This window comes from Muscardinus avellanarius (assembly GCF_963383645.1).
Source record: "Muscardinus avellanarius genome assembly, chromosome: 20".
NCBI classification, from domain to species: Eukaryota; Metazoa; Chordata; class Mammalia; order Rodentia; family Gliridae; genus Muscardinus; species Muscardinus avellanarius.
In genome coordinates, this window is record NC_137806.1 from 901,478 (window position 1) to 973,566 (window position 72,089).

Genomic DNA, 72,089 nt, shown 5'->3' on the forward strand with positions numbered 1-72,089 from the left:
GAGGCAAGAGAGGGGTGCAAAACTCATAAAGTGGGTCCAAAAGCTGACAATAGGTTACGGAGCAAATGAGAGACATTGGAAATATACACCAGAATCTACCAAAATGAACAGGCATACAAATATTATACAGGCCAGGGCCCTATATATGTAAATTAGCAAGACTGCTGTTTTTCTTTTCTTTTATACTGTCCCTAGTTCTTTTTGTTCCTTTTTTTTTGTCTTTGACTTAAAATGTTAGTTTTTGTAACTTGTTTTGTTACTTGATGCATGTTTGTTTCTTCCCTTCCCCTTACCTTTTACAAACTTCCTCCCTCTAGCCTATCAACTCTCCTCTCAAAACTTTTTTCTCTTACTGTATCTCCTTGTTTTATACTCAAGCTATTTCATATCTCCATACTTAAATATTCTGTACTAACTATAGAATCCTACTATCTAACCATTTCTCATTCTCAACCAGATACTACCTTGTTATACTTAAATTCTTACTCAACTTAATCATATCCTCTACTTTACCTGACTCCTGTACCCATTACCTCAGCTCCTCCCCCCTTACTCAACCCTCACCATTGATAAAAAGCACTGCTTACCATGCACAAACCTGCTGACACCTCTAAATTCCTACTGTTAAGATTGGATCAGAAAGATTACTCACAGTCACACACAAAAAAAGACAATGCCAGGACATCAGAAAAACAAGCCCGAAAACCCTGAAAATATGAGAACTAGGAACAGTGAGAAAATAAAGGAAATCACAAATACTAACCTACAAAAAAATGCAAGAATAATAATTTTAAATACTGATCTTCAAAATGATGAAAGGCCTCAAAGTAAGAGTAAATGAAATGAAAGAGGAAATGGAGACGTTAAGAATCATAAAGAGACCTAGAATGAAATGAAAGAGTCAATAAATGAAATGAAGACAGCAAGAGAAATTCTGAAGGATCAGATGAAATGAAAAACAGAATATCACTGTTAGAAGACAGTTCATTCAAAACCAAAAGCACAGTAAACAACATACAGAAGTCATCAGAGCAAAAACACCTAAACATCCAACAACTATGGGACAACATGACAAGTATTACAGATAAATGGCACTGAAAAAGGGATAGAGGTACAGACCAAGGGTATTTGTAATCTCTTCAAAAAATTATTTCAAAGAATTTTCCAAACATGAAAAGAGACTTGGACATACATGTACAGGAGACATACAGAATACCGTTAAGACAAGATCAAAGAAGGACCTCCCCACTCCATGTAATAACCAAAATGACCAACACAGAGGCTAAGGAAAGAATCTTAAAAGCAGTGAGAACAAAAGAATGGGTGACATATAGGGGCAAAACAATAAAAATCACTCCAGACATTAAAACCCAAGTCATGAATGCCAGGAGAGACTGGTATGATGTAATCCAGACCCTGGAAGAAAACAATTCCAAACAAAACTGCTACATCCAGCAAGTTTATTATTCAAAATTGACAGAAAAGCAAAAGTATTTCAAGATAAATAGAATCTCAAAAAATTCATGAATACAAAGCCAACACTAGAGAAAATACTTAAAACATATTTAAATAACAACTCTGAATGTCAAAGGACTTAACTCACCAATTAAAAGACATAGACTGGCAATATAATTAAAAAATAGAATCCAAATATATGCTGCTTTCAAAAAACTCACGTTACAGCCAAATGCATTCACATTCTGAAAGTGAAAGGATGGAAAAAGATACATCATAATGGAGACCAAAAATGAGCAGGGGTAGCAACGCTGATATTCAACAAAACAGACTTTAAGTAAAACACATCAGAAGAAAGAAAGCAGAGCAGAGCACTTCCTTTTATTAAAAGAAACAATTCACCAAGAAGATATAATAAGAGTAAATGTCTATGCCCCAAATGTGGGTGGCATGGAAATTTGTAAAGCAAACAAACAAACAAACAAAACCTTCAGGACATCAAATCTCAAATAGACACAAATAAAATAATATTGGGAGACTTAAACACACCACTCATGCCACTAGACTGATCTTCAAGGAAAAAGATGAATAAAGACTCTTCAGAACTAAAGAAAACTATAAACCAAATGGATCTAATAGACATATACAGAATACTTCAACCAGGATCAGCAAAAAACACATTCTTCTCAGTACCCCATTGAACCTTCTCCAAAATAGATCACATCATGGGCAACAAAGAAAGCACCAGCAAATTAAAAAGATGTAATATGATTTGCATCTTTTTAGACCACAATGGAATGAAAGTAAAAATCAACAACAGCAAGACCAAAAGAAACTTTAGATACATGGAGAATGAATGACACACTATTGAATGATTAGTGGATAAGATCAGAAATAAGGGGAGAAATAAAGAAATTTCTGGAATTAAATGAAAATAGAAACACAAATACCAAAATCTATGGCACACTTTGAAGATGGTGTTAAGAGGAAGGTTTATAGCATTGAGTGCCCACATAAGAACAGCGAGTCACCAAGTAAACAACCTAATGACACATCTCAAGGACTTAGAAAAATCCCAAAGCCAACAGAGGCAGGAAATGAATAAAATAAGAGCAGAAATAAATGAAAGAGAATAAAAAAATTCAAAGAATCAACAAAACAAAAAGCTGGTTCTTTGAAAAGATTAATAAGATTGACAAAGCCCTGGCCAACCTAACCAAAAGAAAGAATCAACTCAAATAATTAAAATCAGAAATAAAAAAGGAGACATCACCACAGCCAGTGGAAAATTCAAAGAATCATCAGAAACTATTTTGAAAATTTATACTCCAATAAACAGAAAACAGGGAAGAAATTGATAAGATTTCTAAGCACATATAACCTACTTAAATTGGACCAAGAGGACATAGCAAGCCTGAAACAACCAATAGCAGTCTCAAACAACCAATAGCAAGCAAAGAAATAGAAACAGCAATAAAAATTCTGCCATCAAAGAAAAGCCCAGATGGGTTTCCAGCTGAATTCTACAAAACCTTCAGTGAAGAACTAATCCCAATACTTTACAACTTCTTCCAGGAAATTGAAAGAGATGGAATTCTCCCACACTCCTTCTATGAGGCCAGTATCACATTAATACCAAAACCAAATAAAGATACCTCAAGAAAAGAAAATTAAAGACCTTGATGAACATAGATGCAAAAATTCTAAACAAAATACTAGCTATATGCATTCCAAACCATATCAAGAGAACTGTACACCATGAATAAGTTGGTTCCATCCCAGAAAAACAAGGCTGGTTCAACATATGCAAATCAATACACATTATTTACCACATAAATGGAACTAAGAACAAAAGCCACATGATCAAATCAAGAGATGCTGAAAAAGCATTTGACAAAATCCAACACCCATTCACGTTAAAAAGACTGCAGAAAATTGTAATGGAAGGGACGTACTTCAACATCATTAAGGCAATACACAATAAACCCCAAACCATCACTGAATAGGGAAAAACTGCAAAAATTTCCTCTAAAATCAGAAACAAGAGCCGGGCGTGGTGACGCACGCTTGTAATCCCCGCGCTTGGGAGGCTGAGACAGGAGGATTGCACAGGTTCGAAGCCAGCCTCAGCTACTTAGTGAGGCTCTCAGCAACTTAGTGAGAACCTGTTTCCAAATAAAGTATAAAAATAGGTCTGGGAGTCTAACACGGAGGTTGAAAGCCTCTGGGTTCCACCCCCAGTACCACCAAAAACAACAACAACAAAAAATCAGAAACAAGGATACCCACTATCTCCACTCCTTTTCAATACAGTCCTTGAGACTCTTGCCACAGCAATGAGAATAATATCAAAAGAAATAAAACAATTCCATTCAATAACCCCAAACCCATAAAATACCTAGCAATAAACCTAACCAAAGACATAAAAGACCTCCAGAATGAAAACTATAAAACATTAAAAATAGAAATTGAAAAAGACCTTGGAAGACAGAAAGATCTCCCTTGCTCATGGATAGGCAGGATAAATATCCTCAAAATGGCCATTTGCCAAAAGTGAGCTATAGATTCAATGCAATTCCTATCAAAATACCAAGGACATTCTTCATAGACCTAGAAAAATCAGTCATGAATTTAAATGGAGAAAGAAAAGACCCAGAATAGCCAAAGCAATTCTCAACAATAAGAACCGATGCAGGAGGCATCACAATCCCTGACTTCAAATTAAACTACAGAGCAATAGTAGTAAAAGCAGCATGGTATTGGCACAACAGCAGGCACACAGACCAGTGGAACAGAAAGAAGATACAGAAACAAACCCACACACTTACAGTCAACTGATCTTTGACAAAGGGGCCAAAGTCATATGCTGGAGAAAAGACAGCCTTTTCAACAAATGGTGCTGGGAGAACTGGCTATCTATTTGTTGAAAGATAGAACTAAATCCTTACCTCTCACCGTGCACAGGAATCAACTTGAGATGGATCAAAGACTTGGAAATTAGACCAGAGACTGTGAAGCTATTACAGCAGGGCATAGGTTCAACACTCCAACATACAGGCACTAGTAGTAACTTTCTCAACAAGATCTCCAAAGTGCAGGAAATTAAAGCAAGAATTAACAAGTGTGATGGCATCAAACTAAAAAGTTTCTGCTCATCAAAGGAAACCATCAAGAACCTAAAGAGAGGAGACTTCCGGGAAGATGGCGACCGAGAAAAGCGGGGCTTAAGAGTCCCGCTAACAACCAATCTCCATTACCACAAAAAGAGCGCCTTTCATAGCCAGAAAACACCATCACCAGAAAAACAAAAAAAACCACCAGGCTCCAGAGAGAAAGCGGACTGAGAACAGAGCTCAGGGCCACAGAGGAGACACACGCGCCCGAGGACGCGGCAGCAGCGCCATACTGCCGGCAGCAGCGGCGAACTCAACAGACGGCTACAGCAAGCCAGGTGAGCCGCTGCGGAACAGCCAGGCGGGATCTTTCGGCGCAGACAGCATTTAAAGCTCCCAGTGGCTGAGCTCAGCACACGCTGCAGGGATTCGGAGTGGAAAACGAAACCAGAGAAGAAAAAATACGCCAGCCTCATGGCCGAGGGCGTGGCAGAGGCGCCATATTGCCACCGGCGGCGGCAGCAGCAGTGAATTCACCGAGTCCAGTACAGCTACATCTGCGTACTCAAGAACAGTGAGTCAAATTGCGGGCCACAGAGGAGAAATCGCAGTATTGTGCCTCCTGGGACTTGACCCAGTGAGGGAGTGGTGGTGGCAGAGATATCACACCATAGGAGAGCGTGCAACCTGGCACCCCCCATAGTTTAAAGCAGCCTCTATCGACTCCCTGGGTCGGAGACTCTGTGATACAACACAGTAAAGAAGTAGTGGGGTCTGAGATAATACAGACTCGAGATCCAGAGCACCTTAAGTGAAGCCATAGTGACCCAAGGGAAGAACCCAGAGAAGGCACAAACCTCCGAAATCATGGGAAAGAGGAATAACACTGGAGTAATGAATGTGCACAACCCCACAACATCAGAACCTGATAAAACAGAAAATCAGAGATTTCTAGAAGATCAAATCAGGAAAATAACTGTAGAAATAATAGAGGTGCTTCGAAAAGAACTCAGAGAGAGGCAAAAAGAGATAAAGGATGCAATTAATGAAGTAAAGGCCTCAATTCAAAGCACAAACAACCGATTAGACCACATGGAGAACAGAATCTCGCTCTTAGAAGATGAGCAATCCAAAAATGAATGCATAGTTTCTAATCTAGAAAAAAATTTCCAACAGCAGGAATCTGACATTGAAGAAATATGGGCCCATCTTAAGAGAGCTAACCTAAGAATAATTGGAATAGAGGAGGGAAAAGAAAGTGATACCAAAGGGATCAACAATCTCTTCAAGGAAGTAATAGCAGAAAATTTTCCAAATATAGAGCAAGAGGTTGATACACAGATCCAGGAAACTTATAGAACTCCCTTTAGACAGGATCGGAGAAGAGGATCCCCATGCCATATAATTGTCAAAATGACCAATGTGGGAGCCAAGCAGAGAATCTTAAAGGCAACAAAAACAAAGGGCCAACTGACATTCAGAGGCAAACCAATTAGAATCACTCCAGACTTCCCAAACCAAGTCATGAGAGCCAGAAGGGCTTGGAGTAACATATTCCAAACTCTGAAAGAAAACAACTTCCAGCCAAAAATTTCCTATCCAGCAAAACTTTCTATCAAATTAGATGGAGAAATAAGAAGCTTCCATGACAAACAGAAACTGAAGGAATTTATGTCTACAAAACCAGCGCTAGAGAAAATACTCAAAGAGATTAACTACAAAGAAGAAATAGGTAACACTCACCAGAACCAGAGAAACAAGAGTTTCCATCCAACAGACAACTAAGATTGGTTATCTGTGGAGATTCATTATTTATGTTAGTCTTTTACCTATCTCTAAGTTGTATTGTTTGCCTTTATTGTTGTTAATTTTTAGGATTTCTAGTTGGAATATTAATATACCTTCAGATACAGCAATTGGAAATATTTTATCCCATTCTATTAGTAACTTTTAACTCTGTTTACATTGTCTTTGGATATACAATATTTTTTTTATTTATTTTTTAGGGAGTTTGTATATTCTTCTGTTGCCTGTGCCATTGAAATCATATCCAAGAAATCACTGCCAATTTCAATGTTGTGAGGTTTTATGACCCGGATTTTCTCCTAAAAGTTTATAGTCTTAAGATTTATATTTAGGTCTTTTATCTAGTTTGAGTTAATACTTGTATGTGGGATTAGGTAAGAGTCCAATTTTATTCTTTTCCATGTAATTATTATTTTTCAACAATATTTAGTTAAAAGATTATTATTTCCACCACCAAATGTTCGTGGAAACCTTGTCAAAAATAACTTGATAATATAGGGAAGAATTTAGCTCTAGGCTTGTATTTAACTCCAATGGTCTATATATCTGCCTTTAGAACAGTACTACACTGTTTCAATTATTGTAGCTTTATATGGTTTGAAATCAGAAAATATATATCTGCTAGCTTTGTTCTTTTTCAAGATCGTTTTGGGTATCTAGAATTCATACTCCATATTAGGATAGATTTTTTTCTGAAAAATAAATATATAAATATATGATAGTTTCACCTAAAAAAGAAACAGAAAAAAATATGCTCTAGTAAGAAAGAAAGCAAAAAGAAATATTGAAATGCTATCTTTAAATCATCAAACGCTTGGTATCAGACAAATGAAACTGTTATGTGAGATTATCATTTTTAATTTTGGATAAATTGCTATAATACTAGATGTCAACCACTAAGCCAAGCATGGGAAGGAGGGATGGGGAGAGAATGGGGTGGGGATCGGGTGGGGGCTGACTGGGCGATATGTGCATGTATGTCTACAAAAGTTTGTATCCCACTATGATGTATGAATACAGTGCACCAATAAAATAAAATTTAAAAAAAAAAAAAAAAAAAAAAAACCTAAAGAGACAGCCTACACAATGGGAGATCTTTACCAGCCACCACTCTGATAGGGGGCTAATATCCAGAATATACAAAGAGCTCAAAAGACTCTACACTAGCAAAACAAATAACACAATCAAGAAATGGGCAACTGGGCTGACTTCCGGGAAGATGGCGACCGAGAAAAGCGGGGCTTAAGAGTCCCGCTAACAACCAATCTCCATTACCACAAAAAGAGCGCCTTTCATAGCCAGAAAACACCATCACCAGAAAAACAAAAAACCACCAGGCTCCAGAGAGAAAGCGGACTGAGAACAGAGCTCAGGGCCACAGAGGAGACACACGCGCCCGAGGACGCGGCAGCAGCGCCATACTGCCGGCGGCAGCGGCGAACTCAGCGGACGGCTACAGCAAGCCAGGTGAGCCGCTGCGGAACAGCCAGGCGGGATCTTTCGGCGCAGACAGCATTTAAAGCTCCCAGTGACTGAGCTCAGCACACGCTGCAGGGATTCAGAGTGGAAATCAAAACCAGAGAAGAAAAAATACGCCAGTCTCATGGCCGAGGGCGTGGCAGAGGCGCCATATTGCCACCAGCGGCGGCAGCAGCAGTGAAATCACCGAGTCCAGTACAGCTACATCTACGTACTCAAGAACAGTGAGTCAAATTGCGGGCCACAGAGGAGAAATCGCAGTATTGTGCCTCCTGGGACTTGACCCAGTGAGGGAGTGGTGGTGGCAGAGATATCACACCATAGGAGAGCGTGCAACCTGGCACCCCCCATAGTTTAAAGCAGCCTCTATCGACTCCCTGGGTCGGAGACTCTGTGATACAACCCAGTAAAGGAGTAGTAGGGTCTGAGATAATACAGACTCGAGATCCAGAGCACCTTAAGTGAAGCCATAGTGACCCAAGGGAAGAACCCAGAGAAGGCACAAACCTCCGAAATCATGGGAAAGAGGAATAACACTGAAGTAATGAATGTGCACAACCCCACAACATCAGAACCCGATAAAACAGAAAATCAGAGATTTCTAGAAGATCAAATCAGGAAAATAACTGTAGAAATAATAGAGGTGCTTCGAAAAGAACTCAGAGAGAGCCAAAAAGAGATAAAGGATGCAATTAATGAAGTAAAGGCCTCAATTCAAAGCACAAACAACCGATTAGACCACATGGGGAACAGAATCTCGCTCTTAGAAGATGAGCAATCCAAAAATGAATGCATAGTTTCTAATCTAGAAAAAGATATCCAACAGCAGGAATCTGACATTGAAGAAATATGGGCCCATCTTAAGAGAGCTAACCTAAGAATAATTGGAATAGAGGAGGGAAAAGAAAGTGATACCAAAGGGATCAACAATCTCTTCAAGGAAGTAATAGCAGAAAATTTTCCAAATATAGAGCAAGAGGTTGATACACAGATCCAGGAAACTTATAGAACTCCCTTTAGACAGGATCGGAGAAGAGGATCCCCACGCCATATAATTGTCAAAATGACCAATGTGGAAGCCAAGCAGAGAATCTTAAAGGCAACAAAAACAAAGGGCCAAGTGACATTCAGAGGCAAACCAATTAGAATCACTCCAGACTTCCCAAACCAAGTCATGAGAGCCAGAAGGGCTTGGAGTAACATATTCCAAACTCTGAAAGAAAACAACTTCCAGCCAAAAATTTCCTATCCAGCAAAACTTTCTATCAAATTAGATGGAGAAATAAGAAGCTTCCATGACAAACAGAAACTGAAGGAATTTTTGTCTTCAAAACCAGCGCTAGAGAAAATACTCAAAGAGATTAACTACAAAGAAGAAATAGGTAACACTCACCAGAACCAGAGAAACAAGAGTTTCCATCCAACAGACAACTAAGATTGGTTATCTGTGGAGATTCATTATTTATGTTAGTCTTTTACCTATCTCTAAATTGTATTGTTTGCCTTTATTGTTGTTAATTTTTAGGATTTCTAGTTGGAATATTAATATACCTTCAGATATAGCATTTGGAAATATTTTATCCCATTCTATTAGTAACTTTTAACTCTGTTTACATTGTCTTTGGATATACAATATTTTCTTTTATTTTTTAGGAAGTTTGTATATTCTTCTGTTGCCTGTGCCATTGAAATCATATCCAAGAAATCACTGCCAATTTCAATGTTGTGAGGTTTTATGACCCAGATTTTCTCCTAAAAGTTTATAGTCTTAAGATTTATATTTAGGTCTTTTATCTAGTTTGAGTTAATACTTGTATGTGGGATTAGGTAAGAGTCCAATTTTATTCTTTTCCATGTAATTATTATTTTTCAACAATATTTAGTTAAAAGATTATTATTTCCACCACCAAATCTTCGTGGAAACCTTGTCAAAAATAACTTGACAATATACGGAAGAAGTTAGCTCTAGGCTTGTATTTAACTCCAATGGTCTATATATCTGCCTTTAGAACAGTACTACACTGTTTCAATTATTGTAGCTTTATATGGTTTGAAATCAGAAAATATACATCTTCTAGCTTTGTTTTTGCTTCGAGATTGTTTTGGGTATCTAGAGTCCATATTCCATATCAGGATAGATTTTTTTCTGAAAAATAAATATATGATAGTTTCACCTAAAAAAAAGAAAAAAATATTCTCTGGTAAGAAAGAAAGCAAAAAGAAATATTGAAATGTTATCTTTAAGTCATCAAAAGCTTGGTATCAGACAAATGAAACTGTTATATGAGATTATCATTTTTAATTTTGGATAAATTGCTATAATACTAGATGTCAACCACTAAGTCAAGCATGGGAGGGAGGGATGGGGAGAGAATGGGGTGGGGATCGGGTGGGGGCTGACTGGGCGATGTGTGCATGTATGTCTACAAAAGTTTGTACCCCACTATGATGTATGAATACAGTGCACCAATAAAATAAAATTAAAAAAAAATAAAAAATAAAAAAATAAAAAGGTAAAAAAAAATTAAAAAAAAAAAGAAATGGGCAAATGAATTGAATAGATACTTCACAAAGAAGAGATACAAATGGCCAATAGAAAAATGGCCAACATGAAAAAATGTTCAAAATTATTAGCCTTCAGGGAGATACAAATCAAAACTACACTGAGATTTCATCTAACCCCAACCAGATTGGCAAGCATAAAAAATTCAAATAACAACAAATGCTCACAAGGATGTGAGGAAAAAGGAACTCTTTTACATTGTTGGTGGGAGTGCAAACTAGTTCAGCTGCTATGAAGATCAGTGTGGAGATTCCTTAGAAAACTGGAAATAGATCCACCATGTGATCCAGCTACACCACTTTCAAAGGGGTTGCAATCAGAGAACTACAGTAGCATATGCATACCCGTGTTCATAGCAGCACAATTCGTAATAGACAAAATATGGAACCAACCTAGGTCTCTTTCAAACAGATGAATGGATTGCAAAATTATGGGAAATACACACAATGGAATTCTACTCAGCAATAAAGAACAAAATAAGGTCATTCGCAAGAAGATGGAAAGACCTGGAGAACATTATGTTAAGTGAGATCAGCAAACACAGTAGGAGAAAGGACATGTTTCCTCTAATATGCCCAAACTAGGAAACACAAAGGATACCAGTGCGACTCCAGATAATGGAGGGGAAACCTCAGAAAGCTAAAAAGGAATGGTAGAAGAGAAGAAATCTGAGGTTGATTAATGGAGGAGCTACATTTGAATGTGTGTATAAGTATGAATGTGGCATGGTCAACCTGGACACTCATTGCTGGGAGAAAGGAGAGGGCACCGAGTACTGTATGAATGTATGCCACTGTCAATATGATCCACATTATAATGTGGATCAATAGTGTACCAATAAAAAAACCACTCCCAAAGAAAATCAAATTTTAATGAAAGAGTAAAAGAGTGTAGCTTTCTCTGCAGAAGTGCTATAGTATCTGTGTTGTGATCCAGAAAAAATGGCTTGGAAGTAAAAGATACCTTTTTGAAATGAAACTCTTCACTCGGGCTAAAATGGGACTTTCAACAGTTGCTTCTTGGTCCTTTGGAGTTAGATGACTTTTGTCATTTCCAGGCTCTTCCCTCTGAATACTTCAACCAGGTCGTCTCCATTTGCACTTTTGTTAACCTACCTTTGATCCCACTCAGCCCTGCATGCTGTTTGGACCCACACTTATAAACTTTAATAAAGGTTACAACTAATCTGAATTTATGATTTGTATTATATAAGTCCTTCAAATTTCTCAAAGGTTGAAAGAGAAAATCTAAAGCCGGGCGTGGTGGCGCATGCTTGTAATCCCCACGCTTGGGAGGTGGAGACAGGAGGATCACACAGGTTTGAAGCCAGCTTCGCTGGCTTAAGAGACTCTGTTTCCAAATAAAATATAAAACAGGTCTGGAAGTGTAGCCTGGAGGTAGAAGGGTTCTATCCCCAGTATCACCAAAAGAAGAGAGGGGGGGGGAGGGGGAGAGAGAGAGAGAGAGAGAGACTGTTTTTGACTTTTTTGTCAGTGCTACCTTATACATAAATTTAAGAAACTTCCAAAACTATGTGGTACCATATATGAACAACTATTGAAGTCCTATTATTTGTATGTGTACTTATAAGAACTTCAATAGCTGTTCATTTTAATGCTCTTCATAATAGTTCTACCATACCTATACTTTTTTGTAAAGATGAAAACTATTAAAATGAAATAAAAACAAGACACATATTTGCAAGATCATCACCAAACCAATTAGACCAAACAAAGAGGAGCTCTTATATAATATTAAAAGATATGACAATGAAGCCTATATTCATTATATTTCTTCATGAACTAAATAAAATAAAGCTCAAACTTCCAGAGCTCCCAAAAGTTGATAAATTATCTATCATTATAAGATCCATATTCCAACCATTTCAGAATTTTTAGTTTAAGGATGCAAAATGTTCTGTGGATGATACGTATTTTACTTGATAGATTTATCTGTACCTATATTCAATAAGTAATATACATTAAATTTGTTATACCCATGAAAGTTTTTAAAATCAAAAGTTCAACTCTATTATTTATTACCTTTATGACCTTGGGAAAGTTAATCTTTCTGAGTTTCCACTTCCTCTGCATAATAAAAACTGTCTTATTTACTTACTAGATTATTGTAAAGGTTTAATAATTAATATAAAAATACAAGCTTAGGACCTGATACCAAAGACATAGTGTTTTTTCTTTCTGTAGTCACAATTTTTCCTGGTCTTTATCTTCTCCAACTTGAAAACTAAATACTTTTTATTCCATCTTCCTATCACTGCACTCTAACTGAGAAATTTTTAGATCCTCAAAATACTCTAACTGTAGTCACTGTTTAGTGAGCCGGTGTCTTGTAGACCTGCAAACTTCTTTTCCAGTGGCTGCTCTGTGCTAAAGATTAAAAGACACAAAGATAAAATCTGAACAAAGCAACAGGTGTGTGTGGGGGTGAGAATCAAATTCTTGGCCAAGAAACCGTATGGATACCAAAACATAGATTTAGGTTTTGTAACCAGAATGGAATTATAAACTAGAAGTTTACAAGAAGAAAAATAACTTGAGGGAGAAATGAAGTCTTTACAATATGAAATTAAGGCTCACTCTTCAGAATAGTTCCTACCCAAAGATGCAATCTAAGCTGATACTACGAATAAAAATAATACGAGTTCTAAAACTCTTTAGAGTTGACGGGGAGTAAGTTGACCAATGTGCGCATGTACAAATATGTAACAAAGAATCCCACTATTATCTGGAATTATACTACACAAAGAAAAAAGAAAGCTATTTAGATCTGGGTGTGGGGACAGCCATATACCTATGGCCCCAGATACTCCGTGGGCTGACGCAAGGGGATCACGAGCCCAGGGGTTCATGGCCAGCTTGTCAGTTCCATGTCACTCTCCTGCTCACCTTAGTGACTCCTTAAACATGAGTAACATGGAAGCAAGTGGAAGAGAACTCTAGCATAGCCCCAACTACCTGCCTATCCACACCTGTGCTCAGGCCGACCTTCCCATTGATATCAATGGCACGACCCACTCCCATTTGAAGCCACTCCCCCACAGAGGTGGACTTCACCCCTTTCTTATCTACTCAGAACTTGGTTCTTCCAGTCTGCCTCCTTATCAATTCATCACTTTCCACTCTAAGGCCGATCACTGCCTCTAAAATACATTCTGTAACACCTTCCACCTGTCTCTCCCTAGACCCAGTTACCCTTCCATCCACCATACCTCCCCAACAAGGTTTTAATTCTGTCTCCACTTTGTCCTTTCCTAGTCTTTCTTCAACCTGTTCCAGACCAGGCCCTGATCCTACCGTACCCCTAAAATTGGCCAAGGCCACCAATGACTTCTATTTACATTACTAAATTCAAATGTAAATTCTTTATCTTATAAGTCTCAGCTGTCATCAGTAGGGGATAGTATGAAAAGTATCATGAGCAACTTACATTGTGGTGACAGTTTCTTTACTTGTTAAAAAAAAAAAAGCATGATGGTACTATCCCAATACCATGTTAAAGGGCTTTGGAATGATTCCATTACTTAATATGTTAAAGCACTTTGAAAATGCCTGGCAAACCCTCAGCATTCAACAAGTGTTGGCAGTTATTAGCACTGATTGTCCCCTTCTTGAAGCCTTGCCATCTATCAACATTCAGGTTAACACACACTCCTAATTTTTCTGGCAATTCTTTCTCTGTCTCCTTTGCTGGCTCTCATTCCTAGTGTCTAAATAATTAAAGTACTAAATCATAGGATTTAGTATTTTCTAAATCATAAGTTATATGTATAAATGGTAGAGAACAAAAAGTATTATATAAACCATAGGATTTAGTACTTTCTTATTCTCTACGTGTGTGTGTGTGTGTGTGTGTGTGTGTGTGTGTGTGGTACTGAGGGTGGAACCCAGGGGCTTTCTACCTCCGAGCTACACCCCAGCCCTATTTTTATTCTTTATATTTTGAAACAGGGTTTTACTGAGTTGCAAAGGGCCTAAGTAGCTGAGGCTGTCCATGAACCATGATCCCTGTCTCAGCCTCCCAAATGCTGGAATTACAAGTGTGCACTACTGCGCCCAGCTATTTTCTACCATTTATAGATGTAACTCTGGTGATCTATGAAGTACACTTGTGCCTACGGCTTTAAGTTTCATCGATATACTTATGATTTCCATATATATGTATATGTATGTACATATGTATATATATACATATACATACATATATGAAAAAATATATGACTTTTCTCCTGAGCTTCACTTATATCCAAACTTTTAAAATTTTCACTTGGATATTCAATAAGCAGCTCAAGTTTAGTAACTTCAAAATAATATTCCTCCCTAAATATGTTTCTATTTCCCGCCTTACAGTGGAATGCGACTATCCAGTTGCTAATGTTAAATACTCAGGAATCATCTTTTGATTCCTCTCTTCTCATCTTTCTATTAGCAAATCTTAGCATATTAACTTTCAGAATACAGTCACACCCTGCCTAATGAAAGGAACACATTCTGAGATCTGTCAATAGGCGATTTCAGGTTACAAACATCACAGATTGGGCTTACATAAACTAAAATGGCAGTACTGTCACGAGGCAATATTATCTTAGGGACCGCAGTCACATATGTGGTCACTATGTGGCACGTGGCTGTAGATGTTGGCTCTGACAACTCCTCACCATCTCCCACGGCTGCCTGGAGTCTAACGCACCAGCACCTCTTCGTTAGACTTTTCCCTACTTCCACTCTTGCTCGCAAGTATCAGTTAAGTGCTATTTTTGGAAAGATGTATCAGGTCACATTACTTTCACAACAAAGTTGATTAATTATTTTCCTAATAACCATCCTGTATTTTTTTCCTCCTAAGACTTCTGCACCATTGGAGACATCATGTGCCTAACCTAGACTTTATTTTCTACCTTTCTTTATAGTTAGGTGTGGCTTAATGGTTACATTCCAGCCAGTGAAATAATTGGGAGTATTACAAAAAGCTCTGTCTCCCTGAAGGGACCTATAACCCACTAGGAAATTGAAGCCCTTCAGTCCTCCTTCCTGCTGCCTGAAATATGGATATTGTAAATAGAGTACTATTGGACATTTTAAACCACAGGACAGACTTGAGGATGGAAGCCTAAGGACAGAAATGGCTAGTGGAGCCACCATTAAGTCTTGCATGATCATTTCTGGACTTTTCTTATATAAGATAACCTTACATGTTTAGCCATCTCTTGAATTTTGTTATAAACAATGGAACCTAATCTAAATCATACAACTCATCTCATGTAAAGTTTACCACTGGCTTCCTAGCAAACTGTTAAATTCCCATAGGAAATTTGAATATCTGATTATACATATATAATGAGAAAACACCTAAACACAAAAAGAAAGCAAACTGAATTTTATGTCTTAATAGGTTTGTAGTTGATAGTTCTATTAGTACAATAATTCTGAATCCATTTTCTAAGAGTGATTTCATCATGCTTACTGTTAATGAATTGTCAAGAGGTTAAGTATAATCATACATGGTTATGGTCTCTATCTGGTTTGATAAGATTTATTACTGCTATTTTAGAGAAAACTCTGGTTGTGTGTTTAGCCTTAAAAAGTGGTATGAGTGTGCTACATGGGAATATCTAACTAGCTTAAAATTTCTAGTGAAGAAAATATGGTTTAAGAATGTGACATGCCAGCTGGGCGTGGTGGTGCACGCTTGTAATCCCCGCGCTTGGGAGGCTGAGACAGGAGGATGGCGCAGGTTCGAAGCCAGCCGCGCGCGCTGGTTTAGGAGACCCTGTTTCCAAATAAAAAATATAAAAATAGGTCTGGGAGTGTTGCCTGGAGGTAGAAGGGCTTCCAGGAACCCCAGTACAACCCAAAAAAAAAAAAATGTGACATGCCAAACCCAGTGTTTTGAGTTTTCACACATGTAGACTTCAGAGCACTGAGACAGGCACACAAGGCCTACTGCCAATGTCCAGGTCTTCACAATGGAGGGACCTGACAGCACCAACAGGCACCTCATCTGCATTTACCTGCTCTCTCTACTTAGAAACCATTTATCATGCATTTCTAGTTCCCTTTTCTAGACTTGTCTAAAGTGACAAAATGACAAGTTACTTACAAAACAAGAAACATAGCGATATACCCAGGATGAAACTGTGCTCAGAAAAATATAGGTGTGCCCAGGGTTTTTTTGTTGTTGTTGTTCACCAGAAAAGAAAATTCAACCTACTATGAAAACAAAGCATCCTTTCTGTATAATGGCAAAAACTGACAAAGAGCAACAGAAAAGCTGAGACGACTGCCGAGACCTGCGGCAGCCAACCCTTACTGGACCAGTGTGTCCTCACGCCCCCCGTGTTGTGTTGCCCACTCACAAGGATGTGGTGTTACCGTGGCTAGCATCACGCCCAGTTTTCACTATGAAGAAACTGAGGCGCAAAATGTAAGTAAGATTAAGTTGCTGGCCCAAGTTCATGCCACAGCGAAGACCTGGGGCTGAGAAATGAGCCCAATTCGATTCCAAAAAGCTACATTTAACCATTGTCACACTGACCCCTCACAAGCTTGTATTAAATTCTTTAAACCCACTTATTTACTTATTTATTTACTGTGCTGGAGATTGAACCCAGGGCCATTCTACCTCTGAGCTACACCCCCAGCCCAAATTTTTATTCTAGGTTGCGTAAGTAGCTGAGGCTGTCTGAGAACCCAGATTCTCCTGTCTCAGCCTCCCAAGTCCTGGGATTACAAGCATGCACCACCATGCCTGGCTTCTATTTTTTTTTTTAAATTACATATTCTAATACATAGAAAAAGAAATCTTACCAATTTTATGAGTCTAGCTAAACATGGAGTTAGCAACAACAGAAACACAATGGCTCAGACTTGTTCTGCCACATAAGAAAATCAGAATAAGATAGAACACTTGGCCTATGGAAGTCTAGGAGACAAGGGCCTGGAGGACACTGGGAGGGTAAGTCGTCTTGCCGGCCCAGGGCATCACCCGAGTCACCTCTGTGCAACTTGGGCCTTATGGAAGGTGTTACAGGGGAGGATTCCTCTTAATGCTCATCAGAGAACAGATTCAAAATGGTATCAGTTAAAACAAATGCCCACAATTTCCTTTATGTAAATGTATACACATTTAAAAACTACAAGTTGTAATTTTGTACTTTTTGTAAGGTATACAGCCGGGTGTTGTGGCACACACTTGTAATCCCAGCATTTGGGAGGTTGAGACAGGAGGATCATGGGTTCACGGACAGCCTCAGCTACTTAGTGAGGTCTCTGCAACTTACTGAGACCCTGCCTCAAATAAAGAATAAAAAATAGGGCTAGGGGTGTCACTCAGAGGTAGAATGCCCGTGGGTTCCATCCTCAGTACTGCAAAAAGAGGAAAGAAAGGAAGAAAGGAAGGAAGGAAGGAAGGAAGGAAGGAAGGAAGGAAGGAAGGAAGAGGGGGAAGAAAGAAAAAAGGTACAGGACCTGCTGGGTGTGTGGCACCCACTTGTAACCCCAGTACTTGAGAGGCTGAGACAGGAGGATCACAGGTTCATGGCCAGCCTCAGCTACTTAGTGAGGCCCTCTGCAACTTGGTAAGACCCTGTTTCAAAGAAGGTACAAGACCTAAGTGAAGAAAAATATAAATTAATGAAAATCAGTTCAGAATCTGAATATATATTTTTAAATCCCATGTATCCTAATGGCAAGTCTTGTCACTAAATTATCAGTTTTCTCACAATTCATGCAAAAATATCACGTAAATCCAATTTAAATACCAATCTTTAAAAGTTAATTATGTGCAATATTTCAAACAAGTTCAAAAGACAAGTCACTGGGTGAAGATGATCAGGGATGTATCTTGTACCCACATCACATTTTAGAAACTCCTTCATGTGAATGCATGTTAACTGACTTTCATTGGTACATTGTAACCCTCCATCATATGAGGGAAACACACTAGGCATTATGTGCATGTATAAACATTTTTTACAAACCCATCATTAGAAATGGTGAGCAAAGAAATTTTTTAAGATTCATTTGTTAAAAAAGGAATAATGGGAAAATAAGTGTCCTACAAGCCATAACATATTACAAAGCCACTATTAACAAGATCGGGCTTTACCAGTACTCTGTGACAGTCTGACAGCAAAACCTGTACACATTCTAAGAATGCTTTTTAAAGTACTAAGTAAGACACACGAGATTAAAAAACCAGTGGCAGCGAATGGAAGACCAAAGTAGTTAGAGAACTTGAGCGAATCTCATCTAAACATAGGTAGCATTTCAGCTCAGTGGGAAGAACGGCTCACACAGCGCACTGTGTTGGGACAATGGGCTTCCCAGAGGAGGAGGAGATGGCTCCTTAGCTTGTGCTATATGTGAAAGTGAACTTCAGACCCCTAGAGTCGGAAAAATAAAACATACGATCAGGTGAAGTTTAAGGAGACCATATGCATAATTAGGAGTTGAGGAACCCAGAAGATATAAAAAAAGTAATAATAAATGTAACTGTAAAACAAATGGGACAAATACATTCTTGTAAAAAAACAGACTGAGGTTAAAAATGCTTTAAGATACACATATGAATTAATATCTGTACTATACAGAGAGCTCCTATAACTGACAATAAAGCCACAAAAATTAACAGAAAAGCCGCCAAAAGATATGAGCAATTATTTCAAAAAAGGCAACTCCAACTGGATTACAAACATGAAAAAGTACTCTAAAAATGCAAACTAAAGTTACAGTTGTACTTCAAAAATTGTATTTTAAAATATCAAAGTAGCAAAAATTAAAATATGAGAATACCTCTTGAGGCTGATGGGGAATGCCAAGAAAATGATAGGTCATGTATTGCAGTGATGTAAATTGTGTAACTTGTTACAGACTTTTGGAAAACTATCGGCAAAGTGTACCAAAATTCAAAACTACATGTTTTCTTTACCCATGAATCCAACTCTTAGATATCTAACAAAGATACATGCACAAAGATACTTACTACAGTGCTATCTACAGCAGCAAAATCAAAAAAAAGGAAATAAGATAATGCCCCTTACTAGAGAAATGGTTAATCTGTAATACATGGAATACTAGCAGTGCATAATTATTGAAATGAATGTTACATGCACGAAATGAATGACCGCTAGCGTAGTGGAGAGGGACGGGGAAAGGATGTGGAGAGACGAAAAGGAAGGACTGATGAGAGAAACAGTTCAAACGTTGCCGTGTATGAAGGTATCACTATCAATCTCCCTATTCTGTACAGGGAGGGGTGGGCAGCGGGATGGGACCTGAAGGGGAAGACACCACGACCTGTGTGCATGTTTGTCTGAATGACTAAGAACCTCGCTCTGATGTATGGTTACAAGGTACCAGTAAAGGTATAAAAAACATAAGCTGGCTTGCAGGGATTTTCACAACCTGTAGTTAGGTAAAACATACAACAGGCAGAGATAAATATACATAGAGATTATCTAAATTTTACAAAATAAAAACACATTTTAATCAAAATTATAACTATATATAAGACCTATATACATACACACAGACACGCATACATACCATATACACGTGTGCAAATGTTTGCAGAGGGTACACATGGCCAGGAGAGACACTGCCACCTTGAGGATGAGAGGGTTTGTAAAAAGGAATGCTCGGGTGACAAAATGAAACAAGAAAACACAAGGTCCTATAAATCAAGGGGGCTTAAAATAGAATTGTGAGGTCAACTCACTCAGTTTTCTGTGTGTATATCCATAAAGAAATACATGGAAGTAATCTTACTGGCATATTACATACTTAAGAACACTGGCTGCTCCAGTAACTATGGTCTGCATCTTGTATGTTTTCTTGGAAGCATTAAAAGGGTTTATTTTTCCAACTAGAAATTTTCAGATAAAAGATTTTTAATTAAAGTGTGATGGCAGTGCGTCTAGCTGAATAAAAAAGCAGATCTCAAGTGATAGATCTACTTATTTCATCCACCTGCATATAAACACTAATACACTGAACCAGTACGACAAACACACATACTCACGCAGCATTCATTTACATGTCAGAAACAATCAAAAGTCAAACTGGCTTAAACAAAAAGGAATTTATTGGCTCACATAAGTGGAAAGTCCAGAGGTATATCTCACTTCAGGTCAGATTTAAGGATTTCCAGATGTAATCTCTTATTTTCTTGGTGCTGCCTCAGGTAATGAAAAATTAGAAAAATTAGCTGCAGATAGAAATGTTACTCATCACAACACACTATCGACAAGACTTCTTTTCAGTGCCAGTGGAAACCTCAGGACAGATCTTCTTGTATCTCTGCGGTGTGATCTCAGCAGACGGGTCTGGGAAGAGGCCCTGACTAGAGGTAGCTGGGCCAAACCAGACAGCTGAGCATGGAACCAACCATCAAAACCACGGCCAGGGCTGTTTCAGGGATGTGGGGAGAAGTCATCCAAGAAACGGAGTGGTGTGGTATTGGTGAAAGAAGGAAATAGGTAACCACAACACACACGAACAAGAAAGTAAAGCAACACAAATATCCAATATACTGTAAGCCTCACAAACAGAACGCCATAATTTATTGTGTATCAGTGGAATGGAAAGGATAGGAAAGGAAAGGAAAAGAAAGGAAGAAAAGAAAAGAGGAAAGAAAAGAAAAGAAAAGAAAAGAAAAGAAAAGAAAAGAAAAGAAAAGAAAAGCAAGGCAGGCAGGGAAATAATCTGTATGTGTACCAGGGAGATGGCAAGGAGACAAGAGTGCGAACAGGCACTCACACTAGAGCTCAGCATCGGCAGGGTGTGCATTTGTGCACACATGTATAGGTTTAATTAAGAGGTACTAAACTTTATACTACAATCAGAAATGGTACTGATTCCTAAGTATGACATAAGCTAGCAATGAGAGTAGTAAAATTTAAAGCCCCAAACTTAAGTTGACCATTTTTCTTATCTTCTAACCTGATAGACATTCCTATTTTAAAAAGATTTCTGAGGGAATTCCAAGTAATTATATACTCTTTATCCCCAAATTTTGACTTATCTATGTCTATGTATTCTCTTCTTTGAGTACCTTAGGCAAAGCCTAAGATAAAGTCTGTAACTGACTTTTCATGGCAGAGCTGGAGTCGAACCAATAAAAATGCCTTCTGAAAACTGATTGAATGCTCTTCTCTCTCTCTAACTAGTTAGAGAGTTACTAGTGAGGCCGACCCCATGGAGTAGACATTTGAATTTGAGACGGCTTCTAAATGACAGCACCTAAAGAACTGTCCTCAGTTATTTAAAGAAAAATACACAGAACAAAAGTATATATTCAAACTACTGACCAATAGTATGGATCTGAGGTAAATCTATGGGATCTCACAAAGAACAGGTATTAGTGCAGAAAGAATTGCCTAAGACCCAGGGGCCGATCTCACACAGTAAAGAATCATGCATATTTCTCCTGAGTATGCAAATACAGTGAATCCAAATCGAGCATAATTCCACTACACTTAACTGGCAATGTCACAGTCTGAGTTTGTACACGGTAATTAAATACCTGAAGTAAAAACATCCTCCCAGACTTTTATTTCAAGCAAAAGACTGATTCCAGACTTAATTTCTTTTTTCATGTCCAATTACAAATAAGGAAGTAAGTTATCCTAAGTCCCCTGATTTTGTACCTTACTGAGGAATGAGAGACCACCTACTTCACTAGCTAAACATTTAAGTCAAAATGACTTACAGGGTAAGTCTACTTCAATGGAATTTACCATATGACCAATAAATCTCAAATACTTTTACTACAAAAAGTAACAAAAAGAACTACATGTAACTACATGTAACAAAAGCAAATAATAAATAAAACAACTCCCATAACTTGGCTGCATTAAAATAAAAAGCTAGTAATTTCATTCCTAATAAAGAAATCAGTGGTTAGAGCATGGGTCCAGGAGTACATCTGCCTTGACTGGAATCCAACTCAGTCACTGAAAAGCTACATGACCTTTGGGAAGTTACCCAGAGCATCTGTTTCATTATTCTCTTCATTAAAATGGGCACAATAGGAGTATCAATCTCTTCAAATTACTGTATGAAAAAACAGTAGAAAAAACACTTAGAATGGCACCTAGCACCAAGGAGGCTCTCAATAAATGTTAACTATTATTTTTAGAAACGGAAAAGTTAGGCTTTCATTCGTACTCATAGAACTCAAAATACTACACATCTACAAAAAGCTCTTTAAGACTACTTCAAATAATTCTGAAAAAAATTAACAAAATCTTCAGTTATATGGGTGTCTGACTTTAGATGTTACAACTATCTGTTACAAAACCCCCACGGCAAAACACTAAACTTGCAATAAAAAATAGTAAAATGAAAGCCACATAATATAAGAAAATTTGAATAGCACTATATTAAAACTCTTCAGCTAATGAGAGCAATGGACATGCACAAGACTCCTGCACAAACGCATCTAGGGAAAGCAGGCTATATTTACTAAAAAACTGCAAAATGTTCCAATACCAATCTATCAAACAAATTCAATTTTTAAATGTTATACTCCAGTGACCTGTATCAAACTTTGACCAAATCAAGACAGACAACTGGTGCACAAGGTTATTATATCAGCCAAGGAGCAAAAAGTAATAAAGAGAAAAGTCTTATCAATACTGACTGACTCTACATAAATACACAATCTGAAGATGAATGTAACATGAAAACATTACAGAAGTAAATGTTCTACATTTGGTAAAATGTACACAATGTATAAAAGTTTTATCACATGTAATGAGACTAACAAGTGTATACCCAGTAGAATGTGAGATTTTCATACATGAAGATGCACGTTTCTGAAAGAACTCAAAAGAAATTTATTAATACTCCTATTGCAAAAGTCCACAAAATGTTTATCATTTGCAATTATACATAGAGACTAAACTATCCAGAAATTAATGTCTGAATCTTACTAAGGGAGAGTGTAGTGATGAACCTTAAAAGATAAATTACTTATTTGGGGCTTAAAATAACAGAGATCAATGTAAATTAAATAACATAAGAGAGAAAAACATACAAAATACAGTAGCAAGAGATGAACAAACTGAAAACTGAGGAAATATTTATTAGTCTGTACAAGCTGGTTTTGATAAACCACGTTACTTGTTACAGTGAATCATCGAGGATTTCATGACGCAGTATGCCTTTCTCATACTGTCATTTAGTGTTTTATTTCCCCACTCCTCAAAGCACAGAAATAGGTTCTGGAAGTTATGAGATACAGATTCATAAACAGTACACAAGCTACAGCTGAGGTACCTGGACAAACACTACCAACATTTATGAAAAGATATTGGTTTTAAAAGTGGAAAATATTAAAGGAGTTACAACAAACATATTATTCATGTCCTTCTGAAATCTAAATAAGGGAAAACCTTATTGCCATTCTGCCGAATACCACATAACTAAAAACACTGGGCCAATGAAGGGAACCCAAGGTACATATCACAGGATTAAAACTTCAGTTAAAAAACTGAGCTAAATCAATGAAGTAAATTAAAAATACCAAAATTCTTTAGCATACCAGTATAAGCTTTTTTAGAAGCATCATCAGGACAAACAGATTTAATTATGCTGACCTGGGCTGCATTCTGCACTTAGTGCTAGGAAAGAATCTCAAACAACCCAGAAAAGCTGTGGAATCATGCTCTTTGTTATCCTTCAAGGAGACTGGGCAGGCTTGATGATACCTGTGTACATCCCATGGCTCTAGGAGCTCCACATACCAAGTAATTCAGTAATTGATAGGAATATTTAAGCAAAACAAAAAAGACCAAAAGCAGACCTTACATCAACATATACTAGATAAATGGGTGCTTTAAAAAATTACATGATAAATGTAAACCATAAAATCAAATGGACTCATAAGAGTACACCTATTTTATGTTACATTAAAAAATAAACTGTAGACTGCAAACTGTGCATGCTTACCATAACAATTTACCTGGGAAAGCCCATGAGTGAGATTTCTTGCAAGTATTTACTGCCATGATACAAAACAATTATGTGCAAACTGCAAGGTCCCTAAAGCAGCAGTTAGAGTTTATATACAGAAAGATGTCACTATCTGATCAAATACGCACGAGATGGGACTTCCCAGAGTTTATAACACAGAACAATAACCTCCACAGGCCCCTCCTCCATGGTTTGCTTTCATGTGTAGCTGGACTACTTTATTCTGGTTCTCACTCTCCCACAGTCCAGGTGTCTGAATGATCTTTTCAACAAGTTCCTCAAAGGCACACTGGACACCATCACAGGTTTTTGCACTTGCCTCTGAAATTCAAGAAAAATGGTCACAGTATATTCTTTTCTGGCAATATTCCCATGTTTTCCTGGGAAACTGCTATGGCACAAATATTGGCCTATTGAAAGCCCAATCAGTAACTTCCCCCATGGGTTTAGCATTAGATATTAATTATCTCACAAAATTGAGCTATTTAAACTTTATAAGAATAGGGGATATAAGCCCAAGATTTTTTGATAGAATTTTAACTTGTAAAGCCCTACTCAAATACTATGTGAAAAATTTTCCTTGGGTTTTCAGTTAACTCTTAAAATGAGCCCCCCAAACAGATATAATTTCTATTTTAAAATAAAAAAAAACCCATGCCCCAAGTTTAATAATTAACCTGATCATTGTGTGTGTGTGACCAGCCTACTGCAGGTGGCTGGCTAAAACGGTGCACAGCCATGAACACTAACTGTTTTACTTATGCTCATGAATTTAAGTAGCTATTCAGCACTGCTTCCTCACCTTCACTGCCCTCTTTCTTCTCACTACTCCTCCATCTTAGCTGATGACCAGAGTCTTTGTTTGTTTGGTTGGTTTTGGTCCTAGGAATCAAACCCAGGGCCTTGTGCTTGTTAACACACACTATCACTGGACTATATTCCCAGCCTGATGATCTTGTTTTATATTGGGGGGAAAAAAAACAGAAACAATCTGACATATAACAAGTAATAGAGACTATCTGATCGTCCCACTTATGTGTTCACCAAGTTAACTGCCTACTGTCATTATGATTGCCTTCATTCTTGTTAAAATGAATGGACTTTCCTTGTTGCTATTAAAAAAAACACTCTCTAGCCTTGCACTTTCTCTTCTCTAACATACCAATCAGCCTAAAAGTCTGTCAAATTATTTTCCATCTTACTAAAAATAAATACACTTGCCCTGTAATCCACACATCCTTCTAGACCAATTCTCTAGTCTCCCTGACAATTGCTCTAGAGCTACTTCTGCTTTCTTAGGTCAGTCGTTCTTAAACAGCAGCAGTCTCCTCTTATACAAGAGGAGTAGCAACCTATACTAGATATATGGATGTTTTTAAAAATTACATGATAGCCGGGCGTGGTGGCGCACGCTTGTAATCCCCGCGCTTGGGAGGCAGACAGGAGGATCGCGCAGATTCGAAGCCAGCCGCGCGCGCCGCCTTAGGAGACCCTGTTTCCAAATAAAAAATATAAAAATAGGTCTGGGAGTGTAGACCGGAGGTAGAAGGGCTTCCAGGAACCCCAGTACCACAAAAAAAAAAAAACAAATTACATGATAAATGTAAACCATAAAATCAAATGGACTCATACAAGCAATCTCCTCTTATACCCCTATATACTGGTTTTTCCTATCTGTGCATACCTATGATGAAAGACATCAGTAATAATAACAATGTACTGTAACCAGGGTTATTTAAAACTTACAAATCATTTCTTTTTTTCTTTTTTTTTTGCGGGTCTGGGGTGGAACCCAGGGGCATTTGACCTCCAAGCTACACCCCCTGCCCTATTTTTTATTCTTTATTTTGAAACCGGGTCTCACTGAGTTGCAGAGGGCCTCACTAAGTAGCTGAGGCTGTCCGTGAACCGCGATCCTCCAGGTCTCAGCCTCCCGAATGCTGGGATTACAAGCGTGCGCCACCACACCCGGCTTAACTTACAAATCATTTCTAAAATCTTCCACCTAATGTTTTCAGACCCGGGTTGACCATGGTCACTGAAACTGTGAAAAGGCAGCGCTTTAGCAGGGGACTACTCCCTAACTAGGCTCTTTTCAAGATCACCAGCACCTTTGTGTTGTCAAAGTCAGCCTCTTAACCTTACGTTTGAAACTGCTAATCACTTCCTCTTTCTCTCCTCTGTCCACCTGACTACCAGATCACGGAACGTTCCTGGCAATCCGTCTGTCTTACAGGTGTATCGTTCACAGCCTGACACCTCTCCTTTCTGTCCAGGGTTGAAATAGACCAGGGTTCACCCTTCAGAACTTTTCATCCACATTCCTGAAGTTATTGCTGCAATCATAAGACCTTAAATGTAACCTAAATGCCAACGACCAGCACATCTGATGATTATGTGAAAAATGTCTTTCTTATGCAAAATTCTCGATTCCCCCTTCTCTAACTCAAAGCTGTTCTTATAAGTAGGGCATGGTGGTGCAGGCTTGTAGTCCTAACACTTAGGAGGCTGAGACAGGAGGACTGCAGGTTCATGGCCAGCCTCAGCAGCTTAATAAGGTCACCTGCAACTTACTAAGACCCTATTTCAAAATAAAAAATAAAACAGGGCTGGGAGTATAGCTCAAAGGTAGAATGCCCACTCCTAGTACCACCAAAAAAAAAAAAAAAAGATAAGCTCTTATCTGAATCTTCTATCATCCCAACTGATGGAAATATAGTTCACCTATTTGCCTATGCCCCAAACAAGTTCTCTTTCTCCTTCCTTATCCTCCGCACCCAATCTATCCACATATACTTTTAATTTATCTCCCAGAACTGCCAACTTTCTGCCATCCACTACTGCTACAGCCAAAGCTACCAAGTTCATTCATCTGGGCCAATGAGAAAACAAAAACAAAAACAGACAACAACAAAACAAGAACAATTTCTTGCTTCTCATTCTCACAGCCTATATCTACACTTTTTTTTTGGGGGGGGGTGGTACTGGGGATTGAACCCAGAGGCAGTCTATCACCAAGCTACACTCCTAGCCCTATTTTTTATTCTTTATTTTGAAGCAGGGTCTCAATAGTTGCAGAGAGCCTCAATAAGTAGCCAAGGCTGTCCTCCTGTCTCAAACTCCTAAGTACTGGGATTACAAGTGTGTGCCACCATACTCGGCTACAAATTGATTTTTTAAGAGTATCAGATCAGATCATAATCCCACTGCTTAAAATAAGATCCATCTCTTTACCATATTCCATGAGCTCCAACATGGCCTTTTTAATCTCATCTCCCACCATCACCAGCATTCTTCCTCCCCAATACTCACTATGCCCAGAGCACAAGTTTTCTTCCTGGTCCTTCTCAGGAAATATTTGCTGTTTTCTTGGCCTGAAATGATCTCCCTCTGGACACTCACGTGACTGAATTCTGCTCAAATGGCTCTTTCCCTACTTAGCCCCCACCCCAGTCATTCTCTCCATTTACAATGTTTTTCTTTCCTCCATAGCCCCATGTATTTATTTAAATCTCTTTCCCTTACTAGAAAGTAGGTTCCATGAAGGCAATGAATTTGTTTATTTGTTCACTGTCACAGGCTCATATTCAGGGTATACTAAACTCAGACACGGAAATGAGGGGTTTAACAAGTAAGCAGTAAAGCAGTACGCAATTCTTATCCCAAACAATATATTTTCCATACTCTCTTTCTATCCATATGATGTTTTCCCAATTCCATCTGCAAATACCTAGTAAGCTTCTAACACCATGGAGTAGCCAAATCAATAATTTCTAAAGTTGTTTTCACATCAGAATAATTTGATTACTTTTAATAAATTTCCTTTCAGTTCTGTGATAAGGTACAAGGACCTGCAATCTATTTTTCTTTCTCTTTCTTTCTTTTCTTTTCTTTTTTTTTTTTTTTGTGTGTGTGTATGTACTGGAGATGGAATCCAGGGGCTTTCTACCTTCGGGCTGCACTCCCATACCTATTTTATATATTTTTTTATTTGGAAACAGGGTCTCACTAAGTTGCTGAGAGCTCCACTAAGTAGCTGAGGTTGGCTTTGAACCTGCACAATTTCCTATTTCAGCCTCCCAAGTGCTGGGATTACAAGCGTGCACCACCATGCCCGGCAGGACCTGCAATTTTAAAAAGCTCCACAGGTGATTCTAATATTATCTAGACTACTTTTCTAGACAAGAGGTCAGCAAACATTTTATGTAAATGTCCAGGGATTTTAGGCTTCCTGGGCCACAAGGCCTCTGTGATAACTACTGAATTCTGCCAGTAGCACAAAAAACAGCCAAAGCTGACATGTAAATCAAAGAGCATGACTGTGCTCGCCCTGAGGAATGACTCAACTGTGTTCTCCATGACTTCATATAGTGACTCTAGTTGATTTTTACACAAAGAAAAAATTTCATTCTATAGCTAGAATTCATAGCACAATGCAATTGTGAACTGAATAAATACATTTTGTGGTTTATAAAGAAAAAAAATCTAGCTAAAAAATTAATTACTCATTAATAATGAAAAGATATTCATTCACATATTCACCTATGAATAACATGGAATGCTTTCGTGCAAATTTCAGGCCTTCATTTCTATCGACTTCACGATTTTCCTAAAAGATAAAGACAATGATTAAAAAATGTTTCCAAAATATAAAACTAAATTGCCAAGTGTCTGCCTTCTTACCTTATCAATTTTATTTCCAACTAGCATGTTTACTATGTCATTTCTGGTACAATATGTTTCCAATTCATTTAGCCAATTATCCAGTTTAACAAAGGTGTCTCTTCTTGTGACATCATAGACTAAAATAAAAATAAATTTATTAAATAAATATTAAAGATAAGGAACAATGACATTTCTGATATGTAGCTAAAAGCTATAATTACTAGATAGGCAAGTCTAAATTTTGTTAAGCCTTCGATGATTAGTGACTGTCTTATTGAACCACATGAAAGAAATTAGTGCTAAAAAATACATAGCAAACTTTAATCATATTAAAACATGTGACAGAAATTAAATTATATCTTGACTTGTAACTGAAAACTATAGTCAAAAAACAACTGTTTTCATTCATATGATAAAAGAGGTTTCTTCAAACACCAAAGAGCCAAATCTTGGTAAAATACCAAAATGTTTTATATAAATTTAAATATCTTCAACCCTCTTAATTTCTTATATGGACCTGAACTTGCAACTTGAAAAAATTACAATCTAGTTAGTGGATGCGATTCTGTCTTCCTGTTATCACTTCCATCTCATATTACAATAAAGAGTTATGAACTGACATTGTTTTCTAAAATTAAGAGAAACAAAATTTTAAGAGTCACTATCAAGTTACAATATAAAAAGAAATTCGTCTACAATCAATTAGTATTCTTTTTAAACAGTTTCCCAGGAGTATTAAGAACAGTATGTTTCAACAAATTACATTAAGAGTACACATTTGGTTTTCAAGTTCTGTTTGATGAATCAGCAATGTTAAGTATCTTTAAATAAATAAAATTGATAAAGAAAATTCTATTAAGCAATAAATATTCTTCCTTTGTCATTTATTCACTGCTGAGTGAAGACCAGTTTTTGGTAAAGCTCCAAGAGGGACCAACATATGTGAGTAAATTCTCAGTTATATCCTCATCAGCATGTACTTTTAAACCAAAAAAAAAAAAAAAAACAAAAAAGCAATAGTATATTTTTTAAGCACTAGGCTAAGGGCCTAATTTTCATTAAGTGGAGTCAATATAACTTCAAGTTATATTTTAAAAAAAGCCCTAAAAACAATTTAAAAATTTTTACTGACCTTCCTACACTTAAAAAAAGCATCATAAATTCCAATAAATACATTTTTAAACAATACTAAAGTAAAAACGTACCTAATATAACACCCTGTGCACCTCTATAATAGCTGGGAGTTAATGTTCTAAACCTCTCTTGACCAGCAGTATCCTAGAAAAGAGACAACCAATTATTATTAAATAAAACAAAGTATAAATAAAAGACCTTTAACACACACTATATATGATTAGAAAATCAAAGAGCATTATTAAAAATAGTATACATTCACAAGCTTATCAAACACCTGGAATTAAAATGTGTTTTCTTACTGAAAATATTACATAAAATAAAAATTGATTCATGTCTAAAAAAATGCAACTAAATAAAAATTTTCTACCATTTTGGATTTAAGATTTTTATCACACATGAAAACTATTTCATTGAAAGCCATGGTTCACAACTTCAGCTGTGCAATAAAGTTTTCTAGAATCTTTGTTTTCAGACTGCAAAAGTTCTGACTTAATTGGTCTGGAGTAAGGATGAAAATTTTAAAAATCTTCCAAGTTATTCTAATATAGAATCTGAGCTGAGAACCACTGACTTAAAGAGAAATACAAGTACCTTAAGTAAATAATTTTTTAGGTGGGCTCTTCTAACAGTTCTTGTAATCTTTTAGGAAATACGCAATACCAAACTCATTCCATTTCCAACTCATGTTAGGATCAATGAGCTACATGTTTCTTAAGGGCAGGGACCTCATCTGCTCAATCACCAGTTTAACCTCAGGGTCTTGCCACAGGATAGTAGCTCAGAATTATTTGGGGGTTGAGGGGAGGGAGAATGAACTAATTTACTACTTCCAGTCCTGGTTCCTCTCTCTGTATTCTTTCTGGTATCATTCTTGGATTGTGGCTTCAAGGAGGCTGAGATCAAACAAAGCAGAGTTCCACTGCCCACTTATTATATAAGATTTTATTAAATAAAGTTTGAAAGAGCAAGGCCCATTCATCTGCATATTACTATATGGTCCACTTTAGGGTTGGAATAAATATTTAACCACTTTCCCCTTTCATAAAAAGTTTGCAGTCTGCTGATATAAAGAACCTGAAGAAAAGTAAAGACATATATCAAACCTCAACTTAGCCAAAGGAGAAAGGCTGTGACAATCTGAGGAAAGGCATATTCCCAAAAGAGAAACTTTATCAATTTTATCAATTTACTTTTATCAATGTGGAATGTCTTTGCTTCCAGATTCTTACCACTACAAAAACTAAACCTCAACACTGACCTGTTTAAAAGTGAAGTAACACTTTTAAATTCAACTTTTTAAACAGATACACTTATGAAATAAAAATGCAGGACTTGAGTACAAATGAAAACTAGAAAAAATAACCCAGAGCACGTAACAGAGTTACTATTCACACGCATGCCGAAGAGCACAAGTATATATTCATCTTAAACAGTATGTCGGAGACAAACGACAGAGGCAAAACGTAGCATATAATAAGCTAATACTTTTATTATGTAAAAGGACACGTGGAAAAGATGAAGGCTGATGTAAGATGGGCAAAATATATGAAAACTCATTGTAAAATATGATCAATAAATACATGATGGAAATTAAAACAAATGTAAGTACACTTCTAAAAATTATTACTCAGGCAAAAACGAGAAAGACTGGCAACACTTAGCAGAGATTAAGGTGTGGAAGAGTGAATATGAAAATGCAATTAGAAGCCAGACATGATGATGCAGACTTGTAATCCCAGTACCTGGGAGGCCGAGACAGGAGGACTGCAGGTTCTTTCCCAGCCTCAGCAACTCAGTGAAACCCTGTTTCAAAATAGAAAATAAAGTTGGGGATGTTGCTCAGAGGTAGAATGCCTCTGGGTTCAATCCCAGCACCACAAGGAAAAAAAAAAAAAAAAAAAAAAGACATGCACACACATAACTGGAATATAGTTGATGGGAATAAAAACTGAAGATTAAGTCTCTTAAATGTGTCACTGCTAAATCTTGACATCTTTAGACCAACATTTCTTCTTCCCAGTATACATCCTAAGGTAACTGGATAAATACACACAGATGTATAAATCAAGACGCTCATCAGAGCAATGGTTATTTTTGTGAAAAATTCATATCAATTTAAATAGTTTTCACTGAGGACTGACTAAATTAAATTACTGCCATAAAATGGAGTACCAAGTGGCCATTTAAACTAATGTTCCTCTATACATATTGACACAGAAAAGTCTATGCATTATGAGTGCATAAGGGAGGAGGAAGACAAGTTAAAAACATAAAATCCCTTCTTATGGTGCTGGGCGTGGCGGTGCACGCTTGTAATCCCAGCATTTGGGAGGCTGAGCCAGGAGGATCCGAGTCTGCAGACAGCCTAAGCTACTACTCAGTGAGGTCACTCAGTAACACCTTGTTTCAAAATAAAGAATAGGAAATAGGGCTGTGGGTAGAGCGCAGAGGTAGAATGCCCGAGTTCCATCTCCAGTACTGCAAAATCCCTTCTTATGGAAAATCACATATACATATAGTATAAGATTATGTATATAGATGCTTAAATATTTTAAAGGATGGTCATTAAAAGTTTTATAATAATTAAAGATGAACTTTTCCCCTTTTGATTTTTTATATCTGAATTATGTTTTTTAGAATGAATCAGTAGGAATCTTTTAGTCCTAGAAAAACCTTTCTTCTGTAAAAATATTTATAAGCCTAGGACAAAGATATCTCTTCAACAAAACTGCCAGCCTTTTCATTAGGCAGGAAATAGAAAGCAAATTAAAAAAATATAAAGAACCTGTTTTATGAGAGGAAAATCTCACTCCAACTATCAAACCTCAGATCTTATTCTAATCTAATACTTTTCAAAGCATAGAAAGGGCAGAAAGAGGTGATATGAAATACAAACTAAAAGAGCAGGCCCCCAGGTTCATACAAAAGCCATTATTCTTAAATTGTTCAATATGTTTTACCTGTTCTAATTCAACATTTCCCAAAATGTTGTTAGAAATTACTGTTCTAGGCCGGGCGTGGTGGCGCACGCTTGTAATCCCCGCGCTTGGGAGGCAGACACAGGAGGATTGCGCAGGTTCGAAGCCAGCCGCGCGCGCTGGCTTAGGAGACCCTGTTTCCATATAAAAATATCAAATAGGTCTGGGAGTGTAGCCCGGAGGTAGAAGGGCTTCCAGGAACCCCAATACCACAAAAAAAAAAAAAAGAAAGAAAGAAAAGAAATTACTGTTCTAGTTGGTGCACTTAAAATACTATCCTAGGCTGGTGGCGCACGTTTGTAATCCCAGCATTCAGGAGGTTGAGACCAGAGGATCACGGTTCACGGCCAGCCTCAGCTACTTAGTGAGGCCCTCTGCAACTCAGTGAGGCCCGGTTTCAAATAATAAAAAATAGGGCAGGGGATATAGCTCGGAGGTTGACTGCCCCTGGGGTTCTATCCCCAGACCCACAAATAAATAAATAAAATAAAATAAAATAAAATAAAATAAAATAAAATGCTGCATGTTAGAAGTAAAGTACCATTTAAAGATGACCAGGAAGAAGAATGGTGTCATAAGATGCATAAACACTCGCTATGCCAACCTAAGAGTGGTGTACAGGTGTCATTTACCACTTAACCACCATGTGGAAATACATTTCAATCTGATGGTTGCTAGTCAGTTCTAATATTATTTTGTTATAAAATATCTGTATATTTTTATCATAGTATTTGTAGAAATTAGATAATAGCATTTTTTATAAATAACATGCAAAATACATATTATATATTAGCAACTGTGCCTCTTAGATGTTTCTGACAGTTAATTTAGCACCCTGGATCAGAACAGTAGGATACAGAGAGATGTGAAATGAAGCCAGTGGGGAACGATAAGATATTTATAAATAGCTATATTAAGAGACAGGGAAAAAACTTCTTTCTTGAGTATCACTTTACTTCCCTTTCTCCCCCACAACTACCTTTAATTTTGGTTCAAACTAAATGGCCTTTTGAAAACTCTAATGAAACAAATTCAATAATAATGATTCTCCCTGTTTTGAAGTACTTTCAAGGGATTAGACATCGCAAACATTTAAGTAAAATAAGTCTCTGCCTAATTATCCAAATATAAGATTAATCAACATCAAATCTCCAAAAATTTAATACAAGCCATTCATTCTCCTCTAGAACAAAAAACAAACCGATTTCTGCTTCCCCCAAAAGCATGTCTAATATCTATAAAAAAATTTTTAAATCTTACCCATATTGCTAGTTTAGCCTTATTTCCATCCACTGAAATTGTTTTCACCTTAAAGTCAACACCTTGAAGAAATGAAAATTTTGGTAAGTCATCCAGTAAAACATTCTTTTAAAATCCATTATCAATAAAACCAGAAAATGGAAAAGTAACTTTATCAAATGCTCAAATTCATACTTAAATTCTTGAAATTCTGGCTGTAAAGATAAAAGAAAAACTGTCACTAAAGTTAGTAACTCAAGACTTAATCAGGATAAAAGAAAAGCATATTCTTTAGAATTCAACACCTATATGCACTTCTTTCATAAAGGAAAAGGAAAACTCGATTTAAGGTGATGGCTGACTATGCACATTAAGTCAGGAGCTAGACTTACGGTGCTAATATAATCAGCACCGTATTAGATGACTGTGGATCATGGCAGTTTTCAAGGGCTGCCTAAGCATCCACACACTACTGTTAAGAGTATTCATACCAGCCAACCGTGTGTGTGCGTGTGTGTGTGAGCGCGCGCGCGTGTGTGTGTGGTGAACTCCAAGGCATTCTGTGTGTGTGTGTGTGTGTGTGTGTGTGTGTGTGTGTGTGTGTGTGTGGTGAACTCCGAGGCATTGTCTCTGAGCTACATCCCCAACTTCCATTTTATTTTTCATTTGGAAACCGAGGTTCACTAAGTTGCTGGGGCTGGCTTCAAACCTGTAACTCTTCTGTCTCAGCCTCCCCTGTACTAACTGCTAACTCATCTCTTGGCTATAAGCAGTTTGAAGGGCTGACCAAAATATAAAAGGATCACTCACTTACTCATCTTATGAGTATTTTTATTCTAAAAAACAATACTTGATTTATATAACCTAATCAATAATCACGTGCTCCTGCATAATTAAAATGTAATTTACATAGAAAACAGTTGCCCCAACCCTCTAGAGAACTGTCCTAAGAGGGGTGCTCAAAATTCCATGAAAAGTTTCTAAAAATGCTGATACACATAAGAAGAGCTCCATAAGTCACTCGAGGTTTTACTATAGCAGCCCCCTCCCAAGAAATTCTCCCCTCTCCAAAAAAAGGAGCTGACGCACGCCATCTGGCTTAAATGCCCACATGTCTAAAAAGCATCAAAACTAATGTACAGTCTACCCACTGGCCAGGGGGAAAATGGCTCAAGTACCACACACACACAAAAAAGATCTTATTAGATTGTCACGATCAATTTATAACAGCTCCAACTAAGATGAACAGCACCCTCCTGTCCTAAATGTTAGTGAGCAACCTGTCACCAACATGGAAATGTATAACAATTTGGGGATGACATCTGGTGACATCTCCCCCCCCACACACATACACACACAGAGTAAGAAAATGCATATACAAACTGGGTAATAAAAATGCATCTTCTAAATGTGCATTACGCCTAGTCTTCCTGTATGCTGAAGATAATTTAGCTTTGGCATTTTGGAGTAGGATGATAAGGGAGTTGATAGAGCCATGCCCAAAACGGCAGGCAGCCATTAGTGAAAGGACAACCTAAAAACATTATGCCACTTTCAAAGTGGAAGCACAGCTATAAACAATACAAACTACTTACATTTTCTTCCTATTACTTAAAAAAGGGAAAGGGGACTGGAGAGAGGGAAATTGGTGCAGGCTCTAAAATAAGGCTCTTGTTAGAGATGAAGCGAGCCTGTCATGAACATCTTGAGACACTGCAGTTAAATATTTAGCTTTTTGAAAAAGTGCTATAAGAACTTTTCCCCCCTTAACGTCAGATGCACATTCAACCAACCTCTTTCCTAATTAGTTCCCCAAGTAGAAATTCTGTTCCCAGAGTACTTTTGCTTTCCTTTCCTCCTCATCTCATTTCTCTTTTATTATTTCTTAGTTTTGCATTTGTTGACAACAGTCTAATGATGTCTTTATGACATCACAACAGTCTAATATATGTTTTCATCATATAAACAATTCACATGTGGACAACAATGGCCCTAAGATATTCTTTTATAATGTGATACTTGGAACTTACCAGCAGCACCCAAAGGAGACAATGCCCACTGCAGTCCTACTACCAAAGCCAACACACAACAGCAGGCTGGGCCCAGATCCCATTCTTTTCTGTCTCCTGGTGGATCTCATAAGAAGCAACTCAGCTCTTCAGTGAGTCTTACATGCTAAAGCTGTTTCCTAACCATGTCACCAAGTCTGGTTCTATTTTTTTCGGGGCGGGGGGGGGGGCTGGCTGATAATTTGTCTTTGTTGATTGCAGCAATGGGAGTCCTTTTGATAAATTTGTTTTTGCCAGCTTCTTCCCAGGATCTATATAACCACCTCTTTTACCTCTTCGTGTGAGTGACAAGGAGCTTGTAACAGAAGTGGAACTGTCAACTCCTTGTTTCCTTGTGTTAAACTGCGTTTACGTTCCATGTCTTCTATACGATCTCGGGGGGAGGTCCTATGCGGCATTCTACAAGGAATGCCAGGGGCAGTCTACCTCTGAGCTACACCTTCTGCCATTTTCCCATTTTCATTTTTGTTTTTGAAATTAAGTTACTGAGGGTCCTGCTACGTTGCTGAGACTAGCCTAGAACCCTTGATCCTTCTGTCTCACCCTCCCAAGTAATGGGATCATAGGTATGTGCCTCTTCATCCTGCTCAATATCAAATTTGATCTTTTTAGGTCTATTTTATAAAGGTTATTTTAGTTAACACTACATAATATACTTAACAAAGAGCCTTTGAAGAAAGCAGTAAGTAGAATATGAAAAATTAACAAAGAATATATAAATTCAACAATAAACATTTATGAATGGTAAATGAGAAATATCAACTGAAGCATCAGCCTTGTAAAAGAGGAGAAAAAGCAAATAGTATTTGTACTAGTATTGGGAAGAGGTTTTTTTTTTTTTTTTTGTGGTACTGGGGTTCCTGGAAGCCCTTCTACCTCCGGGCTACACTCCCAGACCTATTTTATATTTTTGAAACAGGGTCTCTTAAGCCAGCGTGGCTGGCTTCGAACCAGCGTGATCCTCCTGTCTCCGCCTCCCGAGCGCGGGGATTACAAGCGTGCGCCACCACGCCCGGCGGGAAGAGGTTTTAAAATGTATTAATGTACCAGTATTGGGAAAGATTTCCAATTTTGAAAATATATCGTTTGTACTAAAGAAAGCCAGGACTGTCAGGAAGAAGGGACTTGTAATTTACATTTCTAAAGAGAAGGAAAGAAAGCCGGAGCCAGGGAAGAGGTCTCTACATTTCTAAGGAGAGACAGATGGCCTAAGGGATGGGGGGAAATCCCAGGTCTCTGGAGAAGCAATTTCACACATCTTGGGAGAGTAGCAAAAGGTGCAGAGGTCTGTGTCCAGAGATAGAGACAGAAGAAAACTGGACTAAGAAATAGGGCGGCATATCTACAGATCAAAGGACCTGCCGCAGACTGGGTCAAGATAAAAACACTCAGTACACTGGGGTTCTTTGGTATACTCAGTCGAATTGCCCCCTTGTGCCACTCTCGGGCACAGGGCTGTGACTATCTCCTGTATTTCTATCTTTTTAATAGACTTCTTTAAATCTTCAGCACCTGTCCAAGCTATGCATATTTGTTCTTAGCTTAGGACAAGAACCCGTGTTTTTTTTTTTTTTCCTGGTTTTGGTCGTTTTGGGTTTTGTTGTGGTTTGAGGGAAAGTGTGTCTGGGACTCTAACAGGGGTCCCCGGGACCAGTTTCCCCACAACCGTATTCTCCCAATCCATACAAGTATTCCAAAGAGAAAGCGTTGATTATACTATTATCAGGCAAATAGCCTTTAAGTAAAAAACTGATTATGATAAAAACTGTTGATCATAGGTTAGTTTATCAAGAAACATCAGAATTATAAACACGTATGCACTGAAGAACAGAGTCCTAATATAAATATATATGAAGCAAGCATTAACAAACTTGAAAAAATGTTTTGCAATAATGGTTGGAGTTTTAATATATTACTTTCAGTAACAGATAATACATTATCCGTAAGATTGACAGATTTGAACAACACAACAAACCAATTTAACCAAATCGAACACTCTATCCAACAGCAACTGTTTCTCAAGAGTACATGAGTATTATCCAAAAAGATCATATGCTGGTGGCAAAAATAAATTTTTAATACGTTTCAAAAGACTGAATTCATACAAACTACTTTTTTGAAAGAAAATGAAGCTAGAAACTAATAACAAAAGGAAAACTGATAAATTCATAAATATGTGAAAATTTAACAATCCTTTTAAACTCTTTTAAGAGTTCAAAGAAGAAACAACACAAAGAGTAAGAGAACACTCTGACAAAGGAAACTGCAAAATAGCACAACTTAAGACATGCAATGAAAGCACTGCTAAGAGGAGAGGTGCCACCGTCAGGTGTGCATGATAAGAAGAGTCTCGAGCCAATATCCTAACTGCACATCTCAGTGCAAAGTCAGCAAGATAAAAATGAAAAGGTTAAAGGCAAATAAAAACAGGTTAGAAAACTGATGATTTGGGTTCTTAAAAAAAACAAACCTGTAAACTGGACTGACTAAGAAGAAAAAAGATTAAAATTACAAAAATGAGATATGAAAATAGAGGCATTAACGGTTCCGCATCTCTCATCTGAAATGCCTGGCTCCAGAATTCAGATCTGGGGATTCTTTAGATTTAGGAATATTTTCATAGACTTTAGCGTTACTTTGGTCCCGAAAAAAGTTTCAGAACTGGAAGCATTTCAGATTTTTGGATTAAGGATGCTCAACCAGTTTTGCAAGGTAAAATATTATAATACTGGACAACTATACACCAACAAACTGCATAACCTAAGCGAAACAAATCCCTAGGAACAAACAATTTACCAAAACTGACTCATGAAGAAATAAAAATATGAATTGACCCATAACTAGTAAAAAGACTGAATCAGTAATCAATCAAGTTTATTACTGGAATGCACATAAAAGTTATTATTTACAAACAGAATGAACATAAAAATTCAAAGTAATATATCACATTAGTCGAATGAAGTTGGAAAAGAACACATGGTCATCTTAATTGATGCAGAAAAAGGCAGTTGACAAAATGCGATACTCTTCATAATTCAAAAAAAACCCCAGCAAACTACGATAAAGGTTTTATATGAGGTGCATGCAAACTAGGCTGCCCTGCTGCCTGCAGGTCTACCATGCTTTCTCCCTTGCTCCCGGAGTGTGTCTAGTGCAGGCCAGAGGCCAGGCCCGAGGGGAGGGGAGGGGAGGGGAGGGCAGGCAGGCAGTGAGGGTGCTGGTCTCGACGGGGCTCTGCTGGGCCTGCCTGTCCTGCTCCAGTGGTGGCACCCTTTCCTGTGGGGTCCTCTGCAAGGGGCTGGCTGACTTGCACACTACTCACCCTTTTCGACCTGGCCAGGGGGCTGTGCATCAACTTCTCCGACCTCTACATTGAAGCTTACAGGGTGCTCAATGTGAAGCTGCAGGTTCACATTGAGATCCCTGGTTGACAAAGATGTCACCCAAGCATCAAAGAATACAAAGCAGGAGGGAAGGAGGAACCCTGGGCCACTGCCTGGCAGCAGCAAAGGGGAATGGAGGAGACGGGCGGGATCCAGCTCCGCGGCCTTATGAAAAGAACACACAAACCTCCACAACTTAGTGAGAAAAAATAAAGAATAAAAAATAGGGCTGGGGCTGTAGCTTGGAGTTGGTTCCATCCCCAGTACCACAAAAAAAGAAAGAAAGAAAGAAAGAAAGAAAGAAAGAAAAGAAAGAAAGAAAGAGAAAGAAAGAAAGAAAGAAAGAAAGAAAGAAAGAAAGAAAGGAAGGAAAGAAAGAAAAGAACACAGAAGGGGAGCCCTTATCCAGCAGGGACACCTCCCTAGATAAATCAGCCTGTGGCTGATAGAAATAGAAATTCTCCAGATGAGGCATCACCATTGGGAATGAAAACTGACCTGAGTGCCACTGACCTCTTGCTTCTCAATGGCAGGTGAAGCCATTCAGCTTCTGGAGCTGCTCTAATCAAGGCTGCACATCTGTCCTGTAATCTTGCAAAAGCATCTCGCTGGGGTGTCCCAATGTCTAGGGAGAGACTGGCCAGGAAGAGGGCAGTGCCCCAACAGAGAGCTATGGTTGTCAGGACAGCCAGGCCATCCTAAACCGTGCCAAATGGGCGCATTTAAGGGTAAAACCAAGTGCTCTTCCTGAGGGGCTGGGTGAGTTGGAACTGTCCTGCCTGCCACCCTCAAGGCCTACAAAGCCACATGCCTTTCCTGCAATACTACTGGAGGATGAAGCAAGATGCATTTTCAGAACAAACAACAGAATACAAAACAATGCTTTGAGCCCGGCATGGTGGTGCATGCTTGTGAGGCTGAGACAGGAGGGTCACAGGTTTAAGGACAGCTTCAGCAAGTAGTCAGACTCTCGTCAACCTAGTGAGACCCTGTTTCATTATAAAAATAAAATAGGGCTAGGGGGTATAGCATAAAGAAAGAATGCCCCTGGGCTCAATCCCCAGTACCCCCCTAAAAAATAAAAGGCTTTCAAGTGTAAAAAGCATTTCAAATGGTCTGCAGATAACACTGGGGTTACTGTCTCTACAACCTTCTGAATTAGCAAATCCCTTATGTTATAAGGTAAAAGAACAATAAAGTAGTAGATTGATTTTAAAAGTTGTCACATCAAGTCTGGAAGCAATCAGTGCAGCCATTCAATTCCTGCTTTGGTTTGTACAACCAGACAGAGTTAGCCGCTAAAAGCTGGTCAATACAGAAAGAAACTTTTTAGCATGTTTTAAACTGTGATTAGAAAGACACTTTAATTGGTAAAACTTTTATTGATATATCCAGTGAGCACGTAATGATTTAGCACAAAGTTCTTCATGGATCGCCCAGTACCTATTTTAAAGGGCTACTGTCCCAGACATCACCTGTCTCTTCAGCTTATCTCTGATCACCTACTGGAAATGACCATTTCTCTATTTTGTAGAATCATTTTGGACTACAGAAAATTTGAGTTCTTTTCTCATACCCCCTTCCTCCCACTTGAAATTCAGTTTAAATAGAAGCCCTTCAGTGAAAGTTGCAATATTAAATTTAGAATAAGCTTCTCCAAATAGGAATGACAGCAGTGTTACCCTATGGTAAGAATGGGCTTGAGACTACCTGCTATGGCTCAGCTATGCAGAGGCAAATAAAGAATCTCCCTTACAGAAGCTCCCAGGTCCTAGGCGTTGAGGTCTTTTTGGTAAATATTTTGTTAAAGTAACTCCTTTTTTTGTTTGTTGGTAACATTATTAATAAAGATAATTTGAGAGTGTAAGTTTTTAAGAGCTCCCAAAGAGAGATTTTAGACAGACATTTTAGGTATAACTGATTGCACAGATCAATTTATATTGTGTGCTAAATTACTACACCAACGGCTATTCTAGGGTTTTGGGGAAATGAATCAAGCCTGTTCTATTGCATAAAAAATGTCTTATTCTAAGTATAAAAAATATATATGAAAAATGTAATGGTGAAACACTGAAAAATTTCCCCCCAAGACCAGAAGTAAGACAGACATTAACTTTTACCACTTCTATTCTATAGTGTATGGATAATTCTATCCAGGATCATTCAAAAAGAAAAATAAAATGCACCCAAACTGGAAAAGACAAAAGTAAAACTATCTCTATTCATAGATAACATGATCTTAACATGCAGAACACCCTAAAGATTCAATGTAAATATATACTCAATAAAACTGTTAAAACTAATAATTGATTTCAGTACAGTTGCAAGATACAAAATCAACAAGGCAAAAATAAGCAGCATTCCAGTACACTAGCAGTGAAATATTCAAGAAGGTAATTTTTAAAAACCATTCCATTTACAACAGCATCAAAAAGAATAAAATACTTAGAAATAAATTTAACCAAGGAAGCCGGGCATGGTGGCACACACTTGTAATCCCAGCATTCGGGAGGCTGAGCCTGGGGGATCGAGGTTTGCGGACAGCCTCAGCTACTTAGTGAGGCCCTCTCTGCAACTCAGTGAGACATGGTTTCAAAATAAAGAATAAAAAATAAAAAATAAAAAAACACATTGGGCGTGGTGGCGCATTCTTGTAATCCCCGCGCTTGGGAGGCGGAGTCAGGAGGATCGCGCAGGTTCGAAGTCAGCCACGCTGGCTTAAGAGACCCTGTTTCCAAATAAATAAATAAGGTCTGGGAGTGTAGCCCGGAGGGAGAAGGGCTTCCAGGAACCCCAGTACCACCAATAAATAAAATAAATAAATAAATAAATAAATAAATAAATAAAATTTAAAAACACTAAATTTAACCGAAGAAATAAAGTCCTTTACACTGAAAACTATTTTTAAAACATTGGTGAAGAAATTTAAAAAGACATAAACAAATAAAAAGACATCCATATTCATGAGTTGGAAGGCATAATATTGTTAAGATGACACTACTACCCATGTGTCCAACGTAATCCCTATAAAACTTCCAACAGCTTGCAGAAATTCATATAGAAATGGAAGAGGCACTGAAGAAAAAACTTTTCTTTAAAAAATAAGTCTGGAGCCCTCACTTTCCACCTTCAAAACTTAGTATAAAACTACAATCATTAGAACTAAATGGTACTGGCATAAAGAAACACAGACCAACCAATGGAACAGAACAGAGAGCCAATGAAGGAACCGTCACATGCATGTACTGACCAATGGTCCTTATGAACATAAATGAAATCCTAAACATCATTTTATATAATGAATCAGAAAATGTATAAAGGAACCCTATAGCATGACCCAGTAGTGTTTACCCCAGAAATGGGAGGTTGATTTAAACAATGAAAAAAAATCAGTGTCTGCTTCACTATATTAAACAAAAACAAATATCATATGATCATCTCAGCAGATACAGAAAAATGCATCTGACAAAACCCAACATGCATTCCTGATAAAACCTCTCGGTAAACTAGTAATAGAAGAGAACTCCCTCAACCTGATAAAGGGTATGTATTAAAAACACACAGTTAACATTATACTTAATTATAAATGACAAAAATGCTTTCCCCTTTACATCAGATAAAAAACAAGGACATCAACTCCATCACTTCTACTTAATATTATATAGTACTAGAGATTTTTTGCCAAGGCAGTAAAACAAGAAATAAAAGGCAACAGGTTGGAAAGAATATAAAATTCAATTGAATTTTTCCTCTTAAAATTATTTTAATCAATAAGTCAAAACTGTACATGTGTTTTAATATACTTTTATTGGTAAGTTATAATTGTACATCATACCCAGGAGTGGGGATTGCCGTGTTCATAGCAGCACAATCCCTAAAAGCCAAAATATGGAACCAACTCACGTCTCCATCAACAGATGAATGGATTGCAAAATTATGGAAATACACACAATGAATTCTACTCAGCTATAAAGAAGAACACAATCATGGCATTCACAAGAAAATGGAAAGATCTGGAGAACATTATGTTAAGTGAGATCAGCCAAGTACAGCAAGAGAAGGAACCTATGTTTTCTCTAATATGCCCTAACTAGGGAGTAGTGGGATACCAGAGGGACTCCAGATGATGGAGGGGAAACCTCAGCAAAGCCGGAATGGAAGGAAGGAGAGGAAGAAGGCTGAGGTTGGTTAAGGGAGGAGCTACATCCAATATGTGTAAAAGTATGCATATAGCATGGTCAACCTGGACACTCAGTGTTGGGAGGGGGAATGGGAACAGAGCGGGTAGAGGGCACCAAGCACAGCCTTAATGTATACCATTTCTATATGTTCCACTTATGAATACAAGTAAAAAAAAAAATAAGAATTATACATCATCGTGAGGTTCACAGTAATAGAAACAACCTTCACATGGCACTGTTTTGTTTCCCAGATCCCAACCTGCTCCTCCCCCTCCCTGTACGTTTGGGCCTGTCACTGATGATTTCATGTATGGAGCGAGCATAATTTGGACTGATTCCTTCAAGTCTCCCCACCCACACACCCCTCCCTCCCGCCATCTCCTTTCACTACTTAACTGGAATCTCTCCTCATTGTCTGAAGTTCCTTTTGTTTCCCAATTTCTCTCTGGCTTCCATACATGAGAGAAAAATGTACAAACCTTCTCGTTCTGAGACTGGCTAGCTTATTTGGCATAGCACTGTCTAATTTCATCCATTTTCCTGCAGATGACATGATCTTGTTCTTTATGGCTGAGTAAAACTCCACTGTGTGTCTATGTCACATTTTCTTAATCTGTTCATCCATTGATGGATATTTAAATTGGTTCCAAAACTTGGCAATTGTGACTGCGGTGCTATAGACATAGGCATACATATATCACTACAGCATTCTTACTTTAATTCTTCTGGAAAGATATTGAGGAATGGTAGAATGGGTCGTATAGAGGTTCCATTCCTTGTCTTCTGAGGAACCTCCATATTGATCTCTACAGCAGCTGTACTAATTTGCATTCAAATTAAGACAGCTGATCCTGTGCTTTCTTCTAGTAATTGTAAAGTTTTGATCTAATTCTTAGATCTTTGACCTATTTTGAAGTGACCTTTGTGCAGGGTAAGAGGCAGGGGTCTACTTTCATTCTTCTACCTATGTTTCAAAACCAGTTTTCCAGCACCTTTTGTTGCAAAGGCTGTCTTTTCTTATTCAACATATATTTTTGGCCTTGGTACACACACACGCACACACACACACACACACACACACACACACACACACACGCACACTGGGGATTGAACCCAGAGGCATTTTACCTATGAATTAAACTCCCAGCCCCCCCCCCCTTTTTCTTTTTGGTGGTACTGGGGTTCCTGGAAACCCTCCTACCTCCGGGCTACACTCCCAGACCTATTTTATACTTTTTATTTGGAAACAGGGTCTGTTAAGCCAGCGCAGCTGGCTTCGAACCTGCACGATCCTCATGTCTCCACCTCCCAAGCACAGGGATTACAAGCGTGTGCCACCACGCCCGGGTAACTCCCAGCCCCTTTCAAAAGTATTCTGAAACAGATTCTCACTAAGTTGCTGAGGGCACTACTAAGTTGCTGAGACTAGTCTTGAACTTGTGAGCACTTTCTTATACAACCGGGTTGCAAAAGTTCTTTTATTCTTTATCAGCTATATGTTCCAAGTACTTTCTTTTCCGTCTGAAACTTTTATTATTTCCTGAATGCTATTTGAAGAAGAAACTTTAAATGTGATAAAGTCACATTTAACAACTTTTTAATGGTTTGTGTTTTTGTGTCTTAGATAAAACACCTTTGCCCAAACCAATGTCCCAGATACTTTCTCTTATGCTTTCTTCTAGAAGTTTTAAGAGTATCTCTGCTTTTATGTTAAGGACTTTAATCTATTTCAAGTTAACATTTGCATAGGATAGTAAATAAGAATGTTCTTTCTTTTTTGACATATGGACATTCAATTGTTATAGCCTATTTGCTGAAACAACTATGTTTTCTATATTGATTATCTTGGTAGCCTGATAGGGAATCGATGCAAGTATGGATTTATTTCTGGGATTTCTATTCTGCTGTCGATATACATATCCTTTCATCAATACTGCATTGTCTTGCTGCTTTATTACTATTATTGTTATTGTACTGGACATCGAGCCCAGGAGCATTCTACCTCTGAGATATAACCCAAGCTCTTTTTATTATTTATTTTGAAATAGTATCTCACTAGGTTGCAAAAAGTCTCACTAAATTGCTGATGCTGGTCTGAAACCTGCAATCCTCCTGTCTTATACTCCCACATAATGGGACTACAGATGTGTGCCACCACACCTGGCATAATCTTCTAGATGCAATTGTGAATGTGAATTGCAAGTACTTTACTAAGAATTTTTGTATCTACAGTCATCAAGGATATTGGTCTGTATTTCTTTGGTGTGTCTTTAGTTGGTTTTTGGTAGCAAGGTGATACTGACATCATAGTATGTGTCTAGGAGTATTCCATCCCTTTCTAGTTGACAAAACAATTTAAGGAGTTCTGAGATTAGTTCCTCTTTAAAGGTCTAGTAGATTATTTTTTAATGTTTCTATCAATATATATGCCAGAAACAAAATCAGTCACAAATACTAATTAAAAAATTTAATTATCAGAGTATATATTAAAAAGTCTCTACTATTCAATTTAAGATTTACTTTGTTGCCAAGTCCAGAATTGATTCTGTAAAACTATTCCCTAGGCTTTAAAGTAACAAGTAATTTATTCAAAAGATTTGATGATTGTGTTATACTACCTTCCTATACTCTTGTGTATTTTGGATCTACCTAATTATAAAAGAAATATAAAAAACTCTAATACAACTGTAACTATTCTATTTTTTGTGTCTGAATACCTTCTACTTGTTTATAACTGTTTTTTGTATACATCTTCAGACTCCCAAGCACTGATCACAGGCATGTTCCACCAAGCTCAGCTAATAAAATATGTTAAGTGACAGTCTGAGTTGTCGTCCTCACACACTTGTATTAATTCAGCACTAAAACTTAAGACTCGGTTTCATCGAGCCCTTTGCCAAGTCATACATTCAAAGTAAACATTTAAAAAGGTAAAAGAAAGCCGGGTGTGATGGCGCATGCTTGTGCATCCCAGCATTTGGGAGGCTGAGACAGGAGGATTGTGGTTCACAGCCTCCCTCAGCTACTTAATGAGGCCCTTTGCAACTCAGTGAGACCCTGTTTCAAAATAAAGAATAAAAAAAAAAAAAAATAGGGCTGGGGGTATAGCTTGAAGGTGGAATGCCCCTGGGTTTCATCCCCAGTACCACAAAAAACAATGGTAAAAGAAAAATGGAAATGCTTCAAAGAGTAATCCACTTTGATAACTATCTAGCTATCACACTCTAAATAAATGTTTTTAATATTCTCACAATATTGAGGTTTAAATAAATCTCATTTTCAAATTATTTTATTCTTACTTATAATGATATTCTCAATTTTAGCTTGAAGTTTCTATTCATAAAATGAAAATAATTTGACACGAATATATAATGAACATGTTGTTCTATTCCAAATAAAGTCACTTCCCACAAAATATATATTTGTCAGTACTGCTAATTGAATCCAAGGGCATTCTACCTCCGAGCTATACCCGTAGCCCTGTTTTTAATCCTTTGTTTTGAAACAGGTCTCACAAAGTTGTGGAGGGCCTAAATAGCTGAGGCTGGCCTAAAACTAAGATGCTCCTGCTCAGCCTCCCAAGTACTAGGATTACAAATGTGACCAAGCCCAGCTATAAATATTAATTTAACAGAATACCTTTCCTAATGGCATTTGATGCTTAAAGATTATCCAAGGTTTACAAAATAGAGCACTAAATTTTGAAATTAGGTGGAAATGATTCAAAATTTTAATTTAGCTATAAATGAAGACAAAAAACAAAAGTAATGAATATCTCAAGCGGAATACCTCTAGTCACATATGAACATGTCTTGTTGAGGTTTACAGGAAACACTTAGATGCATAAAACTTATAGGGGAAAATGTCCATATTTGAAAACGATAAGCATCCCAGTAGAACACAGGATTGTAATGAGCAGTCACAGGACGTGCCAAAGAGGCATGTGCTGTCAGGTCCACTGGAACGTGCTGGTCACGTTCTCATATAGAGCTGTACTTCACGTTGTTCTACTGCCAGATCCCCTTCCTCTTCAAAGCAAAGGACTTGCCACTTCTGCCTGAGCCCGGCATTTCAAAATGGGAATTCTTGGTCACAATGCATCAATAAATCCGAGTTATTAACCACAAAAGTTTCTTCATCTTTACTACATGGTTGGTGACGGCAACAGTGGAAGGCTGAGACAGTAGGTTCGCAGGTTCACAGCCAGCCCCAGCTACTTAGTGAGGCCCTTTCTCAAAATAAAGAGTTAAAATAGGGTTCGGGGTGTGGTGTAGAGATAGAAGGCCCCTGGGTTCAATCCCCAGTACCTCAATAAAAACAACAAAAAAAAGTTTTACTTAAAGCAATATTTTTATATTCAAAAGATAATTAAAACAGGGCAAATAAAAAATGAAACTTTAACACTAAGAAGATTTGCCTATTGACAGTGTAAAGTTGGTGTGAGTGATGTCTACAGGATCTAAATTAAATTTCATTTCTTTCCATGCTGCAAATGATCATCAGTAAGGACCTAAACACCTACATATCATTAACACAGCAGACAAAGAAATCTCTGGGACAGATGTCACTGCATGAGAAAAGGAAATGCAAGCTAACTGAACAGACGAAAAAACGGACCTTTAAAAATGACTGAGAGCCGGGCGTGGTGGCGCACGCTTGTAATTCCAGCATTTGGGAGGCTGAGACAGGAGGATCGCTGTTCGTGGACAGCCTCAGCTACTTAGTGAGGCCCTCTGCAACTCAGTGAGACCCGGTTTCAAAATAATGAATAAAAAATAGGGCAGGGGGTGTAGCTCGGAGGTCAAATGTCCCTGGGTTCCATCCCCAGACCCGCAAAAAAAAAAAAAAAAGACTGAAACAGCCGGGTGTGGTAGCGCACAATTGTAATCCCAGCACTTGGGAGGCTGAGACAGGAGGATCGCACAGGTTCGAAGCCAGCCTCAGCAACTTAGTGAGACCCTGTTTCCAAATCAAGTATAAACTAGGTCTGGGAGTACAGCCTGGAAGTAGAAAAGGCCCTGGGTTCCACCCCCAGTACCACAAAAGAAAAGAAAAGAAAAGAAAAGAGAAAAGAAAGACTGAAACCAAGGACGTTTGGAAGATCCTAAGGACAGCCGTGAACTGTGGACAACTCAATAGGGATGCTGAGGCTAGAAGTGGAACCAGGGAGTAGAATTTTCAAAAATGAGTAAAAATGCTAAAACAAATGAGAAAGAAAATGTTAAGATAAAAATAGAAAATACAACATACACATATTTGAGTCTCCAAAGAAGAAAACAGGATAAAGCACAAAACACTTAAAGATGTCAATCAAGAGACCACTTGTGAATAAAACAAACACACATGTGGATAAAATGCATGAATACTCTGAACAGGTGTTTTGTTTGTTTGTTATATGGGAGGGTTTGAAAAAAGAAGGTATTAGATTTCTTTTTCTTCTCCTGCTGTGTGGACATATTTAATCTGGTATTTATGTGAGGTTGCTGACACCATGAATGGAGTTGGAATTTAGCTGAGATTCTACGGAAATTCTGAACCTCTCATGAGGTCGTGCCTCAGTGGGGCCTCAGCTTCCTGAAGCCCGTCTTGTGGTTCTGAGTTCAGCAACACGGCAGCCCTGCATCCTCCTGCTACTTTCCCCAAGCTTAATCTCCACTGTTCCAGACACCAATTCTACTTACACTGCGGCTTGTGTGGTGTTTTTTGTTTTTTTGGGTTTTTTTGGACAAGGAATTGAACCCGGGGCATTCTACCTCTGAGCTACACTCCTAGCCCTATTTAACTTTGAAACAAATCTCACTAGGTTGATGAGAGTCTAATTACCTGTACAAGCTGTCTTTTGTAAAATTAAATACTGAGGTTATAGATGCTAGTGAGAAAATTTATAATTTGTTCCTAAATGAGTCCTAGATATCTTTATAAAAAAAAGGTTGGTTGGTTGGTTTTGTTTTGTTTTTTACATTTAGGCAGCAGACTGCTTTCTGACTTAGATATATAGCCAACATACATGTGGGTTTTAAAGAGAAAAGCAATTAGCTCAATTGTTAATGGCCTTGTGAAAATCAGTATTTTGTGGAAAATCAGTATCTTAACTTATAATAAAACAGTAAGATGCCAGACTTCGTAGCAAATGCTTGTGATCGTAGCACTGGGAGGCTGAGACAGGAGGACTGTAGTTCACAGACAGCCTCAGCTGCTTAGTGAGGCCGCCTGCAACTTAATGAGACCTGTTTCAAAGAGAATATGAAATAGGGCTGGGGGTATAGCTTACAGGTAGAATGCCCCTGGCCTGGGTTCCATCCCAGTAACACACACACACACACACACACACACACACACACACTAGTAAGGACAGTACATGCTTATTTTCAGTAATTTAATGAGACAATTAATTTTCTATCTTGTATAAAAAACTCAATATAATTGTTGAATTCTGTGGTTGATAATGTTATTACAGAGTTGGATTTTTCTTTTGTTTTTGACAATTAGCTAAAATAACAGAGAGGGAAAAACTAAAACCAAAGTCCTATATTACTAAATAAGAAGACAACTAAAACCCAAGCCACAAGCCAGATATAGTAGTGCATGCCTGTAATCCCAGTACTTGTGTTTTAAATGATTCCTTTTCCTATTACATAAATAAACCTATAAATATCAATGTCATACAAAAGCTAAGTAATGCTCACTTGATATAATTTATAAAGAAATTCAGAGGCCATGAGTTTGTATTCATAGAAACAATAAGAAGTGTAGAAAAGAATGAGGATATAGAAAAAAATCATCATTTCCCATCCACAGCTCGGATGACAGAATAACACATCATTCTTATTACAGGATAATTGTAGGGCATATGGGGGTGTGTGTGTGTACGCGCGCGCCTATTTGTGTGGTACTAGGGATGGAACCCAGGGCATTCTACCTCAAGGTACACCCCTAGCCCTATTTTTTATTCTTTATTTGGAAATAGGGTCTCACTAAGTTGTGGAGGGCCTTACTAAGTAGCTGAGGCTGTCCAAGAACCACAATCTTCTTGTCTCAGCCTTCAAAGCACTGGAATTACAAGCGTGTGCCACCATGCCTGGCTCCATCCATATTACCGTATTTGTTATCGGCAAGAATTATCAGTGAATACTAAAATGAGAAGGCAAAAAGTACTATACGAACTAGGACATCTGAACTAGGACATCTATACAGCTTCCCTCAGATTCTCTCTCCTTTTCACAAAGAAACTGATTAGTTACAAAGAGGAAAACAGTAACTCTACAGTGGAGAAACCTAGTACATATCACCGTATGTGACCAAAGAGCGTCAACAGTACCGTTTGCCTACAGAGATGCAAAACCAGAATCTAACCCTGAGGACACATCAAGGAGCAGCCTACAAAATAACTGGTCTGTAATCTTTAGAACTGTCAAGGCCATGGAAAGACAAAGAAAGCCTTGAGAACTATTCAGATTAAAAGAAACTAAAGAGAAATGAAAACTAAAAATTTGACCTTGGATAATGGTCATAGACCAAAATGTTTTTTCTTTTGTTATACAGGATATTAATAGAATAATTAATGAGATCTGTCTGTACACAGCAGAAGTATATCCATATTCATTTAGGAAACATACATTAAAGCTGGACATGGTGGTACATGCCTGTAATCCCAGCGCCTGGGAGGCTGAAACAGAAGGTTAGAGGCCGGCCTCAGCAATTTAGTGAGATCCTTAGCAACTTAACAAAACCCTGTCTAAAATAAAAAATAAAGGCTGGAAAATAGCTCAAAGATAGAACCTAGGTTCAATCCCCTGGAAAGAAAGAAAGAAAGAAAGAAAGAAAGAAAGAAAGAAAGAAAGAAAGAAAAGGAAGGAAGCTCATATTAAAGTATTTAGATGTTAAAGACATGTCTATGATTTATTCTCAAAGAATTCATTAAAAAAGAATGAGAAATCAGAAAGCAAATATCACATTTTTGAATTAGAAAAAATATATATTAACACTCCTCCAAACCTCTCAATTTACAGTTAAAGATGACAGTCAAATGACTTGCCCAAGATCATACCTAGTTCAAAACAGACCAAGACAACTCTAACTCAGCTTAGTGATTAGCTTTGATATGTTTGTGAATGTATATCTCTCTATACTTTTATACTGTAGTCTACTCTGAAAAAATGTGATAGAAAATATATGCCTCTATCTTCTCAAATATTCTAATATGTAGTGTGACAAACTACTTTCAGGCAATCTAAATTTTGCTTTAAAAAAGCTTTTGGGCCAGGCATGGTGGCACACGCCTCTAATCCCTGTACTTGGGAGGCTGAGACAGGAGGATCAAAGGTTTGAGACCAGCCTCAGCAACTACATGACACTTTCAACAACTTAGCAAGATCCTGTTTCAAACTAAAAATTAAAAAGGGCTGGGGGTACATCTCAAAAGTAGAATATCTCTGGGTTAAATCCCCAGGACACACACACACACACACACACACACACACACACACACACAAAGCAATTAGGTATTACTCCTAATAATCACTTAATAACTATTATCAATAAACACGTGTTCAGCCGGGTATGACACACGGTTGTAATCCCAGTACTTAGGAGGCCGAGACAGGATCACAGGTTCACAGCAAGCCTAAGCTGGTAGTGAGCCCCTCCACATCTTAGTGAGACCCTGTTTCAAAATAAAGAATAAAAAATAAGGCTTGGGGTGGAGCCTGGAAGTAGAATGCCCTTGGGTTCAATGTCCAGTACCACAAAAAATAAAAAAATAAAAATAAGTATATGAATGTTCAGAATATACACCAAAAATTACAGAAAATGTTGAAATTGATATCCTTTACCACAGGTACATGACAATAAAGACCTAGCATCATAGCCTCAGCTCTCAGCACAGCGCCTGTCATACAATAAATATCAAATTACTGTATATGCTGAAAATAAAAGAAACCCACAGTACAGTAATCCAATGCATATACAGATCATCATATCAGCAGCATTAACAAGGTGCCATCAGGAGAGAACACTTAAGGAAAGTCTTTTTGCGGGGAAGACCTAGAAAGACTTCAGAGATCAATGACACCGCCATTCGTCTTAAAAGCCAAGACCTCCACAAACATGGACGCGGCAGGGTGCTAAGAGGAGGGCGCGGGGGCTTTGTCAAAACTGCCCAGAGACAAGAAAATACATACCGCGTTTCTGCTCAATTTCTAAATTTAGGCTTACCTATTGTTGCTGCAAGTTCTGGATCAAAAGTATCATCTGTGAACCTCAAGAGCAGGCTAAAAGAAAGATAAAAAGAAGGATTAGGAATTTAACTTTTATTTCTAATCATATATGATAAATATATTTGTGATTGTTATATTTTTGTCACAAATTATTGGAAAAGAATAGAGCTGATTTGGGGTACTCCCAGGAATACCACCTTGGTGCAGGTATGTAGAGAAGAATTAAATTATGAGAAAGGGACCCAGGTGCTATGGTGTACACCTGTAATCCTAGTACTTGGGAGGCTAAGAAAGGAGGATCACAAACGCAACTACCAAACTAATGCATGCCTATCTATGCTCATAGCTGCACAATTCACCATAGCCAAACTATGGAACCAGCCAAGATGTCCATCAACAGATGAATGGATTACCAAACTGTGGGATACATACACAGTGGAATTTTACTCAGCCATAAACACACAATGACATCATTTACAGGGAAGTGGATGGAACTGGAGGTCACAAAAAAGAAGAAATTGGATGCTTTTTCTCATATGCAAAAGCTAGGGAGAAATGGGTAACGGGAAGAACTCTAGATGAAGAAGGAGACCCTATAGAGGAGCAATAAGGCGGCCTGAGGGGACGGAGGGGAAGAGGGAGCTCTCTAAAGCACGGGATGTACTGAAACAAACATATCCAAGTCAATCACTCACCAAGCATGGGGAGGAGGGTTGGGGAGGGGATGGGGTGGGGACTGGGTAAGGGCTAATCCCATTAAAATGTATGACTACAATGTATCAATAAGAAAGTTTTTTTAAAAAAAGGAGGATCACAAAGTCTAGGTCAGCATACAGTAACTTACTGAGACCGAGTTTTAAAATAAAAAAGTAAAAAGCGTTACCGCTCTATTGTAGAATACCCCTGGGTTCAATTCCCAGTACATAAATAAAAAATAAAAAAAGCAATTTAAAACTCCCCAGTTTACTAATAAATATATACGCTTTGTTCCCCTATCCTATTCCCCAAGTGCAAAAAGGTGGTTTGTTTCTTACTTAAATCTGTACTGGTATGCCCTCTACAGATGCTAAGAGCAACATGCCATGCTTTAGTTGACATGGATGAAAAAGAAAAGACCTCTTAGAATGCAACCAACTCACTTAAATGGGTTGTGTAATCCAATCTGCACTTAAGTAAAAACAGAGAAGCATAAAAACATAGCATTTGGTAACAAGTAGTATGAGTATTACCTAAGTGCAAAGAAAAGATAAAATAAAAAGGAAGAAGAGGAAGATCAATGCCAGCTGGAGTAGGTATGTTCTGGCAAGCACGCGGTAGGGTGTGTGAGGCCAAACAGGCAACTGGGAAATAGTCAAAAGAATGACAAGAAATATTTCATATTTTGTAAAGTTAATTCCAGCGAAAATATGAAAGAAAATCAACGTGCCAGTTATGGTGGGAGGGAAGAGAGGACTACACCTTGGAAACTATGAAGAAACTAGAAAGAAGAGAAGAAAGCAAGCACACCAGATTAGCAAGGTGCTGAGGCTGCATGTCCCCCACCATTGTTTGATTTAATATGGAGCAAAAGTGTCAAGTAGTAAAAGCGCTTCAAAAATAAAAGCTTTCGTCAGAGCCCTAGACTTACAAAATTAATCAATTTTCTCTCATATTAACTTCTAAAGTAGATTGTTTTATCTATCTGTTTACTTAGACCAATCAAGAAAACAAGCCGGGCGTGGTGGCACACGCTTGGGATCCCAGCATTCGGGAGGCTGAGACCTGAGGATCGCAGTTCGCGGACAGCCTCAGCTACTTAGTGAGGCCCTCTGCAACTCAGTGAGACCCTGTTTCAAAATAAAGAATACAAAATATAGCAGGGGCTGTAACTCAGAGGGCGAATGCCTCTGGGTTCTATCCCCAGACCCGCAAAAAAAAAAAAAAAAAAAAAAAAAGAAAGAAAAGAAAACAGCTATCACATGTCTGAATTCGAAATATATTTTATGAGCAAAAGATATTAAAATTGGTTCACTACTATTACCTCAATGGTACCTACAATATCTTTTTTTTTCATTTTTTTTTTTTTTGGGGGGGCGATACTGGATGGATGGAATCCAGGGGCATTCTACTTCTGAGCCCTATTTTTTATTCTTTTTTATTCTCCAGCCCTATTTTTTATTCTTTATTTTGAAACAGGGTCTTCACTGAATTGCAGAGCGCTTCACTAAGTAGATGAAGCTGGCCAGGAATCTACAATCCTTCTGTCTTGGCCTCCCAAGTACAAGTATGCACCACCATGCAAAAAATAATAATAAAAAATATATATGTATAATGAATATTTCTATAGATTGTGATTACAGCTGCTGAGGCATTTTTGTGCACAAAGTATAAGCCAAAATATAATGGCCTCCGTACAGTTTTCAAACCCAGTGTCATTAGTTACATGTAAAAAAATTAACTCTCTCTCTTGGTTTTGTTTTCTTGTGTTTGCCAAAAGACAGGCGCCACAAAATCAAACTAAAACAGAAGACTAAATTTCTAGATTATTTTACTTAACATTTTGTTTGACTATTGCTATTTTCACTTCCAAAATGTGTCAAGAGACAGCACTAGTAAGACTCCCAACGACAACTTATAAAAACTGTCTTCTCTTCCAACATACTGTTACTCATGAAATAATAGAAGATATATATTTGTACCTCATCACCACAGAATATATTACTACAAAAACTTGGTTTACTATAACCTTGTATAGTAGTAGCAATAATACCAACACCATAACAATGCAAGTAGTGATAATGGTATTGGCTATCACTTATTAAACCTAGGACAGTGTGCCACTGAGCCATGGATTTTTCTTCCATAATTACTAATTCTTCTAACAGCCTGTCATTTAGTGGTACTTTGTCAGCAAAGGCAGTGAGTATGTTGTAAAGCAACAAACACAAGCTCAAATTTATAAGATCAAGTTTATAAGAAAGTGTGATTATAATTAATCTACATTTATTAATTTACACATAAAATTAACCTAAAGTAACGGGAAGAATGTAGGAGGAATAGCAATTTAGACACTGGAAGGATCTACAATCCCTTCCATTTTTTTGAAACACTCTGCTACATTTTTACTTTGCTAAACCCTGCCACAGAATCAATGTCTCAGTGTGTAAATTTAAGGTTAGATGGGGTTTAGAGGTTTCTATTGACGACCTCTTCCCTTTTCCCATGCACACACAGTTACCCAAGCAGCTGCACTAGTTTCATAATCTTGATCTCTGGCTTCTATCACAAACTCTTTACATTCTTAACACCATGAAATAAACTGGAAAGAAATTCTCTAGTTCACAGTACACTAAGTTATCCTTTGTTATGCAATAATTTCTCAACAAAACTGCCACCTCACTTCCACTTGCTCTGGCTCTGTAAAAGAAACAAACTACTGGTTACTACACTTGAACATCATGGCCATGACAACGCTTTTGTGCCAACTTGCCTCGAGAAGCACAGGCTTCTATTTTAATGGAGTTAGTTACTCTTCTCTTGCACATGAGATCAGTGCTCAAGGTTATTTTCCACAGCACATCACCCAGATCAAGAGTGCAGACCTAGCTTAACAAAATAAGACCACTGCCTCCCTAGATGCAATCCTTTCTTGAAAGAGACAAAAATGTTAACGCTTTGCAGCGAGTAGTTCATACTTCACCATTAAGTATGGAGAAAAAGTTTAAAGCAGACTAGTCCCAAATAAGACTGTCTGGGGCAAGTGAGTGAGGGCAACCAAGAAATGCACTTAACACTTTACTCTAAAAGAAGAATGTGGATTATAATCCAGTTTGCTGTAAATGCAGTCAACCTGCCAGTACTTTCAACAAACCTTAACTTATCATCTATATATTAAAGTGGCAACCAATCATATATTGGGTTGAACTACTTGAAAGGACAACTGATTATTCTTGATTTCCAAAACAACAATTTAATATGCCTTAAATGAGGGGGCTATCTCAAGGAAAAAGGAGATCACAAGGGAATGGAATTCCTAGTAAAACTGCTCAATGTGTTAACTAACTTTTTAACCTCCAAATATGTACAAAACTACATCATAAAATTAGTTTATTCGCGAATTTAATCAATACACATTATGCTATTTTGATAACCCATAGTGTTTGAGGGGGAAAAAACTACAAAAATGTACTGTCAACGTTTAACAACACACAAAGTTTCAGAATTACATTCTAAGCTTCCAAATCCCTAAGTGACTACACAAGCAAGACTTTATTAAATGATGTTAAAAGTTATTTGACAGATATGTGTATCAGGAGGCACAGCAAACTATGAAACTGCTTCCAGACCCCGGAGTTTAAATACTGTTTACGGATCATGACTGTGTATAAGCTACTCATAATCAGATGGCCAGGATGACTTCTCTTGGAGAACTTTGTTCAAGTCCCGGGGTGACACCACAACCTTCTGGCGACACCCAGATCTAAGTCTTCCTAATACGCAACAACAGCTGTGGTCAATATTATTTTCCCCGAGGAAAGAGGCAAGAGAAAAAGAAATGCTAATGTGTTCTTTTGTCTCCACATGATGTGGCAAAACAAAAAAGGGACGATTTCCCTTTAATTTTCAAAGATGGTCCACAGCTTAGGCACTCGCTTCTTACACGAAACTGAATTCTCCAAGCAATCGCAACGCCAGCGAGCTCTTCCCACGCCGGCTAATTAAGGAATAATAACAAAAGGCAGGTCAGGCTGCGCCGCAGCAGCAGGACGGCGCCCGGGGCGGCCTGAAACTTTCAGACCGGGGTTCCGCGGTGACAAAGTTGGCGCCGGCGACCTCGGGGCCTCGGCGGCCGGGTCCCGAGGGCCGAGCGGCGTCGCCCGGGCCCTCCGCGGCCGCACTCGGCCTCCGGCGAGCGCTCCTCCCGCCCAGGAGGGCGGCGTCCGGGCCTCCCGCGGGCGCGGGCGCGGGGCGCGGCCCAGGCCGGCCCGGAGGCTGGCGGCAGGACGCGGCGGCCGCGCAGGACGCGCCTCACCTGGACTTGCCCACGCCGCTCTCGCCGATGATGAGGATCTTGAGCGTGGTCAACACGTCCTCGTCCATCCCGACGCTGCTCCGCTCGGCGCCCGGCTGCCGTCCCTGCGCGCACCCGCCCGTCGCCCGGAGAGCCGAGGCGCATGCGCAGCCGGCTCCCCTCCCTTTCCCACCGGCGCGGATCCCGAGCCCGGCTTCCCAGTTCCGCCCGTCACCGCGGACAGCTGCGGCGCATGCGCAGCCGGCTCCCCTCCCTTTCCCACCGGGCCTCCCAGTTCCGCCCGCCACCTCGGACAGCTGCGGCGCATGCGCAGCCGGCTCCCCTCCCTTTCCCACCGGCGCGGATCCTGAGCCGGGCTTCCCAGTTCCGCCCGAGGCCGCGCCGCGTCGGAGCCCCGCGGTCCAGCCGCCCTTCCGGCGGCGTGGCCCGGAAGGCGCAGGCGCAGAGAGGGAGACACCCCCCCCCCCCCCCCCGGTGACCGCCGACCCCTTCCCAAGTTTGAATTCCTCCCGAAAGCTAGCCCTCTCCTCCTCCTGGGAAATCTGGGGGAGTGAATAGAAAGAATATAAAGTTCTTTTTTTTATTATTATTTCTGCAGCTGCTTTTGACAGCTGGGTTGCGACGGGGAAGTCATTGTACTTTGAAGCAGATGGTATTAAATGGAGGTCCAACTCTATCATAAAACCTGTCATATTACCTTGCCACTTCAGTCTGTCTCCCCATCTCAGAGAGACAACGCTTTTTGTCTGTTGTCTGTGCTGTTTACTGGTATATCCTCGGTATCTAGAATACTCGCCGGTACATAACGTGTGCTAAATAAATGTCTTCTGAAATAATGAATCGGACGAACACTCTCAAATGATGTCGCAATATCAACCTCCCATAGAACAGCCCTTGAGACCTCAATCGAATTAACCCGGCTTCTATTTGGCCATGGCATCAGGACCTTAGCAGGGGCTTCACAGTGTTTCAAGCTCAGCGTTATTGTGCAATACTTTCACTGATCATTTAAACATTCTTGTCCCTCGGGTTTTAGCCTGTTTTTATCTTGTTAGTCTACATACACCGTCTCCTGGTGTCTTCTTGGCTTATTCCCATTGATTGATGAGTCCCAAGTTCTATCTCTGGCCTAGATTTTTCCTCTCTGGTTAAGGCCAACATACACAACTGCAGAGACATTTCCACGTGGGTGTGCACAGGTGGACTCTGCCAAGCTAAACATGGTTGACACTGAATGCGTTACCTTCTCTTCTACACTAGCTTTCTTAGAGGCTGACGTTAACATGCATTTAATTTCCTCTTTCTCCCTTCATCCACCTAGTCCTCACAGTTTGACTCACTAAGCATGCCCGTAACTTCTTCACCACTACCACCACTACTGTGGTCATCACCGTCTTTTTGTTTGCTGGATCACCATACTGCCCCGCCTCTGGCCTTCCTGCCTCTCCCATCTCTCTCCTCACACCATAATACTGCAGCCAAGATGCTATTTTTCAAATGCTCACTTATTCCAGCCACCCGCCTTCCCCATGCCTTCCACAGGCTGCTTCCAGGCTTTACAAGAGCTTGCTAGCTGACTGTAAGTGTGGATTGTGCCTCCAGCCTCAGCTCTTGCTTTTCTATGCCTCACACTCTCTGTTCCTTTTATTTTAAATGAAGCATGCTTTGCTGACTCCAGGACCATTCCTTCCCCTGGAGTACCTTTCCTGCCCCTCTCCCCTGTGTGTATGCACACCTTTTTCCTTGAATCACTGCTTCTCATCCTTTGTGTTCCAGCGCTTCTACCACTTCTTCTGGACAAATTCCCTGCAATGTTACCTTAGGTGTGTTGCTAATGTCCTATACCTCTATCGTGGTATGTATCCCACAGTATTATAATTGTGTGTTTCCTCCTGCCTCCCAGAATGGATGCTTCCTGAAGACAGAATTGATTGATGTCCTAACTTTAGTTCATCCCCAGGATCTAGTAAAATACCTAGTCTAGACAAATTGCTCAAAAAATATTTGTTGCTATAATCCTCAAATTGACCTCAGGAACATGGAATAATTTAGTCCACTTGTTAATATAGGTTGAGATATCTTTTATATATCTATCTTGAACAGTAGGGGAAAGAAGAAAGAACTCTCAGTAACTTCTAGTGCCTACTAACTATCAGATACCACTAGACAGAAAGAAAGCAGTCATGCACAGACGAAGGTAATGTTTAACATGCTAAATTAATGATATAGACGATAAGCCTTCCAGAGGCTCGAAGAAGACAGTAATCCCTCAGTATCGATGGGAGGTTGGTTCTGGATCCCTCTGTGGACACAAAAATCTCCCAATGCTCAAGTGCCACGTAAAATGGCATGATATTTATATACAACCTATGAATATCCACATGATTTAAACACATCTAGGTTGCATATACTTAATATAAATGCCATGCAAATGAGGAAATAGCATAAGAAAAAGTATAGACATTCAGACAGGGGCAGTCTCCCACCGAATACTCTCAGTCTGTGTTTGGCTGAATCCATGGATGTGGATATTAAAGACAGAGGGCCAACTGTAACTGCTCACTGAAGCTGAGAGCAGCCTGGAAAAGCTTCAGGAAGGAAGGACTTGCAAGAAGAGTACAGTTAAGATAAGCAAAATGGAAAGGAGCTGGTACTTCTAGAGATGGGACTCTGCCTGCAATGAAGGAACCCACCGTGGAAGATCTATGCAGGCAGCAGATGGAAAGCACAATAGTGAGAGCTGGTCTGGGAACGACTTTGCTAATCTAAGGAGTCTGTGGTTTATTTCAAGGACAATGGAGTACTGAAAGGTTTTAGAAACAAATGAGACATACTAGAATAAGCAGATGGATACATTTAGTATATAAGAAGTATTAGGGAAATCGCAAGACTAAAGGCCTGGAGACTTCACTGGAAATTATTAGCCTCGGGTGTGTGAGTATGGAAGTTATGCAATAAGGAATGTATACAAACGACATAGGAATAATTTTTCTATGCTTGGTGAGGGGAGAAAAAAGAAAAGGGAAGTCAAAACCAGCAAGCGTTTCTCTTGTGTCCCAGGCTTCAGCACCTCCAGTAAGAAAGACCAAAACAGAAACAAAGAGGAAAATATGTTAGGTTTGAGCCATATCAAATTTTATGTAAAGGTGGGCCTTGGAGGCAGAATTTTTTAGAACTTTTTTAGAGTTGTCATTCTAAAATTCAGAACGGTGTAATATAAACATTAGAGGGTCGTTGCTTTGGACTAAGTTCCTGCACTGGGTCCCAACAGATCAGACTAAAATTCAACATGGAGTCACTCATGCTAAAGTTCCATGTCAAAACTGAAGCTAAATTATTATCTGGCTCTCTGAAAAATCCAGATTAGAGAAATAACAGCTACTTCTCAGACAGGTTAGTTTCACTCAACATGATATTTCTGTTCCCTTTGCCTTGATCCTTACACACACACACACACACACACACACACACACACACACCCCTGAAGTAGCCTGATTCCAGTTATTTTTCCATTGTCCTATCTTCCTGTCCCTGAATTAGAAGGAAAGTCGCTTTGAAGTGACCAGTCTGCTTTTGTGTTTCTGTTTCCTCCTGCCCTTCTTGTCTATAAAACTACCTCTTCTGCCCAGCCCCTCTGAACATTTATTCTGTTTTTGTTGTTTTCGGGGTTTTTTGTGGTGGGGGGTACTGGGGTTCCTGGAAGCTCTTCTCCCTCCGGGCTACACTCCCAGACACCTATTTTTTATATTTTTATTTGGAAACAGGGTCTCTTAAGCCAGTGCGGCTGGCTTCAAACCTGCGCGATCCTCCTGCCTCCGCCTAGCAAGTACAGGAATTGCAAGCGTGCGCCACCACGCCCCACTATTCTGTTTTATAAAAAGAAGTATTGCTCAACTCTAGAGATAGAAATCAACCCAGTTAAAATATTTAACGTCTTACAATTTTTGTTCCTTGACAGCAGATAACAAGACACAAAACAGAAATAAGGAAGATGACATTTCTACCCAATGACCTGGCCCAGCTGTTGTCTTCTGTACACATACTATTAGCCTTAAGCCACCACAAAAGGAAGCCAAATATTTTCTTAAGCTTTGGACATGTCCGGCAATCTTTTCTCTGTGAACTCATCTTCTAGTAGTAATTCTTGCCACTATATTCCAAAGATGGAAATGTCTATGACAATATTCTTAGTGTTGTTTTATTGTTGTTTTGTGTGTGTGTGTTGGTGTGAGTTGCTGGGGATCAAACTCAGGGCCTCATGCAAGCAAGGCAAACGCTCTACCATTGAAAAGTCTACATACCATATAATTCCAGCTATATGGCATTCTAGAAAAGACATAACTCTGGAGATAGTAAAGTGACTAGGAATTACAGGGAGACAGGGATGAAGAGCAGAGCACAGAAGATTTTTAGGGCAGTGAGACTGTTTGCATGATACTATAACAGGGCTACATGTCAACCCCAAGAATGAACCCCAATGGAAACCAGTCATTGGGCGAAAACCATGTGGCAATGGAAGGTCATTCTCTGTAACAAGTGCAGTGCTCTGGAGGGGGGTGTTGTCATGGGGGAGCTATGCACATGTGGAGCACTGATTCCTCCCTTTTTCTTTCATGATATTGGTAATTGGTTAGTTTAGACTTTTTCTTTCCTTCTCCCACCCCCTTGGCTAAAGGTTTATCAAGTTTATTGATCTTTTCAAACAACTAACTTTTAGTTTACTGATTTTCTCTAGTTTTCTGTTTTCTTTTTCTTTTTCTTTTTATCTTTCTTTTTTTTATTTATTTATTTATTTATTTATTGTGTGTGTGTGTGTGTGTGTGTGTGCGCGCGCGCGTGCGCGCGCACGCTACAGGGGATGGAACCCAGGAGCATTCCACTTCCAAACAACACCCTCAGACCTATTTTTTATTCTTTATTTTGAAACAAGGTCTCACTGAGTTGCAAAGGGCCTCACTAAGTAGTAGCTGAGGCTGTCTGTGAACCACAATCCTCCTGTCTCAGCCACCTAAATGCTGGGATTACAAGCATTCGTCACCATGACGGGCTGTTTTCAATTTTATTGTTATGTTTTATCTTTTTTATCTTTATTATTTTCTTATTTCTGCTTGATTTTAGTTTATCTTCTTTTCACATAAGGATATTTTGGTTATTAACTTGAGATCTTTCTCTTAATGTGAGCATTGAAGGCCAGAAAACTCCCACTAAGCAGTGACTTAGCTATGTTGTACAAATTCAAATCTGGTATATTTTCGTATTACTTTATTTCAAAACATTATCTTATTTTCATAAGACTTACTTTTTGATCCATGAGTTATATAAACATGAGTGACTTAACTCCCAAGTATTGGGATTTTTTTTTTTTTGGTTATCTTTCTGTAACTTATTTCTAGTTTGATTCTATTATGATCAGAAAAACATTTTTATGAATTTTAACTACTTTAAATTTTTCAAGGTTTGTTTTACAAACCAAGATATCATCACTTTTAGTGAATCTTCCTTATGTACTTGAAAAGAATAAATATTCGCTGTTTTGGGGTCCTGCGTTCTAAAAACATACATCTCATCCTGTTCATTGTTAGTTTTATTCAGTTCTTTTGTATTCTTGATGATTTTATGTCTACTAAAAGAAAAGATTAGAACAGAGAGAAGGATCAAAACACCCAACTATAATAATCTATTTCTCCTTTTATTTCTATCAGTTTTTGTTTTAGGTATTTTGAAGCTCTGCTGATAGGTGCAATATATTTGGGTGTTCTGTCTTCTCGACTAATTCCTTTTTTTGTCATTGTATAGGGTTCCTTTTACTGATTGTTTTCTTTGCTCTGAAGGCTACTTTAACTTTCCTTATCCTAGTCCTCTTTTAAATACTTTTTGCATGATATAGCTTTATATTTAAGATGAGCTTCTTGTAGTCAGCATAGAATTAGTTCAAGATTATTTTAATCTACCCTGAAAATATATATTTTAGTTAGTATATTTAGACTATCAAATTTGATCTAGCTGCTGATAATTTAAATTTTAGGGCTATTAGTTTATTATTTAGTTTCTTCATGTTCCTTCTGGTTTTCATTTCTTTATTTCATTTTTGGGTTACTGAATATGTTTTTAGTATTCCATTTTAATTTCTCTTTTGAATTATATTCTGGCATGGTTTTCTAATGATGGTCTAGGAATTTTAATATACATACCTAACTTTTTAAAGCCTACTTAGAATCAGAGTTTTGCCTCATGGAGGTAAGTGTAGAAATCTTAAACAAACATCCCTTTTATGTTACAGTTATCTTACTTCTACATTTATTGAAATCCATACCAGATATTGTTAAAATTTTAGCTTCCAAATATTGGTAATATTTAAAGAACTGAAGGGGAAAATAATATTCTTCTGTTCTTTCTTAATTCATGGTATTCCAGATGTCCTCATGGCATCATATTTATTCTGCCTGAAAATTTTCCTTTATCAGTACCTTCATATTAGTTCTCCTTGTAATGAGTACTCTTAATTTTCCAACCCATAAGAATTTTGTGTGTGTGTGTGTGTGTGTGTGTGTGTGTGTGTGTGTGTGTGAAAGAAACCAGAAACAACAATGAATGTTAGAACTTTCAGTGTTGTCCCATAGGTCTCTGAGTCTGTTTTGTTTTTTGGTACTGGAGGATGAACCCAGAGGCATTCTACCTCTGAGCTATACCCCCAGAGACCTATTTTTTTTGTTTTGAATCAAGGTCTCGCTAAATTGCTAACGTTCTTGTTGAGTTGCTGAGATTGGTCTCAAACCTGTGATCCTCCTAACTTAGCCTCCCAAGTACTGGGATTTCAGGCATGCCCCACCATGCCCAACTATGTCAATCTATTTTTAAATATTTTCCCCTCTCTGTCTCTTGTTCAGATTGGATAATTTCTATTAAACTATTTTCACCTACACTGAGTCTTTCTCTGACATCTCTATTTTGCTATTAAAGTCATCTGATGAGTGTTTAATTTCATTTATTATGTTTTTTAATTCTAAAAATTTCTGATTTTTTTGTGTTTATTCTCTGGGACTATTTTGCCATTTGTTTTATGAGTATAATTGCCTGCTGAACATTCTAAAATAACTACAGACTTTAACAAATAACTTCAAAATACATCGTCATAGCATTGAAATATACTTATCCTTTTGAGTTTAATTTTTTTAACTCTTTGGACATAAAGTAATTTTGGATTATGAAATTTTGAATTTTCTTTAAATCCTATGAAAAATCTTGATACTTTTTAAAGCAAGAAGCCCACTTGATTAGGTTGAGGAAGCAAGCCCCATTCCACCTGCTGTTGGCTGTGGCTCCAAGGTCACCTCCGTTTTCAGAGCCCCTGCAGGGCTGTTTGGATCTCTCCGTGTATGTACCACCCAGTGGCCAACCCGGTATATGAGCAGTGGCCTAATAGGATCAGACTCGGTCATCTGAGCTTGAGGGTCATACCAGGAGTTCAAAAGCAGCTGAATAGAGGCGCTTTCTCTAGCTCTCGTTTCTTCCGAGTCTGCCAAATGCCATCTGATTCCCTGTAGATCCTCACGTAGATCTCCCTTCTGGGCAGGAATCTGGGGCTTGAGTCACTCCAGCTATGCCATGAATTTCCATGATTCACTGCTGATTCAGAGACGATCAAATGCAGCTCTTCTTTCCTAAACCATCTACTGTTTACTTCTCAGAGTTCTCAAATAGGATGCCTTCCATCCTTTCCGGGTTTCAGTCAGTGGGAGAGACAGGGTGAAATGCATTTATTCCCTCTTAGCCCAAACTGGCAAAACTTTTGCCAGTAGTTTCTAGGTTTGGGGATTTCTGGCTTTCTAATCCATCCACAGGGCTAGACCTATTGAATAGCAAAGATTAGTTTAAATAACAAAAGTTCACATTTGAACAGAATGTCTTAAAACATATTTATTTTATATATCATTCATGATCTTTGATACACATGGAGGAAATTGTCAGGGCCTGCCCCATACTACACTCAACCCAGTTATGCTATTGAAGGAGCATTCATTCAGAAGTAGAAGGCCTCCCTTCTCCCTCACCTGAACCAGTGGCTAGCCAGCCCAGCACCACATCAAAGTCTCTTGTCCATCTGCTCTCACCTAAGAGTGCTTATGTTGATATGCCTGTGTCTCTAGTGTTCTAGGAGGTTTTGGCAAATACACATCATATTTGTTTATTTGTTTGTTTGTTTGTTTGTTTTATCATGAGTCTGGGCCCATACCTCCCTCTCCTCTACCAGGGACTCAGGGCCTCTTCACCCCAGGTGGTAGGGGGAAGTACCCTTTACATCAAGCCAGCTGGCAGGAACCTGCTTCCGGGTTCATTCCTGCTAGTGTGTGCCTGGGGGCTGTGTCCTGTTCTCTAATTCTGAGATAATTCTTAGAATTACCTGGCTCTGCGCCTAAAACTTCCACTTCCCTATTCCAGAGAAAGCTTATGTTCTTGTCCTTTATGTCAGGTTTTCCTTGATACAATAAACTGAACCTGTCCACTTCTGTCAATTTGCATATTTTAATGGTAAACAGTTCTCCTATTTTCTATTTATGTGCTTTCTGTATATTGGGAGGATAAATAATGGTAATAATAGCAAACCTTGTTTCTTTCTTTCTCTCTCTCTCTCTCTCTCTCTCTCTCTCTCTCTCTCTCTCTCTCTCTCTCTCTTTCTTTCTTTCTAAGATCAGAGTCTTACTATGTTGCCCGGGCTGGCCTTAAAGTCTCAAGTCATTCTCCTGCCTCACTCTTCTACACAGTTGGACCTACAGGTGTATGCCCCCAGGTCCAGCTGTCTTGTTTGTAATTTTAGTAGGAATATCTGTAGAGTTGCAGCTATGATTTGTTACTTCTTACAATAGCACCATGGTATATTATATCATATGTTTTGTTATGTTATTCTATCTTAAGACAGATATTAATTGATCTTTGTAAATCTTTCCATACAGTTCAATTGTATTTTCAGGCATTTTATTTATGAGTTTGCATATATATGTATGTATTCTTAAATGGGACTAATTTATATTTTCCTTTAAATCACCATCACTTAAAGAAATGACGAGGAAAAGCACCACATGCACACCTGAGCAGAGAATGATACAATAAACACCGTGTTCTATCCAATATGCTAAGCATTGTGTGCCAGGTGTTTTAAATATGAAGCCTTAACCACTAAAGTCAAGCTGGAGAAGTCCTGTGTGTTCCTCCACGATACTGCCACAAATTCAGTGCTTATATGCCAACATATACTCTCCATTACTTCCTATTTATGTATCCTACAGGATCTTAAGCTGTATATTTTTGCCAAATTATACATACACTTCTTCAACTGGCCTTTCTCATCCAGTGTAAGGTATGAGGGGTAACTGTGTTGAGACATGTAGTTGTTAGTTCATTTAAAGTTCTGTCCTCTGCATTCCACACAACTGTATGTTCATCCTCTCTCTCTCTCTCTCTCTCTCTCTCTCTCTCTCTCTCTCTCTCTCTCTCTCTCTCTCTCACACACACACACACACACACACACACACACACCCCTCTCTCACACACACGGAATCTAAATATGCCCCTCTAAAACATGCCACCTTAAAATGTGCCACCTTGGCATTATGGAATGGTTTGAGCTGAGGGCATTTGGGATTCAACAGACGCAAAAAGAATCCTTCCCAAAACTTCTTTCATCTGATTAAAAGTTTCTGAGGAACGAGGGTCGTCACAAATCCCCTAGAGAGGGTTTAGGGCAGGAAGAAGGTAGAAAGTTTGGGCTGAGAGAGACCGGCACAAACAAACGCGGCTTCATTTACCAACCCGTAGCTTTCGTGCTTTGAAAGACTAAAACATTTTCCTTTGTCTGTCATGTCTCTAATGAGTGTGTGGCCCTTTGCTACGATGTTCTGTAAAAGCCAAGTTCTAACTTCTCCTGTGAGTTATCACTAAGTTTCTCTCACAAATAGGCCAACTACATGTGTTAGACTCTGGTTTCCTCTGGTTGATCTGTATTTTCAGTCTAATTCACAGGTTCCCCCTGCCAGAGAAACAGGAGACATTTCAAATGCTTTGTCAGCCTGTTTTCTTTTCTCTTAAGTCAGGTCGAGTTTCCATTGCTCTTAACAACCAGAGTCATCTTCGGCCCATTCATAACATCTCTAAAAGCTCGCTGTCTCTTTCCTGTTGAGGTCTTACAGTCCCAGGCATTACAGTCCATCTCGGCTAGTAGCCTGGTTTTGGAAGAAGCAAAGAGGCACTCGTCACATGTTGCATGGAGCAGAAGATTGCTTCTGCACTGGGCAGCCATCTGGGTGCCCTCGGTGGAGAACCGCAAGCAAATCTTCATGTGAGACTCTAAGGGAACAAGCGAGCTTCAGCTGGCGTGGCTGGAGGAGACTCTGGGAACCCAGGGTTGGCAGAGGAGCGTGAGGCACCTGAGAAGGGGTGGCAGCTTTGTCCCAGGAGAAATGTGAAATATCAACTTTATTAAAGGCAGCAGAGCCCAGTCAAACAGACCAGATTTCAAAACTTCACCCAGTCATTTACTATTGTCTGTGAAATCTGAGGCAAGCTACGCAAGTTTTGAAACTTGATTTTCTTACTCGTGAAGTTATATATCTACTTTTAGGAGTTGACTGTATGATGTAACATGGTGAATATACAGTGTCTGGTGAAGAGCAGATCCTCAGCAATGATCGTTATTGTTATTAATTCAGCCAGTCCCACAGGTCATGCTTGCCAGCAATGCCGGCCGTCCTCCAGGCGCTTTACTATGAAGGGCTGACTTGACTGTTTTGAAACTGTTTGCTGAAACTGTTAGGCCCAGTTTCAAAACCGGGTCTTAAAAACGAGAGGTTTATCAGAGTGTATCTGTTTCTCCTAGCAAATACATTCCTTGGAAGTCTGGAGTGAATTGTCCAGGGTGATGTCCATCTCCTGTCCTCAACGCAAGAAAATGTTAGGTTAAAATGAACATGAAAAATAACTGAAAGAAGAGAAAATGTTTTTTAAAAAGCAGTCAGAAGAGAAAGAGGCAGAAAGAAAAGGTGGAATTTCCAATTACTTTCTTTGCCACAAGAGAGAAGGATTGTATTAGTCGGCTGCATATCACTACACGGAACACAAGCTGCTTATGAAGAAGAGGGCTGTTTAGCTTCCAGTTTTAAAGGTTCAAAATTGAAATAGCATAGCACAGGCTCTATGACTAGTGCCAACTCTTGGATGGATCACCTCAAGGTGCAGATAACAATAGCAAGAGTGCAGCAGGAACAAGCAAGATTACATCTCAGAAAGAATGGGAGGTGTTGGGCTTACTCTTTTTATAGTGCTCTCCCAAGAAGTACCAAAGATGTCACATCAGTGCTACAAAAGGATTCATAGGAGAACTACCAAGAGCTACATCATGCCCCCAGTAGTGCCACCCTGGGTACCAAGCTTTTAATTACACTGGAACCTTGAGGGGTATCCACGCCATATCTAAACCATAGTAGGCATCCAGTACAGGTCAGAGATGTTTGGAGCTGATTCCATATCTGCATGACCTCAGGCCTATGTACACATCTTCTGAGATTCCTTCTCAAGTAATTTGGCCAGCTTTTAGTTTCTGTGTAATGCAGTTGGTGGGTGCTGGATGCAATCCCAAGGAAGGTCTTTTGGTGACCATACTTGCCAATGACAAAGAGCCAGAGAAAACAGGCACATGATCAAATTAAAACAAGTACCAGTCTGCCTGCCTTCCTTCCTTCCTTCCTTCCTCCCCTTCTTTCTTTCTTTCCTTTACTTGTTGTGGAAAGAACACTCAGAATGAGTTCTGCCCTCTCAAAAGTTTTATGTGCACATTATGGTATTGTTAATTACAGGGAGAATGTTCTACAGTAAAGCTCTAGAATATATTCAACTAGCATAATTGAGACTCATAATTCTTCAAAAGAAAAGCCCTCCCACAGTTATGCCAACACCTACACCTCTCTTTGGGTACATTCTGAACTGATCTTCCAGGAAACTTTCCTCCCTCATCAACCACTTTGAGCTGACTCAGTCTTCTCCATCTACTTTTCCTTCTATGTCACCACTGCAGATCCAAGGTGTCCATGGTGAGTGAGAGATGATTATTGACTCAGGAGCATAAGGCAGCAGGACCATGAGTTTGAGGCCAGCCTGGGCAACGTAGCAAGACCCTGTCTCAAAAGAAAATAAAAAAAGAAGATGGCGGCGGCCGTGGTCGCAGGCGGCCTCCGAAAAGGACATGCGTTCCTCGGAGAAACCCTGGACACCAGATGTTGGTTTAATATCTGATTGGGACAACTTAAGGAGACATTTCCAGTCATGACTTCTTATCTAGTGTACAGGAGAGAGAGTGGATAACGGCGGAATTAGAAGCAAGATGACGAGGAGGCTCGCGCCACGCAAGAAAAGGGACTTTTTGGAAGAACATCCCAGAAGAGATTAGAGAAAAGACCGCTTCAGCCATGCATGCTGGAGACTCTTAGCAACATACCTCGTAAGAAAAATGATCAGGGCATGTTGGAGGCAGCCCAGCAGCACCGGGTGGGAAGCCAAGCCGTGTGTCCCGGGGAGCTCAGCACGCCTGGCCGCCACGCTACTCTATGCTGCGCTGGGGGGCGCGATGTGCTTGGAACAGCAGACCCTGCTCTATGCGGTGAGGCCGTGGGCCTCCGCTCTTGGAGGGGACATGAAATTCATTCCTGCTGAGTGCTTGATCCCACAACCTCTTCAAAACACACATACTGTCTTCTCTTATTAAAAAATAATATCGCTGGGTGTGGTGGAGGATGCTTGTAATCCCCACACTTGGAAGGCAGAGACAGGAGGATCACGCTGGTTCGGAGCTAGCCTCGCTGGCTTAAAAGACCCTGTTTCCACATAAAAAAAGTTAAAAAATAGGTCTGGGAGTGTAGCCAGTGGGAATGTATCCCGGAGGTGGAAGGGCTTCCAGGAACCCCAGTACCACCAAAATACAAATTAATACTACTACTACTACTACTAATAATAATAATAATATCAGAGAGGGGGCAAGATGGCAGTGACAGCAGCCAGGATTCAGGAGATGCAGACAAATCCTATCCAATTCACCTGGAACTTTTGGGAAAAAAATCCCCACAAAGGGGGGCTGCTCCTGCCTCACATGCTTGGGAATTCTGGACAACATGCTAAGTGGTAAAAGGGTTTGGGGGGTTCCAGAGGGAGCCCCGCATAGCCGGGATGGGCCGCCATGCTGCACGTTCTGGGAGCCATCATCCCTCATGGCCACTGCGCTCCTCTGTGCAGAGTGGGAAGCCAGGGTACACGGGGAGCAGCAGAGCCTGCTCTCCGAAGTGAAGCTGTGGACCTCTGCCTTTGGAGGGAAGACAAAATTCATTGCTACTAGGTATTTGGGGTCCCAGCTTTTGCAAAAGACATGTACTGCTCTCTCATATTAAAAAATAAAATAAAATCGAAGGATGCCAGGCATGGTGGCACATGCTTGTAATCCTCATGCTTGGGAGGCGGAGACAGGAGGATAGGGCAAGTTCAAGGCCAGCCTCGCTGGCTTAAGAGACCCTGTTTCCAAATAAAAATATTTTAAAAATAGGTCTCTGGGAGTAGAGACCAGAGGTAGAAGGGTTTCCAGGAACCCCAGTACCACCAAAAACAAAAAAAGGAAGAAAAAAGGGAACATCTGTAGATGACATGCTCATAGTGCCAGAGACCAGAGCCCGATCCACAGCAAGACAGCAAGGCCAGTGCCAGGGCCTCTGAGGCCTGGATAGGAGCCTTCCGGGTGGCTAGGCCAGTGTCGGGGCCAGCAAGGTCA

The 72,089-nt window shown here is 39.0% G+C and overlaps 1 protein-coding gene and 1 pseudogene across 5 annotated transcripts; one reads left to right on the plus strand and one right to left on the minus strand.

Annotated features, from left to right (window-relative positions):
• Nucleotides 1-24,558: 24,558 nt before the first annotated feature.
• RAB18 (RAB18, member RAS oncogene family) lies at nucleotides 24,559-58,356 on the minus strand (the record flags this gene model as incomplete). Of its 4 annotated transcripts, none has more annotated exons than XM_080717167.1 (7): nucleotides 24,559-24,731; nucleotides 28,953-29,019; nucleotides 29,094-29,212; nucleotides 30,281-30,353; nucleotides 34,451-34,512; nucleotides 53,276-53,331; nucleotides 58,289-58,356. In XM_080717167.1, 7 exons carry the CDS (start codon nucleotides 58,354-58,356, stop codon nucleotides 24,559-24,561), a joined length of 618 nt encoding a protein of 205 aa, XP_080573293.1. The 4 variants fall into 4 exon arrangements, with proteins under 4 accessions (XP_080573293.1, XP_080573292.1, XP_080573295.1 ...); XM_080717166.1 differs by having other exon boundaries at nucleotides 34,451-34,530; XM_080717168.1 differs by lacking the exon at nucleotides 28,953-29,019 and having other exon boundaries at nucleotides 24,624-24,731.
• LOC308277641 lies at nucleotides 40,594-48,169 on the plus strand (annotated as a pseudogene). The gene is made up of 3 exons: nucleotides 40,594-40,653; nucleotides 40,967-41,063; nucleotides 48,080-48,169. The product of its transcript is annotated as an uncharacterized misc_RNA (transcript).
• Nucleotides 58,357-72,089: the final 13,733 nt, after the last annotated feature.